Source organism: Ixodes scapularis, unplaced genomic scaffold (genome assembly GCF_016920785.2).
Source record: "Ixodes scapularis isolate PalLabHiFi unplaced genomic scaffold, ASM1692078v2 PGA_scaffold3__209_contigs__length_174095766, whole genome shotgun sequence".
Lineage (NCBI taxonomy): Eukaryota > Metazoa > Arthropoda > Arachnida > Ixodida > Ixodidae > Ixodes > Ixodes scapularis.
The window spans coordinates 120,909,947-120,982,035 of record NW_024609868.1 but is presented as its reverse complement, the minus strand read 5'-3'; the positions used below and the strand labels follow the sequence as shown (position 1 = coordinate 120,982,035).

Below are 72,089 nucleotides of genomic sequence, written 5' to 3'. Positions count from 1 at the left end.
GCGTAAAATGCAGATAGCAAAGGTTTCTGTCATATATAAAGCAGGAGATAGGAACGATCTTAGTAATTACAGGCCAGTGTCCATTTTACCAATATTTTCAAAAGGATTGGAAAAAATCATACATAAAAGACTTTACACTTTTTGAGAAACACTCAATTCTCAGTTCCCCGCAGTACGGGTTTCGGAAAGGGTACTCGACAGAGTTAGCGTTACTTAACCAAAAAGAGATAATTCTAAACAATATTGAAAATAAACTTCTTACATTGGGAATCTTTATCGATTTTTCAAAAGCTTTTGATCGCATTAATCATAAATCTCTTCTTCAAAAACTAGAACTTTCTGGTATTCGGGGAATAGCCCTGAAAATACTCGAGAGCTACTTACAGTTTCGCTTTCAAAGTGTTCTAATAAATTGCCAGCGTTCCGAGTCTAGAAAACTTTATGCAGGTGTTCCACAAGGTAGTATTTTAGGGTCTCTTTTATTTAACCTGTATGTTAATGACATAGCTAACATTGCCGATGAAGCAAACATGATAATCTATGCAGATGATGCTAGTATATTTTTTGCAGGGTCCGATATTTCGGACATCATGAAGACAGGTAATACATTTCTAGAAAAACTTTATACGTGGACAGTCCAGAACTCTTTAGTGATGGTAATAAAACGAAAGCTGTTGTTTTCAGGTCCAAGGGGCTGAAAATTAGCGGAAATCAAATTCTCTCCTTGGATTCACGTGTTATAGAAATTGTGCAGAACGTCAAAGTTCTTGGTGTCATGTTTAATGAATACATGCGATGGGATGAAACAGTTCAGATGATAGCGAAAAAACTATCGAAGGTGGTGGGTATAATTTATAAGCATAAAAAAACCTTACCCCAGTCTGTACTACGACTTCTTTATAACTCTTTATTCTACTCTTGTTTTAATTACTGTTTTTTGGTATGGGGAAATACAACTTCTGCAAATATTCATCGTATTCATATACTTCAGAAAAAAGTAATTCGTATTTTGTGTAGTGAAGCACATGACAGCCACACGGCACCGTTATTCAAGAAATTAGGAATTGTTCCAATCACGAATCATTATGAGTATAAACTTGCCCTGGCATATAAAGCAGCGATAAACCACCCGGGAAACAGTCTTCTTTCGCTTTCTTCCCTTCACTCACAAAATACCTCGTATGCCACCCGCCATGCCGACGCCTGGACGGTCCCGCGCTCGAGAACAAACTATGGAAATCAGATGGTGAGATACCAGCTGCCCAAATTGTTAAACTATTTTTGTAGCGTAATATTACAATTGAAAACTGTTCTAACAAGCGCATACTATCTTTACTAGTTTCGTGAGAAATCTGATTGTGTACTCTTGAAAGCGTTTTTTGTTTTGAGTGCCTCTTCTGCTGTTGCTGTTGGGGGAGGAGAGGGCACTGTCAAGCAGTTTTGTACTGCTTTTTTCCCTCCTCCCTTTTTTCTTGTATGAAGAGGAATAAAGAAACTTGAAACTTGAAACACGCTCGATTTAATCAGTTGGTGTATTGTGGCTCTCTTTGAGCCACTAAATGAGACACGCTTAGAGTATCCACACTTGATTCCGCGACTGTCTCGAGGGCGGCGGGTCAAACTCGTGTTCAACCATTAAAAACACGAGTCTAAGCCCAACGCTGACACAGCACTGGTCTCCAATCTATACTTCGAGTTGGCCTTCAGTTGGTGACGTAGAGGAGGTCGAATACAAAAATAAATAAAACAACGCAAAAAAAAAAACCGGAACAAACTGAAGACGCGCAAAAACACAGCGCGTCTTCCACTTGACCTTCTGTCTTCCTCGTGCTGTTTTATTTCTTCTCATCATGCACTGACTCGGCCTACTACACACTATTGCTGAAGGTAAGTATGCGACGGCCTCGCTGCCTAAAGGAGGTCTTACTACGAAATGATGTGCGGACCTAACGTTTACCGGATGGCGGGCTCGAGTTCTAACACCTGCAATCTGAGAAATATTTTTTTGCGCGTGTTTTGATCAAGCCAACAAGCCGAAAAAATCAAGCTAACTTTGAACCGCCTTTCAGGAGTAGCTAAGTTATCACACGACACCTAACACGTCAGAATAGGCCTCGGTCATATACTATTGCTACAGAACGTAGTAGGGAAGTACTCATCAAGTCGGTTTCTTATTTGCACTTTATTGTTAGGGTAGCACTTCACTCTAATCCAAGCTTCTGCTGCGCACACGCGCGCAATCATGCTTCAATGTGTTCTGCTGCCCCCCCCCCCCCCCCCCCTCAAAAAAAAAAAAAAATTACTCAGAGGAAATACGCAGGGATCCCACGTAATTTGCTCTTCCGTGTGATTGGTTAGCCACTGCTTGATTGGCTCCGTAAAACCGCAGTGTTGACTGCGGTCCAAGTTAGAGTGAAACGGAGTACAGCTACAGTCAATGACAGTCTCAGAAGCCCAGGGCGTGGCAAGCTGCGGCCACATTTTTCAAGCACTCCGCAGCGAATGAGACATGGGCGTTAGCCTAAGAAGGCAGAAGAACGAATCGCGAAGCTATAAGTGCCGTGACATAATAGGACACTTCCCTTTTTATGTCATGTGGCCACGCGATCGGCTCCATCGATACGGGGTAACCTAAAAACACGCGATGCGCGCACGTTCCCGCTGGTGAGCTTGCTCCGTAGTCTGGCAGCGTTCTCGGGGGTTCACTCCGGGCTCGTCCCGATGCCCCCGAGAACTTGGCCGTGCGGCTCGGGGCGTTCCTCGGGGAGAGGGGCGCTGCAGCTGCGTCCAGCTGCCGGAAAATGAGATCGGGACGCAGCGAGCCGCAAAACGAAACCGAAACCAACCCTGCCCGCGGTCCTCTGTCCCCCCCGGGGATTGGCGCTGCTGCCTGTTGTTGTTACCGCCGCTACGGAGTTGGGTGCGGGCGGTGGCGGCCACGGGTGCCACGCTGACTTGAACGGGAACCGCGCCGGGTGCAACAACTTGCAGCCATCTTCGCATGTGTGGCATCGCCAACGGGAGCAGTACCATCCAACGTTTCTGTACTTCGTCCCACTAAAACCGTGCAGCACAGTCAAAGCTACAGGGAATAGAGCGCATGCCAACCTGTTCAAGAGAAGGAAAATGAGGAACGAGAGAAAAGGGCTGGGATTCCCCCGTTCCTCCTTTTCCTCTCCTTGAACAGGTCGGATACACTCTCTCCTCCGTTGCTTTGGCTGTACTGCACGGTTTTAGTGAGAGGGAGTAAAGATTGCCTCAGCTGTTGAACTCCCGGCAATAGAGGGGAACCTCCCCCCCCCCCCCCTCACCTCACTCCCTTCCGTCCGTCTCCCGTCGTTTAAAACGCGTTGTAGATTTCCGTTTCATAACTGCGTGTCCAATGGCCTACGCGATTCTTGACTCGCAAAGCTCTCCATCGACCCTTCCAAACGCTCTCTTGCCCAGCAGATCGAGCGTATTGCGCAGCTGCTGAAGAGCTCCGCAAGACGGTGCTAATACAGAGCAAGTATCAGCATATCAAGCGCTTTTATTAGCTCTACAAAGGCTGAGGCGCGCGAGCGTGTTGAGACGCGATTTAAGTACCGCTCAGCTCGTGCGCTGGCTCAAACGCCATCTAGACGCTGCGCTTCCAAGCATACGTATTCCATAGAATAATACACTGCATGTGGTTACCATATCAGCGGTCTCCCCCGAAAACGATAGTGCGTCGAGCGACGGAAGGCGAAAAGGGGAGGGGGGGTTCGCTCGTGCAAGCAGCGGACAGTTCTGTAACTAAACTTATCTAGTTGCGTCATACCACCTGGAAGACAAGACCGGCCCATTATACGTCGTGGATAGTGAATCCCCGACTCGTCTCAAGCGGCAAACACGCTGCAGTACGGCTTACACCGTGGGCGAGAGTAACGGCAGAGCGGCAGACGCGTGCCCCTTGGCATTCTCCGCGTGCCGGCGTGGTGTTCGTTGGGACTTGTGAGACGCTGCAAAATGTGCTGGCGGCGGCGCGAGCCACCCATTAGTGATGACGTTTGGTGAGAAAGGCTCTGCCTTCTACGAGGGATGAGCTGAAGGCCACTTGACTGGAATTTGTGAGCGTCACGTTGGCTCGTCTCGGGCTTTAATATAGATACCCGCTATAAGCCAAGAGTAATCGAAACCTGCGAACATCCTCCTATTCCACCGTGGAACGTCATCACAATCGGATGGAGTCAACTCAACAGTTAGGCCCACGGAGGTAGGAAGCTTTTAGAGGCTACATGACGTCATCAGACTTGAAGCCACAGGCGTGTCTCTAGCTTCACCAAAGCCACGGCTGTTTTGGTCACCCCGAGGGTAACCAAACAGATGTGGTTTAGCTCATCGTTGGGGTAGTGTTCATGCACCCTCGTGGTTTCACATCTGGTGGTGTCGTGTCGGTTCCAGAAGCTTCCTACGTCCATGGTTAGACCCCATTCCGAGCGTCCTTTGAGGCCTTTATTAGGCACGAGTGCCTGTTAAACGCTGAAGCAGCACTCAATTGATATCTACGCTCGATCTCACAGTGATGGCGTAAAAATTCTGGTGTACATGTTTTTATTATTGTAGGTACTGTCGTTTTAAGCTAGGGTGCCTCAACGTTCCTCTGGTTAGGGTAATCGATGCCACTCTTTGTACAGCACCCGATGCCGACGACGTGCGCTCGCGAGAAAAATGCAGAAATAGCGGGGTACAACTTGCTGCCATATAGCGGAAGAAGTGATAAAAGCCGGCGCCGAAATGCGCTCTTCTAGACGTGAAAAAAAAAAAGAAAAAAAAAAGATCGTCGTAACGCGAAATCGCTTGATGTCACAACACTAGGACAGGTGAGTTCGCACGAAGGCATTCTAGATTTAGCATAGCGAGTTTAACGTCGCGGTATCGCAAAGCGTGTGACGACTAAACCGATTACTACCTAGATAGGAAATTGGCACATTTTCTATTCGACTATTCCGGACGACAAGGCCTGGCGCGAGACACATATCGGACACTACGTCCGCTATTCGACTGCAACCCGATCAGTCAAAACACCCGAGCGGATCGCTGACCCCAGCGCCCGCCTCCGACCCGTGCGTCGCGCTGGTCTTCGGTCGGTGACGTCGCAAACTCCAGCACACGGGCCTTGTCGTCTACGAGGTGTTCGCGCAACGCGGGGAGTCTCTCGGCCGCCAAATCCCCGCCAGGCGCCCCGCGCTTCTGCCGCACTGATTGGGTGTCCGAGGGGGGCGACGAGCGCGCCGCAACGCTTTCCGCTAATGAATTAATCGCCATCTCGGGACAGGTGCTGCGGATCCGGGAAAGGGCGGATTAGCGTGTGTGCCCTTCTCCGTTGGAGCAGGCTCGCCGGAGCGGCTGCTAAGCGGATTGCCTCAATATTGGTCCCGGCTCCCTTCTTTTTCGGGGCCTCCACGCGGTACCGACGAAGACTCCGTTTCACCTCATGACGGACCGAAGCCAACGCTCCTATCAGCTATCCTAGTCAATACAATGCCCCGTGAGCGTCACGTGATTTTCGGGAGAGGCGAAGCGACGCGCCAGGCACGTAGTCACGCGATACATTCGCAGCCCTGGATTGGCCGAGATCATTCGTAGCGTCTGCTGCGGACCATCGCAAGGTGGAAAAGAGTACGAGGGCTTCCGCTTCCAGTGGAGGAAACCTCGGGGGAATCGGAAGAAAGAGAAGAGGGCGGCCAACGCTTCCCCGCAGTGAGGCTTCCACGGCATCGTCGGGATTGCTTCTGCTTCGTCGAATGCGTATTGGGAAAGCCTCGTGGAGTAAACCCACGGGGAAAATTGGGAAGCCCTGATTGGTTCATCTCCAGCACGTCATAGCTGCGCTCTTCCACATGGTGTGGCGTCCTTTCTTTGGTTAAGGGGGCAGAGAGAAGAGCGGGGGATGGGGGCGAGGCTTAGGTTAACGCGCTTCACTAGTTCCCCGCTGCTATGCGCCCGTGATGCTTGAACGGAAAGATACGTGCCGAAGTACTAAAATGATGGAGCTGAATGACCATACACGGCCGAAGGCGCGTGCTCTTTTTGCGAGGGCGAGTGAGACCAGAGGCAGATGCGCGTGAGCCCACGGTTCTTCCGAAATGTATACGGGTTGTTTCTCGAAACGTGAGCCAAATAATTTCTGCGAAAAGTGCGCATCGCACGGAGAAAAAGGTGAATGTCGTATTCGGAACTTTCACGAACTATACGGGGAGCACTGGTGCCCATCAAGATGGCTACCATCTGGACGATCGTCGTAGACCAGGAGTGCGATGCTGGGTTTGTGACGCCTCAGTAATTCTAGTTTTGCAATATACGAACCGTATTAGAACCTTACTTTTTTTTTCACATCAGGAAGGTGTTCGCAAACACCTTTATCATAAAACCGATCGCCCAGGAGCTAGGGAGCGCGATTCTCATGCCGCGGTACTACCATCCCTGAAAGTTCCGAATTGGTCTGTGCCAGAAGGCCCATTCGGGGGAAACTAGTAACGTTCGGTATACTTCTTGTTTTATATATTACTTTTAAATAATTAACATTTTGAATTAGTCAAGTTGTGCGCCGAGAAACTGAGGGAGAGGAGGAGACGAAGGGGCCGTCAGAACGCCGAGCTCTGATTGGAGAGATTAGTGCGTAGACTTAGAGCTATCTGCCTTTGTATCCAATGCACTCATCAAACGTGTTCGAATGCGAAAGCCAAACACCGGACGCCGGCGTTCCGCGTTCGAACGCGTTCCACGAGTTGAGTGGGGCAAAAGCAGATAGCTTTAAGGGCTGTTTACACTCCGACGTTGAGCGCAGTGAACGCAGCGTAGCGCAGAACGCGCGCCTTTCATTGGCCGGCAACCAGGAACTCGACATCTGCGACCAATCAGTATCTGTGCGCGCTCCGCTACGCCGCGCCCGTCGACGTTACGTTGGAGTATAAACGTACCTTAAGATGTACCACAAATCATTCCAACCATGAGTTCGGCGTTTGACAACCCCGTGCGCTCTCGTCACCTCTTCTCCCCCCCCCCCCCCCCCCAAAAAAAAAAGAAAAGGTTAGTTTTAATTTGTTTCTAGATTTCGTTTTCTTTTTCTTTTTTGTTGAATTGGAGCGCATTTTTTTTTACCAGGTATGCTGTCCCCCTTGTGGCCGAGGCGCCCAGCTAGCGCTTCGCCTCCCTCGTAGGAGGGAAGGAAGTGTGGCGCACGTGTGTTATTCTCTGGCCACGGCTAGACATTTTCTTGATGTCACTACTATACTAACTGAATAGATGAGGTGCTAACCCACTTCCACGGTGTAAGATGCACTCTTTAGGTGAGGACACGGCGGGGCTGAATTCGCGGCGCGAGGAACCAGCGTTCGTTCGACGGGCATCCGAAAGGCCGCATCATTCCGCGGTCACCGTGCCCGTAAAGCCCCTTCATGTTTCAAAAGTAGCGCAAGGTGCGCCGATGCACGAGGCACGTGCAACGTGCAGCCCTTGAGAAGATCATGGTGGCACAGCGCAGCACTTAGCTGGATATCAGACGCCATGAATTTCCCAGAAGTGGCGCGCGGCACGTGCCTCGAGCATGTCTACAACAATGAATGGCTCCACTTTTCCCAGGATAGACGGGCTTTACGTGCCCGCGGCTGACAGTGTCGCTGGCGGCCAAACGGCAAAACTGTGTGAGAGCGAAAAAAACTATCTTGTTGCCATGACACCCCGGTACGCCGTGGTCTTTCTGCACGTGCGACAACCTCGCTGGAGCTCTGCGCGTGTGGAGCAGTGCACAAGACGGCACGAGCCGTCTTGTGCACTGCTGCCTGCCTCCTGCGTCTCACACGTGCCCACGGTACAGCAGAGCCGTGTATTGGGAGAGTTTGGCCAATAGGCGGAGCAAAGGCCGCTGCCAGCGCCGAATATTCCCCCCAAGCTTAGAGCGTAAACTAAATTTGTGACAATGCGTCGACCAATCAGGAGACCTCTACTCCATCTCACAAACGTCTGCAGTGAAGAGAGAGGCACAGGCGCGTGAGCCTAGCACAGCGAAACGCTTTTGTTTGTACGAGACCTCGTGCATAGGAAGCACTTTCCAAAGCCACGCGCTTGAGCCCATGCCTTTGTCTGCACTGAGCAGCGTCCTGAGACTGGCTGAAAGAAAACAGTGCAAAGGGTGGGGTGCGCGAGCGACGCGGATTTCCGCTCGGCACGGCTCAAATTATACTTCGTTTCACTTTATCTGCGAGCGAAGCCAAAGCTAGAAGCGCGAGACCAGCGCTTTTTGCATTTCTCCCCAGCTAACCGCCCTATGCTCAGATTGGCCGCAGAGGCTAGGCGCAGCCGAAGCTGCCGGCACGCTAGCAGTGCAGACATTGTCAACGTCTATACGGACGCAACGGCAAGAAACGACAGAGTCAGCATGGCCTGGATCTGCGACACCGACCCTCGCATACAAGGACAGCACTCATGTGCTCTCCCACAGGGCACCGCACTCCATGCGGAACTCCTCGCCATTTGGGGAGCACTGGAGGATGTACAGAACACAGCCTTCACTGACAGAGACGCGACCCTCCGACAGCAATATCGCATCTTAACCGACTCCTTCGCAGCGGTGCAGGAACTATCTTCCTCCACCACGGAAGACGCCACAGCGAATCAAATTAGAAAAAGACTGCAGATGCTTCAAGAATTTGGAATTAAGGTAACCATACTCTGGACCCCAGGACATACAGCGAATGACGGGGGTAATGCTGCGGCACATGCAGCAGCCGTACAGGCACGCGGGACGGACCACACTTACGCCACCCCGCACCCCGACAATCCCACACTCCAGACACCTTATCACCTGGATCCGACCGAAACACCCTTGAACAGGCATATAGCGTACATGCACTTCATTCGCACCTCCATTAAGACCGCTAGCAAACAGCGTATCATGGAGGCTACACCCCAGACGCCTGTCATCAAAGGACTTTCTAGGCAGCAAGAAGTTTTTATAAACAAAGTCATCGCGAACGCGGCCTACACACCACACATAATCAGTAAGTGGCAGCCGCCACCTGTGTCAGCCGCACCACCAAGATGCAGCCACTGTCTCCAACAGTGCCGCGCAGATTTGTGGCATCTTATAAAGTACTGTCCTGCCTTCGCACGGGGCCGAGACCGCATCGACGACCTACAAGTGACCTCTCTTGCAGCCCTTACTGCTATTATACAAACAGACGATGATGCCCAAAAGGCGGTCGCAGATCATGGAAAAATCAGTGGCTTATACCGAGCGGTGTAGCGCGAGTGGACTGCCCTAGTACCCTGCCCGACATGTTGAAATGACCAAACCCCCTCCACTACCCTTCCCCCCCCCCCTTCCCCTTCTTCCCCACTGCGGCCTCGAGCCATCCTTGTCATTAAAGGACTTCAATCAATCAATCTCCCCAGCTCGCGCGCTCGTGCAAAGCCTGAACGCACGGAGCTTCCGTGCTCGCGCTTCCAGTTTTGCCTTCGCTCGCACATAAGGTGAAACGAAGTATAGTCGTGTCACATATTTAGATCACACGACCACCGCTAGGGGCTGTTTCGCGGCCTGTGGTTGGCCCCGAGATGCTCGCCTATTCAAACCAATGTATGGCCAAACTCTCTCAATAAACGGCTCTGCGGTACAGTGGGTCGACGAGTCATCTACCGGTGCTGCTTGAAACCATAGCGAGAGAGAGAACGAGAGAGAGTAAAAAGCGACCTTTATCGGCACGCCGCGAGAAGCGCGCTGTCCTCACCTAAAGACCACGGCCACTCGATCCCTCCTGTTGGTGTGGCCTGCCGATGTCTTTCCGAAAACAAAAGAGCGCGCGTGAGAGGAGAACTTCTCCCATTTTCTGTGGGGGTGCTGCACATCGGTGAGCGGTCTTGCTGAAAGCTATACTCTGTTTCACCTTATATTGTACCGCAGCAAAGGCTGTAAGCGCGAGCTCCTTGCTCTGGGGCAGATCTCGGCGGCACAAGCTCTCGTGCAGTAAGGGCAGCTGTCAACGCTATGAGCTCGCGCTTCCAGCCTTCACTAAGGTACAACATAAGGTGAAACGGAGTATAGAGAAGGCGCCCAATGCGCTCTTGCTCCGCTACCCAGATAAAATATCTGCCTGTCATTGGCTTCGCCGATACCGAGGCGCTGCCGCGGTTGCAGAAGGCAGCAAAACTCGCTTTTCCCCCTCATATATGCACCGCTGTGCTCGGCGAAGATATCGTAGTGTCACTCTGCGCTCGCGTGTGTGGTTTCTGTTGGCATTTTGGAACCTGACGGAAATGTAAATGCGCGTTCTAGTTTTGAGTGCCAGACGGCAATGAAATGTGCCAACTCCACTCGTGAAACAGGAAATCCTGCAGTTGATGAAGTGCAATGAAGTCTCTTCCGAACTTGCGTTCGCACCGCTGACTTACATGGCTGGCTACTTGGCCTTCGTTTGCGAACAAAAGGTCACCATTTTTATTTGTAGAAATTGTCCTAATTTCAAAGTAATTAGCTGAAACTTTCAGCCTAGCAAGAGAGAGAGAACAACTTTACTGAAAATGCCTGCAGAATCGGTTAGGCTCCCTTCAAGCAATAAGAATTTCTCAGTGAAAGCAAGGAACGCGAATGTGTAGAACCCTCTAAACATTGCAGGTGACGTGTCCTGGATGCAAGCGCAACTTAAGGGAAATGCATCACATGACGGAGCATATCAGTTAATGTTTAGCCTTGACCAAGGAGGACTCAGCTATCCACGACCTGAAGCTGTCTATCTGTGCAAGCTCGTCTGCACCGTTGTCGAGAGGGCTCTACAGTCGGCAGAGATACGTGGTTGTGGAAGGATTTGCAAGGTCCTCTCGAGCGCTGTGCTTCCACACCTTATAGACTGCCGCTGATGTGGTGTGTTAACTGCCGAGACCCCTACCACAGCGAAAAGCTCTGCGAGCTTTTTCTCAGGAAACTCCTCAGACCTTTTTTGGCAAACTGGGCTGGTGACCTAAACCCTAGAGAATATATTGAGGCTTTTGCGGAAGCATTCCCGAAAGGTACTCCACTTGTGAACTATACGACTCCCTTGGTCTGTTTTTTGTGAGCAATGAAGTTTATATTGCTGAAGTTATGCACGCGGAATCCGATTTTATATTGTCCTTCACAGATGAATAAATAGCACAGCTCGCGCGTGCTCGAGCGTCGGTTAAAACCGGAAATCATACGGCCTAGCTATATCCAACTATAACTCCTATATTACAGTGGTAATTGAAACGGGGTAACAGTTACGGGAACAAGAAAACGACAATTCGCTCATACTGCCAGCAGAATGGAGCTTTAACGCGCAGCGTGCAGCTGAGTGAGCTTTTCGCAGAAAAAAATCATGTGCTTTTTTTCGAAACAGATTTGTCACGTCATTCATGCAATCTGGCACTCGTTTCAATTGAGACTGGCCGCTTCACGAAAAACAACCTAAATAGCCACACCGGGCCGGGCCGGGCCGGGCGGACTGCTCCTCTCTCACTATACTTCGTCTCACCTTAGCATGAACTAACCACGAATGCCGTGCTAGCGCGAGTGGCTAGCCTTGACTGCCTTGACTGGAGCACTCGCTGCACGAGCGCTCGTGCAGCCGGCGAGGCTTCATTCGAAGCAACTATCTCGCGCTTTTCGCACGCGCGGCTAACAATAGTCCATACTAACGTTGACGAAGTATAGACGCTTTACACACGCGCCAAATTACAGCCGCCATTGCTGACCTTCTCTTGTCTTACCGAGATGCCCAGCAACTGAAATGGTACTTGACGATCCTCTACAAAGGCCGATGCTTTAGAAAAGGATACAGTTGAATCTAATATGGCAATAACCTGGCCTGCTATGGTAATGATGAAGTGAAATGAACGAAATAAGAGGAAATAAAAACTGAAGGTCAGTTATGGCGGCGTCCATGCACAGCTGCTGCAAAGCGTCTATAGATTTAGGAACTTTATCTCTCACCGATAACGAACGTCATGGCTGGCGCTGCGGGGTAAAGTAGAACTATCGCTCTCACCGGCGGAGTGAGGCATACGGCAGGCCGCACCCAAGGGGAGTCCTAATCGAGTGGCCGTGTAAAGAGTATCTTACACCGTGTCCACTTGTATGCGGTATATCTGTACGTAGCTCTTTTCTAGGGAGTACTCACAGCCGCAAAACCTCTCTGCGCAACTGATGAGCGCGTGCTCACAGCGAGCTTCCAGAGTTATTTTTCAGCGTGCATTCCGCACCATCAAGATTGCCGCTCTTAGCAGCCTATCCATGTGAGCTCGTCCTGGACATGCGCTCTAAACATCGCCCTCAAATATGGCTTCCTGTGAATACCCTCTATATACAGGGTGTCACAAATGAAAATTTACACGGTCGTTTTTACCGCAAAAATAAACTAGGCATCGCCGAACGCTCATTCTCCGCCCAAAGGTAGAGGTAGAGGTCACAACCAGATGTCAAAGTTTCAGCCCGATCCGATTACTTAATCAAAAGTTATAAGGGATTTTCTGAAAATTTCAATGGGAAAATGGCGGCCGACGGAGTTTTCAAACACATGGGGCTCTATGGCACCAGAAACCGAAAACGGGCGAAAATGAGCTCCATTTTCCCATTGAAATTTTCAGAAAATCATTTATAACTTTTGATTAAGTTATCGGATCGGGCTGAAACTTTGGCATCTGGTTGTGACCTCTAGCTCTACCTTTGGGCGGAAAATGAGCGTTCGGGGATGCCTAGTTTATTTTTGCGGAAAAAAAGACCGTGTAAATTTTCATTTGTGACACCCTGTATAAGTAATGGCCACTGACCTGGGATCACTGGCGGCGACTCTCAATAACTCTTAAAAATGCCGCTGTACTTCTACAAATTCTGTAATTGTAAAGTTTTTTTATCAATATGTGATGATTTACTCGATGGAAAGATTTTACAAATCAAGAAAATTTAACAACGCTACCAGAGTTTTTGCAACACTTGTGCTCCAAACTTTTATCGGGTAATAAAAATTATTACTCGGGTTATTTGGGCGATATTGGCGGATACGGATACAAACTGACCTAGTAATTGCAAAGTGATCATGACCGTCATTCGGGGGGCCAAAGTAGTTGTGCGATTAGTTCACGCGCAAACTTTAGATATTTGCTTAGTATTGCCAGTCCACACTTAAAATCTCGTCGTGCAATGTTTGCCAGTCAGTCAGCGTGTTGATCTACAGCCTTATTCTCGCTTTAGAAACGAACAACTCGTGTACGCCATGGGTATGCGCCTAGTATTGAAGTGTGCACGATGGAATAGACCACTTTGAAAGTACGCAGCGCCTCCCATCGCCTTTTCGAAGCGCCAAGGCAATCCTATGTACGGCGCGTGAAGGAACATCTGTGGGTGAATAGAAGAAGCGGCTCATGCTTCTTTAACATTTCATGATTTCAGAGCGCAAAAGAAGCAGGACGATAACAAAACAGGGTACGTATCGAATTTGTAATTGGTTCGCTTTTTTTTTGTGTGTGTGCGTGTTCTTAACTCGCAGTGGTAAGGGAAAAGGAATGGCGTCGCTTCAAGGATGGACTGAGAGTACGACCCGTGCGTACATAGGAACGACCCCACAATTCACCGCGCAGTGCTATGTGAGGTCGACGAGACGCCCTGCGGGATTTTCTGGAAAGTTCTATGAGCAGGGCACGCGGCTGACGCACGGAGGTACGGAGTTCAAATCCCGCCTGCCAGCACCGCGTTGCCCATCAAGAGAATGCCGGCTTATTCTCTGCAGTTGTTCTGGGTCAGTCTCTTTCTGGTCATGGCGGGTGTATGAATTAAAGTAGAGCGCCGCTTCGGTTCAGTCGACCTGCCTCTGCTGTCTCTAAGATATTTGGTACGCGTTGTGTTTTAGTTACGGTCGCTTATTTAAACGTTTATTTTTAGTTTTATATTTTCCACTCTTTTTATTTGTGACAATAACACTATAACACTGAAACGTTAGGCTTTGAACAATTTGCTCTGCTACTACTTTATTCTTTCATATACCACTATTATTGCAACAAAATACGAAGATGCTGACGTGTAAACTGCAGGTTCCTCAGTAGAAAAAACGATTTGATGTATAGCCAATATGAAAACTATTAAACTTAATCGAAGTCTGCAGTTTATTCTACAGTATGAAAAGCTCGTTATGACTGAATAAAATAAATAAAACTCCTGCCGATAATATTCAAATTCTGTAGTGTCTAGGATATGCATTCCATCTGTAGAAAAATTTATATCGAAGGCACCTTATGGAGTTTTTCAGAAACAACGCGAAGTTCAAACGCGCACAATTTAAAAATATGTCAAAATACAAGGTTTTCCATTTGACTGCATTGAACTAGAAAAACCGATAATGCGCTGGATGCATTTTGTTCTTTCTCAAATTTATGTTCTTTTATTCCTTAGTAATTTGCCAAATAGGGAGATCCGTCCTCGTTTAGTTCTTTACGATAAATGTTAATATTCTTCTACTGACATAAACAAACTTGAAAACAAAATCAACTCTTTGTATTAAGATGATCTAAAAATATTTTTAAAAAAGATTTCAAATTTTTTTCACAAATTAATATTGTCATGTGAATATTTTACTTGTTTGCCTCAAAGGCGTCTTTTCAGACGCATTACCGGGGGAAAGGGGGGGGGGGGGGGGGGTATTATCAGCATAAAAGAATAACAAAGTGATCTATATTGTAAGGATGGGATGGAAGCACTGTGGTGATTAGACAATTTATGAGACGGTGATTGTTCTTGTACACTTAACATTCACATGCCAAAAGAAAAGTTTATATCAAATTAGCTATTACAATAGACCTGCACCACAAAGAGCAAAAAAAAACGTGAGAAGAATGTAGTGAAATATTCGACTTGATATCAAATTCCTCGCAGAGTTCTCAGGCCCAAGTTTTTGCAGTAGCACCGGCTTGTAGTCGGCGGCCTTAACTTTTCTATTTCGTTCCCAGTGTAGAACTTGATCGATCTCAAAACGTTCCTAGACAAGGTACGGGTGCCCAAACTTTGAAATGATAAGCGAATGATCGAAAAGAGTCGAACCATGTCCAGTTCAAGACAAGCTTTCTCAAAGATGGCTCATCTCAGAAGATTTGACATAGCAGCCCGAAAGTTTGCATTTCGTCACCGGTTAAGAACGCGGCCGATCTCAAAACGTTTCTCCATGACATTCGGGTGCCCAATTTTGAAATGATGAGCGCTCGCCTGAAAACAGTCGAACCCTATCCACGTTCAGACGACGCTATTTGGTATGCGTAGGTTTTTGATTATTTGCCTCGCACCGCTAGCTTTGCGCCTGTTAAAAAAGTCGTAACTTTAGCACCCCACCGCGTTTCCCATGTGCAGGGATTATTTTGAAAATCGACTTATTTAGTGGCTTACGACGACGCTCAGCAAGATCCTAATTTGAACACTACGTTTATTTTTACCTACCAAATTTTTAAAAATAAATTTTAGTTAATTATTTAGCTCATTGTGACGATCAGTCCCCCATGTAATCTCCCCCTGGCTGTAGAACTTACGTAATTATACTTTATTAGTGTAGCCTTGACGGATTTTCAGGTTGTGAAACGCCTAAAACAAACGCCCTGTGTACGTGATGTAACTGTAATAAATTTAATATTGTAGTGTATTTTCATACCCCACAAGCGATGGTTTCTATACTGCGTTTCAACTTAAGTCCAGACGCAGTCGACGGTACGAACTAATCGGACCCACGAAGTGGCGTCAAAAGCGCAACTCGCTGGTCTTTTTCTGTTTCTGATTAGTTCAGCGATGATAGAACACGTGCAGAAACATGACAAACACCATGATGGTGCGCTTTTGAAGCTGTCTGATGGGTCCCATCCGCTCGTAGCGTGGGCTGCATCTGAACTTAAAAATGAAACGAAATATAGGCGATTTTGTTGCGTGCGTAACGGAGTTGGCAACGCATGCGGCTGTCAAGCAGAGGAATGGGGTTCGAATCCTTCTTGGCCGGGATCTATATTTTATTCATTTTGTGCTCTTCTAAGAAATCCCAGCCCGTTCTCAGCTGTTATGGACTGATCTTGGTCAGAGCAGTCCTGAAAGTGCCGCGTGCATGAAAGTCGCAATAACGCGCTACTTCGGATCAGTCACCCATCTGTCGTCGACGGAAGATGCGTGGCAACTTTTTAATGCGAAAGCATTAACTGTCTAATGATGCGAAGCCGGCGTTGTCTGTAGCTGTCTGTAACAGCGAAACGGCAGTTAAATTCCCATTGGCCAGAAGTACAGCAACGCTGATGCATCATCACGGAAGCCGTAGAGCCGGCGGGGTTCGCCCCGCCTTCGCAGTGGCGGAGCGTGATGTTACCGCCGAAGCGCCGTGTTAAAAAGGAAGGCGTGGCGCGCCGCTTGTAAGAATGCTTTCGCATTCCTGCACGTAATCGGTCTTAAGTGTCTCTGTCGAATTTTTTCTGCATCAGCATGTTGTTTCTCAGGAGTTCCAGCATTCCTCTAATACTGAGAAACGCCTTGTGTTGTAACATAAATTTGGCAACTTGTACGCTGGGGTAAACATTACCATGATTAACTTGTTATTATAATCGGTCTAATACAATTTTTTTTTGTGGCTTATGATTTATCGACGCCTAATTATGACACTTATGACTGCCGGCAGCGACTGCCGGCAGCTCTGGTTTCGGTATGCCACCTGACCACGTTCTTTGAGTTCCTCTGAAATTCAAATGAAATTCAAAAATTGGTATTTTATTTTATTTCTTAATATTTATTACAAAATTGTTGCTTGCAATATTTTTTTATATATTTTCGAGTAGTAATAATTTAATCATTCTAACACCTCCGCAGATAACTGCCAGGTGGCGCCGTGGCGCAAACTTTTATGCCGGATATGTGGACATTCTTGAATACATAAAACATTCTGATTGCCGATTAACTATCGCACAAATATCGTCTTTGATTGTCAAGCGTCTATACGAGATTCAAGTGAACCTTTCAAGGTAGTTTTAAATCCTGTATGATGCCCGTTTAGCAAAGTATTGGTACCATTTCCGCCTGCAGTTGAAGCTCAGCTAGTGTTTTTACTTTAAGTTTGTAGGCATATACCCGCCTCATTAAACGTTTATTTTTCTTTAAATAAATTTCTGCTATTTTTACTGGTGACAACATCGCACCAGGAAAAAAAGGGGAAATAAATGAACGCGTGGAAGATTATGTGCCTGAAATACATATGCTGACCATCTATCGTTAGATACGTCATGTACGGAATCAACTGTTAATAATAGCATACGTTTTGAGCTCTATACTCACTCACAACAGTTATCTCTGTAGGAACCTAACTATGTCGCACTCCAAGACAACTCTAAGAACTATAGAAATGCGTGCGATGACTTCTGCGAAATCGTTTATAAGTTCCGATGTTCTTCCTTGGATCGCAGTATTGTCATGAAATGGTAAGAGAGAATGGTAAATATTATTTAAAACGCGCAACGATACACGGGCAAAAAAGATAGACCTAAACACAGAGCTATGTCTGTCAATCTTCATTTTCTGTGTCCCGTTGCGCTTTTTAAATACTATGAATCACCAAGTGGCAAAACTTTCCGCCCGTGTCAGAATGATAAAGTTACGACCATGTTTCAACCGCAAGAAACTCATTATCTCATACCTTTTTTATATATCTTTGAAGTTATTGCTTCGTTATTCAACTGTTACTGTTTGAAGTTACTGGTTTAGCGTACGCAGGAGAGGAGGCGACCTGCTTTCCAGCGTTTGGTCTGCTAAAGTGAAAAGAGGTGGGAGGAGCTTCCACTTTACTCTTGACCTGTCAGACCTGTTATCGACTATAGATGCAGAAGCGATGGTTAAGTTTAAAGGAAGGAGAAGAATGACAGTGGTAATACCGAGAGAGGTTACAAAACGCATTGCGTGGCCATTCACGATGTTTGCTTTGCGGCTCATTTTCAGGGGTTCTTATCGGCTGATCTGCTTCATTGACTGGGGAGTGATAATAAGAGGCTTGGCCCTGAGTTTCTTGAGTTGTCGGTGAATATAGTATTGGTTGCTCATATCGCAGCGTCTGAAGCACGTACTACGAGAGAAGGCATAGCACGGATGTATGAAGTAGAATGCAATGAAGAGAGAACCATGACATAGGCATAACGATCAACCATAGTCAGGAACAGCATAAGGGATGCAGGGCTTATTACGTTTTTTGACACGTGATCGGTCCTTTGTCCTGCTATAGGCGCGTACTACAACCCCATTGGCTGTGAGCAATAATGATACGTTCCAAGACCTCCAGAGGAACAATGCAAAGCTGGCAAGAGTGAGAAACCGGGCAGACGCCGAGGGCAAGCGGCCGGTAGAATAGATTTCTCAGTCTCGCCACACGTCTCAGTTGACTGCATATTTATGACCCCACGGTGTTTCTCTCCAGATACGCAAGGAAACCGCAGACATGAAGGGGGGAGCAAGCTAACACAATAAGACCACGGACGGGGAAATGGAAACTCCCATGACCGTCAATCGTGAGAGCAGACGACGGCGGCCGCGCAACGCAGACGACTGACACCGTGCAACCGGGCCACCGAGCGGTAATTGAGTTAAACGTCGAGCAGTCGTCGCTTTTTCCACACACAGACGTCCGTCGCCCGAGGGCCGACGTTCCAAACACAAAAATGGCGGTACCGCCTGCTCAGACCGTCAGAAACGTCGCTTCAATCATGATTTCTCGCGACGCCCGAAGCCTACTCGTACGGAAGAAAAATGTGAGAGGCTAATTGCAGAAACGTCCGCTTGGTGGCGGACGCCCTTCCATCATGGCGGCGGGAAAAGAGGAGGCAAGGACGCGGATGGCGCCCCAGCCGCCACGTTAGGCTTAGCGAGATCATATTTCACGCTCGCAAATGAAACGAGGAGGGGGGAGCAAAGGGCGCAGACGATGAAATAAGGATAATGTGGGAGTCCTATTATGGCGCGGTGGGTCGTGTCCTTAAGTGCGGTTGGGATACTCGGAAAGGAAGGGGAGGAAGCATAAAAAAGAACACCCGCTCTTTTAATTTGCAAAAGTGAATCCCGCCGACAAGGGGAAACACGAACCCGACAAAGGTCTCCGCATAGTTTTAAGTAAATGTTCTTCGGGTCGGCGCAAGCAGGGTGTTTCGCATGGGCTGTTAATTTTTCTGTTTATTTGTTACGTTGTCAATTTTTTCCTATGTACTTTTTTTTTCTTTATAAGGACGAGCAGCCAGAGAAGGGCCAGATGAGAAAAAACAAACAAAAAACATGTAATCCTAGTTGTGGGCCAACGTGGCGGGTAATTTGATTACCGGCCGTTAGAGCCAGTCCGACTCCCGTCTTCGACCGTGAAGAAGCTCTGCTGTCGTAATCTACATAAATCGGGGAAGGTTCTGCCCAGCCGTGCACCCCTCTATGTCCTTGTCCTATTGACCGTTCTGTTTGCTTTTTTATTCTTTTTGACTTTATTACTTTTTGTATACTGAGCCCTTTCTACGCGTTACTTACCTCAGTTTTCTATGGGGCAGTACTACTTTAAACGAGAAGTATCGTTGGCTGAGACTCAAGCAATGAAGTTGAAGACGTGGTCGCTCCTCCGGGGAACTATTCCGCTCTGCTAAGGTGTAGCCATTACTACGTGACTCACGGTAATAACCCTAAAATAACTACCCAATTGCGCTAACGGAGATGACACTTTATTGGGTTGAGACGGTGCAGTGGGATTGGAGGGGGGGGGGGGGGGGTGTAAACTCGCGCATCATTATGACAGGCTAAATTCGCTGTGCTTATACTATAGTCATCTAACAGCATAAGAAACGAAGGGCGTGGCTTATGCTAATTCACTATCTTTGACCTGTGGTTGGTCCAGCGAGGTTCTTGTCGGCGAATGACGCAATCTGATTGGCTAAGGATCGATATTGAGATGCTCGGGGCTCGCCACGCCAGGCGTTTTTTAAGCTGTCACGTGACCATTTAGTCAATCACAAACTTAACTATAAAGAATTTTAGTAGATCGTTCCGGTACTTTTGATAACGATACCCGATGACAATAGACGCATGCCCAAAGGCGTCGGCGGAGTTTGGGGTATTGTCATCGGAGGTATCGGAACGGTCTACTAAAACTCCCTATTAGAGAGTTTATGGGAATCGTTTTTGCACATCTGAAAGGTTGCCCCACGCGTCCGGACTACAGCGATGGTAAATCGGCAAACAGACTTCTTTGTTCCCCGATGTACCACGGTGTACATTTCTGTGAGAAAGAAAGAGGAGAAAGCCTCCGTCTTTGCCGTGGTGCGAAAAGAGAGTCTGCGAAGAGGGAGTTGGCAGCCCGTGGATTGGCAGCCAATCCCACAAGCGGACGAGCCTCTCAAAAATATACTGCTTATTCTGGGAAATTCATTTCGATGAAACCTTCATTGTTCGCAACTATACGCACGTAAGCAACGGTGAGATCGGAGTATCCAGATCAATTGGGGGGGAAGGGGGGGGAGGGGGGGGGGCTAGTGGATGGAACATCTAGACTGTGAATTAGCTAGCACAAATGATTAAAAAGAAAAGAAGCTGTTTTCTTTCTTTCTTGTTTTTATAAAAAATTCTTACGTGAAATGTACTCTCTTTTTAGATTAACTTTGATCCCCGCGCTGCCTGTGTGTTCAGAGCCTAGTGGTGACAATAATCAAAGTCAAATTAGTGGTTAACTGTTTACACAGCAGGAGGTTAGTCTGCCAGAACATGGCGACATTGTTACCCACTGTAGATGAGCAATTTAGCCAGTGCAGTACAACCGCTAGCCTGGGGTCTTTAACGTGCACCACGCAGTCCTGATACACGACCGCACGCCGGCATGATGCTCATCCAGATCGAAACAGGCAGGAGCGGGGATTGAGCCCAGGATCCCTGGGTTCTGCAGCGCGAGCTTTCGCTCCATGTACTCCAAGCTGCTGTGCGCTAGCCCTCTCGGCCACCGATTCCCCCCTCCTACCGGTAAATCAAGTGCTCATAACGCCTGGCATGGACTGTAGAACGCAGCTTCTTCTCCTCAAAGAGCCACATGGGATATGATTCTCTCATCCTCCATGTCATTACAACTATATTGTCCTAAAATATTGCCTTAAAACTTCTTATTTCTATTCTGAAGCTAAATATGTTGTCTAGTGGCAGCTGAGAGATTTTTTTTTATCTTTCTTTTCGCCTTTTTCACTTCCGACTTGCCTTTCTCTACATGCTCTATTAAATTGACAGTTGTAAGTAAGCACTATGTCCTGTCCCCTTCTTCTCTTGTTAGTCATTTGCGCATGTTATTTCACAGTCTAGAATCGGAGCATACTACTCTTCGTGTAAATAAACAACGTTTCCATTATCATGTTGAATATACCTGAGACTGGGGTAGAAAAACATAAAAGTCGAAGAAACAGAACGGGACAGGACGACGTCGTCCTGTCCCGTTCTGTTTCTTCGACTTTTATGTTTTTCTACCCCAGTCTCAGGTATATTCAACATGGTTAACATCCACCAGCTCGCCTGCACCCTTACTATTGTATCTCCATTATCATCATCATCCCATGGACAGTTCTAGAAGTATTTGAAGTTGTGCGAACCATGATGAATGACAGCAATATCGATGAACACTGTAATAGCGTCAGAGTTATAACTCGTATTCCAATTAAAATTTCAGTGTTTCGATTTAACCTTTTTACTATTCTTCAGCCAAAAAAAAATGAAAGACGTTTACAAAAACCTCCACCGTACCCTTCCCTGCTCCTCCTCCACTCTCTCCCCTCCTCCCAGTTTCCTCGCTAAGTTTAGCTAGAAAATTGACGCCACGTTACCTCAACACCAATTCAGTTTCCCCGCTAAATTTAGCAGAAAAAATGACGTCACATGACTTCGTGTCACGTCACCTATGAACAAATTGAATTTCTCCGCTAGATTAAGCGGTAAAATTGACGTCACGTGACCTCAACAAAAGTTCAATTTTCCTCTAAATTTAGTGGAGCGGTTACGCCGACGGCGACGGCGACGCCACCATACGCGGATACAAGCGCCTAAAAGCTGAGCTCTCAAAAAGAAAAGAAAACATACTTTAGTGTCGTTTTATGAACGCTCTATCAATTTGTTATTCCGGTGTAGTCTTGTTGAAGATGAATAGCAAAATTTAAGAAATGCGGCCCACGTGACATGTCTGTCTTGGCTGTTTTAGCTCTAGCATAAACGAACGCACTTGCACAGAACAACTTCAAGCGCGTGGCCCAGGTTTTCAGCTTCGGGCCTTTTCGCCGAATCTGGTTAGCACGCCTCTTTAATCCAGATATGATTCTCCTGACGCCATATGCTGTTGTTTAGGTCGCGGTATAAAAAATTGAAGAAGTACCAGGTACATAGATCAGTTCGACAAGGCTGTATGTTGATTTGCTGTAGGTACTGCGGTTGCCACTACCCGCTTGAATTAACATACTTAGATATCTTTTACGTAGGGTTCTGCTGAGTCCCGCTTCAGACCCGGCAATTTTCTCAGCGACTTCACGTCGCAACAATTGCAACATGACGACCCGCGTACACAGCACTGATGTACTACAATAGACATCAGTGGTAGACACGCATCCGCCAAATCGCTACAATTTGACATAATCATCATTAAATTTTAATTTCCTTACACTATCTACACACACACGCGTTAAAACATGTTTTTATATCTATAAATGGCGTTCAAAACACTAACTTGTCTCCTGAAACAATTTAGTCACAGAAACAATGCACTTTAAACCAGAAGCAAGTTAAACCCTGTCATTAGCTGTCATCCTTATCAACACAGGGGTCTTACCTGAAAATATCGCGTCCCTGATTGGCATGATGCCGCTTCAAACGCCCCCGAGTGGTCCGAGATGCTCGCCCCGTTTCGAACCGGACCCACTCCCAGCAATTCATGTTACAGCGCGAGGATCTAGGCAAAGCTAAGGAACAACCCGCCAGCATTTCCCAAAATGGCTGGAAAATCTTGGAGGACTCCGACAACGCGATAGCGTTACCGGACCCCGTTCGCATCTCCTTCTGACTCGCCGCGGAAGCGTGTCTTGCGTGGCCTAACCAGTTGCGTGTCTGACTCGCAACCGTAGGGTCGTGGGTTCGAACCCTGCCTAAAATTCTTCAAACTTTTCTGTAAGGCAAGTAAATTGCTTTATAAAGTGAAATCATTTGAGACATACAGCGACCTTTATTCGAATTACATGCCATGTTTCAATCACTTTTATTCCACGCGTGCCTTCACGTGAGTGTTGTGGGTTGTTTGAAATTCTTGCGCGATGTCATGTGGCTGTGATGTCATGACCCTATCGACCAATCAGGATTTTTTGTCACGCCACCGACTCCGGCTTTCTTACGACACTAGCGCCATGCCCCGTCTGAAGCGGACCCGCTTCAGACGAGGCAATTTTTCCCAGCAACTTCATTAGCTAGGGAACAATTCGTCGGAAATAATAAAATTGCTGGGAAAGTTGCCTTGACTAAAGCGGGCCTAGAGCCTGGGTCACACTGTTCGTACATCATGCAAAAGACAGTCTTTAAACACGAGTCACCGCAATATCCGTGGTTCGAATGCCGCGTGCCAAGTTACCTCCTTGGACTCATTGCATTGCGGCAATCGAAGCACGGATGTCGCGGTGACTCGAGTCCAGATCTCCATCTCAGTCTTTCGTATGATGTATAAAGAATGTGGACACCCCGGCTTTTAGCGATGGCAAGGATGGACCAGTAGAGGGAAAATCCAAATTACGCTGACCTCGATTAGTTAGCTTAGCGCCTAGCCGATTGTTGAGCACTGCAGCTTTATACATTATTATGTTTTATCGTCTCGCGCAAGAAACCAGCTACAACTCGAAATCTGAACAGCACCCTGACGAGAAAAAAACAACGACATCGATGGCAGATCCAAAGCGAGACACCCAGGACTCCTCTTTCGGCTTCAATCAGAAGGAACGCCCGAGGGGAGACTTCCATCATGGCGATTGCCAAAAGAAGAAAACGCTGGCCGCACGGCCAGTCGACAGCCCGCTCGACCGGCGAAGCAAAACGACCAAGAGCAAAGAGGGAAGGAAGGGAAGATCTGCCCCCGCAGGATAAATAAGGCGGCAGAGGAAAACAGTTTGTTCCCGGGCGGACAGACTCGCCGATGGAGCCGCAGAAGGGCCCCCGCAAGACGGGCCAAGATGGACGCCAAAGGCGTAGCAGACGCCCCCCGAATTGCCTCATGTGAATTTCAAATAGCAGGCGCCTCCGCGACAAGAGCGAGCGGAAGGCGGCTTCGTCTTCTTCGCCACCGAGATTCGGACGCCGGCCGCCAGGGGAAGACGGTGGCGCTCCCGTCGCCTGTCCTCGCTTGCACCCGCTCCTCTGACCCCACACTGTCTGCGTAGCGAATATCTTTCCTTTTTTCTTTTTTTCTTTTTTTTTCGTGGTGTAGTTTTCTTTTTTTGAGGGCGTGTGTTTGTTGTTTTCGTAGCGTAATGTAATTTGCGGGGGTGATTCAGCGGTTGGGAAAGGGACGGGAGCAGGACTCGGATGACTGCGGATGATGGCGTTTCAGAGAGTCTGCGGGGCGGCGCTGAATAGACGAGGAACCGGAGAATATGGTTATTGAGTGCTTCTCGTTGCCGCGGGAGTACCATGCGAGAAGCTGTCCCGGCCAACGCGGACCCGCGATGTATCCTTGGGATTCCCGTTCGGGATATCCGAGGGGTATATATCGAAATGCACAAAATTGAAGTCCTTTTTTTTTTTGGAAATGGGTAATTGAATATTTACGGAAAAATGCGATTAGGGGTCAATTACAATGATGACGCGCACTTCAATTGTACGGGCTCCCGCAGTATGAAAAATAACTTGCCCAGGCATTTTATGCGGCGGTGCTAAGCACGCTTTGTTCGCAGGCACAGCAAACATGGTTCTTTACTTGTGACCCGCAGTGTTGGGCGGTTCGACGGTCGGTGAGGTCTTCGGCACCGAGTCGGAGAAATGCCCGACTGGGGCTTCGTAATCGCACAGTGTAAACAGCTTATTTACACTAAATGTACGCGAATACGTTTGTTACAATCCATGTACGTATCTGATTTTTGTGTAAAAAATAGGGTATTCCCGGTGAAATCGTTATGGGGTCAAGGTCCCAGTCGAAAATCGCCCTGTCTCGCCCGGCCACGGGCTTTCGAGAGCCCCAACCTCCTTGCCCTCAGGCAGGAGTTGACCAAACACAAACATGCCAACAGTCGTCACCGATATTCGTCAAGTCCGCCATGGATCAGTGCGTTGGTTACCCAGGTGTAAAGGTAACTCCTACGATAACCGTGTGGTCCGTTGCATGGTTATCGAAGCTACCTCGGCGCCTCTGCTTAAACCCGATCGGCTCAGAGAAGGCCCGCAAACCCATTACAACCCCCGCCGCTAAAAAAAAAAAAACGTTAAGCCTTTCCACTCTCGTACTCGATACACTGTGTGCTTCTTCTTCGTCGTCGTCTGTTTTTCGCGCTGTTTCCTACGACGAATTCTCACCAACGCGTCCAACTATCTCTTCGTCTATAACAGCTGGAAAGGTTGCCGCCATCTACGAGTGATGGCGGAAACCATACTGGTTGTCTGCTTGCCGCCGTCGCTTATAGATGGCGGTAGTTGTCCAGGTAGGTTTGTGTCGACATACACGGACACGGTCCTGGAGAACCAAGCCCTTAACAGCTCCACTATAAAAAAAATAAAAAAAACGTACTTGAAAGACGCGCAGCTAGAAGGTTCGCGAGGAAGGACCCCTCGCCAACAAACCGAACAACATAAAAACGTCCAAGACCGTTAAGGCTCGATTATCCTTACAGGCACATTTTTTTATATATATAGATCAGGGAGGCTAGAACAGAGCTTCATTTATTTACCCTTCAAGACAGTCTATCTCTGACGTAAGCGAATTCAGTGCAAATAAGTCTTTCATTAGATTGGAGACCGTATCGTTTGACCACTAACGATAATCGGCCGTTCCCTTGGATTAGAGAATGTGGGTGGGATTCGGCTTGCTGTAAAATTATACCGCCAAGAGAACTTCACCCGTGTTTTAACCATCTCCGACGGCGATAGATGGCAGAGAAACAGTCACGTGATCATGTGGGCAATGTGGGTGTTTGGGAATTCCCAGAGGAGAGCGCGATTCGTCTCTCTTGTCTTTTATAATAAATATTTTTGTCATTAAGCGGTATTTATTTTACTTTAAAAGCGTCGTAATAAGGTCCTTCCGGCGCACTTTAAGAAGTGAGAAAATAAAAAAGCGACTTTTTGCTGCAACTCAAAACGACCCGGCAGACTGGAAAAAAGCCAGTTTTTGTCTCTGTAGCTTTAATAGTAAAGAACTTGAAAACAAAACAAAACGTTGTCGGGCTTGTTCTTTCTTCTTTTAAGAAGTGACCACACTATATGTAACATTAAAGATTTTTTTGTAAAAAAAAACAAAAACAATCAGCTTAGAGTTTGTGTTTGAGTTGAGATGACGATGCCCAACACTAAATTGAGATACTTTCACACGACCTATTGCACTGCCTAATTTCTCGAGTTTCCTACTACTAGGCAAGACTAACGACTGCCCTACCAGGTCGCCAGACTACGGTGACAACCATCCTCGAACTTGGCGGCCTACCTCGCGGGGAGACACCCTCGCCAGTGCCGCTTGCGTCGGCACGCGAGGCAGCGCAAAGCCCCTCCAGCTCCCGATGCGCTTTACCGATGCGGCTGCCGCAGTCGTCTTCGCAGCGGTCCGGACGTTCATCCTTCCGAATCCGTTCCCGGGCGGCAGTGAGAACATCTTCGCGATCCCGCCGCACATCCCTGTCCACAGCCGTGGAAGCATTCGTCTGCCCGCCAAATCCCGTCCCTCGGGCCCTAATCCCATCAAGATCATGCGTGCCGGTTCCTCGGGTTCCAATGCGTTCGGGCGAGACGAGCAAAGCCCCCCGCCTCGCCCTTACCCTCTTCACCGGGAAAGGGCTAATTCCTCGAACGATTTCGAAATCCCCGCTCAAGGATGAAACAAGGCTCCCTGGGATGCCTCACAGAGGTGGAGCCCCTGATTACGAATGGAGTCTTGTTCGGGGGGGGGGGGGGGGGGGGGGGGTAGTTTAAATGCGAATGATGACTCTGGTATCTGATCCACGCAGTTTTGATAAGTTTTCAGTGGACTGGCGCCCCAGCGAGAAACTGCTACGCGGTGCCCTCTGAAGCTGTCTTCGCCGTGGACGCACTCTTGATGTGGGAAAACATTACCACAGATTTGAAGGGTGAGGATGCTGTGGCGCAATGTCGAAGAAAGCGTCGTAATTTCCCGTCCTAACTAATAAAATAAAATAAAAACAAAAAACGTTCAATGAGTAAAGCTACAATCTGAATTCAATTAAATTTTAACCGCGACTATAGTTAAAAAGGAGTAACTAGAACTTGATTAGTAGTCGGAAGAAAACTAAGTTTCCTTAGAAATTTCCAAAAACTGAATTGACATAGCGATGCGTTTAAGCTTAAAATCTTCAGATTAGCGTGTCTTAAAATAAAAACACATAGTAAAAATGCAATATATTCGGGAATACCTTAGGTATGGAATGGTTCCGGGTTGGTCACACTGTATTTAGTACCATTTGCGGCAGCTTGACCACAGCCACGTCTCCACGTCTGCCGCTCGCTGGGTGAACCATAGAAACAATTAACGATGCGGAGCACAAGTTTGTCTGCTTCTATTGCAGGGGTTTTAATTGCGTCAGAAAGACGTAGAGCTCTTATTGGCTTTGATTGAAAGGATAGGGGGTAGACCTGAAGGCATCTAGCACGCAGGTCTTCCTACTATCCTTTCGATCAAAGTCAGTCAGGGCTCGTCGTCTGCAACTCCTGCGCTACAAGCAGACGATTTTCTCTCCGCATAATTGGGGACAACGTTTATCCGCAACGAAAGCTAAAGTTATGGGTACCCGTGCGCTTGTGCACACTGAGCGCCGATAGGTTTGCTCAACGCTCCACGAGGTTTGAACGATGTTATAACACACCAGAAACGCTCATATCTGAAGCGTGACTTTTAAGCGGCGGTCACATTACTACTAACTCGTACAAAATATCGACATCAAACACTGTCTCAAGCGCGTTTTTTTTTTTTTTATGGTTTTGTCACATTTGTCAGGCAAAACTTTTATTTAGACATGTCCGAAAGATAGATGTGTATAAAGCAAACAGGCATTAAAAAGGATTGAGGCCTGTGCGCGCATAATTAGGTCGTACATGTCTGCAGCGGAACTGCGCGTCTTTTTGTATGATGTGCGAGCGGTGTAACTGGGATTTTAGATAACGAAGCCCGAGTGACGTTTTCAATAACCAGTAGTAACTACAAAAAAAAAAGAGAAACGATGAATGCAGAAGTAACGAGCAATTATAAAGGTTTACAAAAGCCGCCGTCTCATGAAACGAAATGCTTCCAGAAGAATAAAAGATATATGAGGGCATTTTGACCAATCGGGAGTGATAAACAATTTTCTAGATGCTCGCTACCGCAGGAGCATCGTTGAGTACCCGGCTGAATTGAAAACATTAATTGCTTACCGTTAAAGCTAATAGCGAGCGGAGGATGTAGGACAGCAGGGTAGGATGTTTCTATACTTTCGCTACCTAATTTTTGCTGCCGTGCGAAAAGGAACGCAACAACACTTGTCATATTCGAACTCCGATGTCTTTGTTTTTGTGCGTGAGTGGCACGTTCACCAGAAAAAAATTAGGAATATAAAACAACTCCAAAATCCAAACAAAACTTCACCTTCACAGAGAAGCATTTTGTCCAACGAAAAAAAAAAAAAAAAAAACGTTTCGTGGAATCTTATTGAAATGGAAAACGCCCAGAAAAAGCTCCAAAAAGTTTATTCGCGTTTCGTGTTTCGGTATAACTCCCGAAACTCTAAATATATGAATGAAACATAAGCCGCAAAAAACCACAAAACGTTAAAAAAAAACACTCACCAAACAGTTTTTAGTTTATTATTTCCAGATTTCTTTTTTTTTCTTGTAACATTATTTTTGCGGGTTTAGAAACCAAGCCGGCCCGTTTTCCTGCTCTGACTGATGGTCTTGCATACGTTGACCGACGCGAAGACGAAAACACTTGAGCAACGGCAACGCAAACAACAAACGCGCAGAGGGCCAAACCGTTCTTGGTCAGATATAAAGTACGCCCACCCCCGACGGGCAAATAAAAATCGCGGACAAAAGCGAACGAGGCCAGAGATGTCAAAAAATAAAACAAAAAATGATTACCTCAACGCAAAAAAAAAAAAAAAAACATTAGAAGAGGCGAGCATCGTTCCGCCCTTTCTAGCAGACAGCGGGTGAAACCGAAAGCGAAAGCAAGAAACTGCAAGCATACGACGATTACGCAGACGACGAGGAGAGCGACTTGGGCGCCTCTGGCGGCCGGAACCCGAAGCAGCTGCGGAATGAATTGGAACTGGCGGTCGGCGCCGGGCGGACACCATTTGACCCTCTTCCGTTATTTGTGTTTACACGCCACCAGAGACTAGCTCGCCCACCGGCGAAAGAAAGAAAGAAAAAGAAAGGGGGTGATAGAGAAAGAGTTCAGAGATGCGCAGCAAACAAGTGAGCGACGGGAAGCAACATGACAGCGACGCTTCGCAGACGAGCGCTCCTCCGAGGAAAGGGCGCGGAAAAGAAGGGACGACACTTGCGCCCCCTGCGTTGGAGGGAATTCGGACGAGAGAGGCGCGGAGTGCTTCGCTGGCGAAATGGAAAAGGGTAAACTTTGTCGAGGCAAGAAGAAAAAAAAATGCAATTCTGCCCTCTTTTTAGCATTATATATTCTCTTTGCGCTGCCGAAGGAGAATAAAAGTGGGCAGCTCGGCTGTGACGCCATTTCAACATAGAAAGGAAAGTACTTTTTTGTTGTTTGCAACGGTTTTCTGCTGTGTGTAGATTATTCGCTTCTGTAGACAGTTTTTAAATCAAATGTGTGCGTGTGTGTGTGTGTCTTGTGGACTCCTTGCAAAGAAAATTCCGCATCGTTGTAAAAAAAATCTATTGGGCGAATTTTAAGTGCCTTTGGAACGCTTCCCACAAATACATTATAACAGATGACACTTTTGTACATATGGATGGATAGTTGCGCTTATTTATAGTTTCATCGTGTTTTTATTTCTCTCTCTCTTTTTATTACTAAAATATTTCAAATAAACGAATGACCTCACATGTAGGCAGTGGGGGTGCATGTATTTCCTTCGTAAGTGTTTGATCCGGTCAATCTCCCATGTTTTCTGCAGCTAGGCAGATTACAATTCCTCAGATGAAATTTCTTTTGCTTAAAGTTATTTCCTATTTTCGCTGTTGCTCAGACTGGGTTTCTTAAACCACTATGTTACAATCCAGTACTTGACACGACCTCCGGAAAAATGATTGGTAGAAAGAAACGAAACCAAATATATATATACGAAATATACGAAACCAAAAATATAATACAAACCCCCTCCCAAGAGATCTCAGATAAAAAGGAAGCTCAACTTTCGTCGTGTCTGACATCCACGCTGTAAACAACCGAACCACGATCGACTTCTCTAGCACCGCTGTAAACGTGGTTTACCACCAAACCGCGTCCCTAGTTCGGTCATATACCTCCAGAACGTTCGCGGCGTTTCGATGCTTCTTCCATCGCAGCGTGTCTCCGGTCTTCTTATCAAGCCTACCCTTTTTGTGGCCGACAACACGCCCATAATGGCGCATCATCAAACTGCCTTGCGTAGAAGTGGACCCCGAGTGAACCGTAACCAGCCGACCGTACGCACGGTTTCCCGTCACCGTCGACGATACCACCGCCGCCACTCGTTAACGACGTCTTCTTAGCCAGCCGACCGAAAGCGATTAGCGATATTGCTCCCCTCAACGACGTCCTTGTCCCTTCGGCAAGCACCGTCTCTTCTCGGCCTGTAAAAAACCAACACGTAGACCCCGAAAGGGGGAAAATAGTGTCTCCCCCTGGGAGAAGCCGCATCAACTAAAACTAAGCGAAGCGCCAGAGTGTCACAATCTGCCGACGTGCTCCACACACACCCTCTCTCTCTCTCTCTCTTGACGGTCATCGAGTCCACAAGAGCAGCGACTTGTCGGCTCCCGTCAAAGGGAGAACAAAAACCGGGAAGTCTGCTATTGTGGGATGGGGCTCGGTGGTTCTTCCAATCATCGCGAAAGGTTCCTTCCCACTCCGTCCTTTGTTGCCTCCTTCCTTTGGCGAAAGACCCCCTTCTATACTGCGAAGTCGGAAGCGGAGACGGCCATGCACATGCACACAAAAAGCTCCGTTGGAAGTAGCGGCACCGGCGGCACCACGAAGACAGGAGCAAAAGAGAGAGGAGCTGCCTTGACAGCTAGATGCACGGGCTGGAAGAAAAAGAAAAAAGCGACCGGAGCGCCATCTCAAGGCCCCGTGGGGCTATCATGCTCCCCCAAGCAACCCCTTTTTTTTTCTTTTTCTTTTTTTTTTTGTAGATGGCGGTGTGCTACGCACTGCCGCCTTCCCTAACATACCTACGCTGTGACGGGCACAGCTTTCAAGAATGATCGATTTTAGACCGCGATTTCGACGTTGTATAGGGCTCTTCGTTCTTCGTAAAATTACTACCCTCCGTCGGCGGAGAACGGTATCTCCTCTCGGGCTGCGAAAATAGGATCTCGTGCGGTCCCCGAAAACTGTCGTTTGCGATCAACACAAATCTTATTTTATCTACTTTCGCAGCTTGGTGCGTGGAAGCTTTTTTTTTTTTCCCCTTTTTTGTTTTGTTTGGCAGTCTTTTTTCTAAACGTCAAAAAATGACCCCATTCTCATTCCCCGAAATTAATTATTGGATTTCTCGATTCGGCGCGATTTTGAAGGCAGATAAGAGGGACGAGAAATGAGGTCTAAAACGCGGAGAGTGCAGGCGGTTCAAATAGCCGAGATAGCACCGACAGGATTTTGTTCCCCTTATCGTGGCTTTAAAATAGAAAACTCGCTTTCGGAATAGTCGATGAGGATGCTAAAAAGCATATATACTTTCTACAGTTTTTTTTTTTTAGAGAGAGAGAGCCGTGAAGAGATAAAAGGCGAGCCGATTATCCTTAACGACGGTTCTCCCTTACGGGCAAAGCTTTCCATTTTTACACGCCACCGTCTTTCCCGCATCATACTCCATAAGAGGGACCCTCTTTTCTGACGACAGCCAATTTTTGTTTTTTTTTTCTGTTTGCTTTTTGTTTGGAGAACCATTGAATTTTTTCCCTTCTTTTGCGGCGCACGAAATGTGACCAGCTGAACCATCTTATATATTTATAGGAGTGTAATCTGCCTTAAATAACCGCAAACTGCACAAATTATTCAACAGATGTGATTTTATGCGACCTGATTTGCTGTCTAAATTTTCGAACTATCCCGGGTGAAAACTCTGAAGTATGTCAACGACGAAACAAAGTCGAGTCTAATTCAAAATTTCGGGAAAAGAGGTATGCTTTCGACTTGAGTATAAAATGCTTTCTCAGCTTAATTTCAAATTACATTCTTCGTCGGGTAACTTGGATAAGATATTCGATTTTATCGATTAAACAATTATATCGGAGACCATTGTGCATATTCGCTGCCAGTCAAAAATCAATAAACAACTAAAGTTAAAAGAATTCCCTAAATGCTTGTTCCGCAGCGGCACGCGGCCTAAGGCGAGTGATGTGAGATGTGACAGAGATCGATGGCCGAAGGGATCCCATAATGCAACGAGCGCAGTGTTGCATGCAGGGATTGGGGTGTCACCTCTGACGATGTTGGTTTAAGAGTGCGATGACTTCATGTTTCCATTGTTATCTTTACACATACTATCGAACTCGTAGCTCGAAACAGATGATATGTAGTCAAAGATAGCAACTGATGACGTCACGGCGAGGAAAATGGTGGTCGTGACATCATGAACGGAAACCATAAGAGGGCTCCACCTGAACATTTTGGCGTTAATAGTTGGTGAGCTAGAAACGGAGTAGGTACTCTGTTTCTAGCGTGAGCTTTCTGTTTCTGGTACGACTTTGGCGCACGCGCAGTAAAATGCCGACAAAATGCAACGGGTGCGTGCTGGAGGCAGAGCTTCTGCATCCTGCCCCTGAGTATACGTATTTCCAACGTTTATCATCCTGCAAAAAAATAATGCCAATCCACTGTACTGTAGACTCATGTGCGACGTTTGATATTCCTTAGAAGAGAGTTAGTGCGCATTCTCATAACGCGTCTTACGGCACAGCAGACAAAGATGGAAGCCTACTAGAAGGCGATTGCTGCAATGGTCTTTTCGCACCTTTCAGGGATGGTGATGCCGCATTGCGCTCCCTAGTTCGTGGACGATCGGCCTCACAATGAAGATGTTTCCGCACACCCTAATTCTTGATATCAAAACAATAACGTAAGGCCCTAATACCGCCCATATTTGGTAAAATTATGATTGCTGAGGTGTCAGTTACCTAACCTCGTGCTGCTGTTCACGTCGATCATCCATATTACAGCCGTTTGGATAGGCGCCACTGCGCCCCTATCAAGGAGGAAATACTACAGTCGCGCCCTTTGTGGCAAAGTTAAAAATGAAAACTAAAGCTGTAGCACGGTCGCGCAATGCGGGTGGAATGGTGCCGTCCCGTATTCGAGGACGGAGGTGCGACGTGGGAAGTTATCATAGCCGTCGTGGTTGGCGTTGTGGATGCCGCTGACGACCGCCACGGGGACTCGGTGGTCCGTAAAGTAAGTGGGTAAGCGCGGTGCAAGTTTCTAAAACTATCCAACAACACGCGGAGCAACTGGATACTGCCAAGGTGGGATTTCGTGGAATGCAAGGAACGCTTGAAAACAAGTGTTTGAAGCAGACGACAGAAAGACTCTCTCTTCGTCGTGTCGTTACTGGCGGGAGGGACGCCGAAGCTCCCCTCTCTGCTGTGTCCGCGCTTCGCGGCCGACTGGAAAACCGGACCTCCCTCTCCTCGCGCCAAGAGGGAAGAAGGGGTTTTCCCATAGCGGTGACGAGGACCCGCAGGCTCAAAATTTCCGCAAAGAGTCTCCCGTAAATCTATCGCTTTAATATCGTCTTAAAACTAAACCCACGGGGACTACAACATGCATCATTTGCTCGTGTTTCTGACACAGCGTTCAGCTGACGTAGCCGAACACTCCGTCAGCGTTCGACTGAGGTTCGGGTTCGGCCAGTGAAGCACCAATTGAACACATGTCTCATTCAAACATGGGCGCAGAACTTTCGACCAATGATTGTCCCCGCTCATTCAGTTGAGTAAGATGACGTAGAGAAATTGGTCCACAGGCGTTGTGCTGGGCAAATACCCAGCTCTGTAAGAAACAACCCGAATAAATTCGCACCCTTGCCAAGGACAACCCGATATCTTTGCCAATACGTCACTACCGTTCCGAATAGATTAGTCATACAGTGCTGAAGAGGTGTCCTTTCGGCCCGTGCCCTGCAGGCGTCGTCGAGGTCCGGCGTCCGAGCCCGGGCTCCCATGGGCGATCGGCGCGTGTGCCTGGTGGCCGGGGAACCGCTCTCGCCGGGGGACAGCCTGGGGCCCGTGCCGGCCCTGGGACTCGGAGGAGTCGACCCTCTGGCCGCGCTCGCCTGGAGGTGCACCGATGACCCGGCGCCCACCTCCCAGTCCACCGTCAAGGTAGGAGACAACGGGACAACGCGTGCGTCTCGGAGCATGCCTTTGTGGTTTCTATTAAAACGGGACATGCTTTCTTACTTCATACTCACTGACAGGGTAAGACGGCCAGGGCGACTCTTTGAGACGCCCAGCCCCCACCCAGCAAGGGTGCGTTGTTTACCGTCCTCGGCGTGCGCACGCTCCAAGTGCACGAGACGTTCAAGCTTTATTAAAGGTCAGAAGCTCAGGCTGAACCACGATGTAAGATATACTATTTAGGCGAGGTTTCTGCCCGACGCGGAGCGACCAGATAGTGTCCTCTCACGAGTGCAGGCCCGTGCCTAACAGCCCTCGGCGAACTAGCTTCGCTCGCTGGCGAAACGACGCAACTATATAAAAAAAAAAAAAGAAAACATAAATAAAATATCTCGTTGCCATGGTATCAGTCGAGCACGAGCCCCTTGCTCAAGGATGTGTGACGGCTGCACGAGAGATTCAATGGCAACTAGATGTTGCATTTACGTTTTTTTTTTTTCGCAGTTGCGTCGTTTCGCCACCGAGCGACGCTAGTTCGCCGCTGGCTGTTCGGGGCGCGCATGCGCTCGTGAGAAGACTTTAACTTTATCTAGTCGGTCGCGTCTGATTGTTTCTCGCGCCAATGTCCACACCGAAAGAGTATATATCTTACACCGTGCGCTGAACTCAAGGGGGGGCATCTGGAGGAGCCTCCTGACGTTCTCCTTTTGTAAGCGACTATGGTGACCTCAGCCTCGGCGTAAAAAACATACACATTTAAAAGCGGTTTTAGAGCGCAGCTCTTAGGCGCCTGTTTCCGGCCTGAGCGGCGTCGGCGTCGCCGTCGACGTAACGCCTTTTCGCGACGCGTCGCCGTCGGCGTAGCCGTAACGCGTCGGCGTGAAGTATCGCCGTCGGCGTAACCGCGTGGTGCATTACGGGAAACGTGCCACAATGCACCGCGGTGACGCGCGCGTAGCATTATGGGACGTTTTGCATAATGCACCGCGCGGGAGGGAGGAGGGGGAGGAAGATGGAGGAGGAGGATAAAGAGAGAGGAGGAAGAGGGAGGACCAGGAGGAGGGAGGAGAAAGAGAAAAGGGGGAAGAGACGAGGAGCGGGGAAGAAGTAGATGAGGAGGAAGGAGGAGAGGAATACCGTCCCCTCCGTACCCTCCCCTCCTTCTCCTCAAGAGCTGCGCTTTAATTCGACATTGAAGGAAGTTGTAAGCGTCGTTCACTTTTTATAACGGCAACTTCTATAGAGTCGGCAAGCGGCAAAGTTGATTTCGCGTCTCCATAATTCGTTTCACCTAAGTCCAGACGCAGCAGATTCAACGAGCTCGTGGGACAAATCAGACAGCGTCAAAAGGGCACCATCATGGTGTTCGTCGCGTTTATGTCCGTGCTCTATCATCGCTGAATTAAGCATAAACAGAAAAGATCAAGTGACTTGCGTTTTTGACGCTGCTTGGTTAATACCATTTAGTATAGTCCAGCTGCGTCGTGACCTTTTGTCAGGGCTACGCTTTGGAGTCCCATGTGAGCACGTCTCTCGCTCGTCGTTAAGGCGTCCGACGTCAATCACGAAAGCATTTCATGTTTACGACCTAACTTGGTTCCCGAAAAGGGCCGTGAGTTTTGGGAAATACATTCCACGAATAAGTAACTTAAACTTAAATATCCAGTGTTCAGTTATCAATGCTAGACTGCCGTTTCTAGAGACTGGAGGCAAGCGGACGTAAAGAGCTCTCGCGCGCTTTGCGTGTTCATGCCTGTGACTATTAAAAGGTTTGTATCATGTTTTGTTTTTCTTTTTTTACGGTGCATTATGTGATACTAATTACGGCTTTATCAGTGAAGATGTATTATACCTGGTTGACATTGACATCACGTCGGCGGACATTGTGGGCCTTGCCACTGAACACGAATAACTGCTGCAGACTCAAATTTAGTTTTGGGCAAGAACGAGTAGGAATGACCATGGTGGACGACGTAACCCGGAAGTCATGTATAGCGTTCAGTCAGGATCACCAGTCGCCACTACCTCCTTGACGTGTTACCTAACAGAGAGCGATCTGCTTCCATCCAATCCCCCACAGAGGAACGCAGCATGCTAGGGTCACGCCTGTCACCAAGAGCAGAGAGCTTTAGTGAGCCTACCAAACGGTTCTAGTCACTCGCGGTTGGAGAATGCCAAGTTTCAGCGAGCGTACGAACAACGCGTGATAACACTAAAAAGCCTTTCAATCGCGAAAGCACGACGCGCATTGACGCGCATTGACGCGCATTGACGTGCATTGACGCGCATTGACGCTAGCACGACATGCAAGCACGACGCGCGTTGACGCACACGCATGCACGACCTTCTTGGTTAGATTATGGCGGCCATGTTTTTTCAGGAGTACCTCGCCTACACTATCGTCTCATACAGCGAGTTAACATTGACATTCAAGCGGGTTTTTGGTTTTGTATAAAAACTGGTGTCTGGTATGCGCTCGTAATCTCCGTGGACATGGTGCTCATTGCTGTATATGTATCCGTTAGTCTATTTATATCCTTTTTACAAGAAATCACCCACAACAGGCACTAAATAAACCAACACTGAACTGTGCATCAATTGAACTTCAACAGACCGCGCGGAAAGAACTACATCAGAGTCGTGTCTGCTCCGTTATCATCCAGACTTTCCTTCGTCAAACTTGGTAAGCTAGCCGTGTCGCGCATTAAGTAAACTTCCCACGATATCCCACCTATGCATGATTGTCCGAGCTCTCATCGAGCAACGATATAGCCAAGAAAACAGACAAAGGCGTTTTCCAACAATGTTTGCCATCAGTGCTCTCAAACAGAAATACATTTCTGTAAAAAAATAAAATGCAGGCAAAGTTTATTAAGTTGCCAAACCAGCAGAAGTGCATCCTTGGTTTCAAGGAAGAGTTACTAGATTACAGTGTTGGGAAGTATTTTAACTACATTTTACTTATAATACTACCCCAAGTAGGTTTCGAAAACATACTTTACTTGATGTATATTCTCTAGGTGTGTGCGGTTTAATTAAAGTATTTCTTTTGTGCTTTCCGAGGAAAGTACAACGCCCAACCTCAGGGTGTATTCCCCGAATTTTGTTTCGATGAAAATGAGCTCTTTCAAGGACCACACGCTGACGTCCTTAGCTTTACTAGTACTAAACAACACTTCTGAGTCCAAAAATAAGTGCTCACTAAACTCTACTGAAAACAATGGCCTATCGTTATGTGAAAACGCGATATCGCCCTTTAAGAAGGCATTTGGTCATGTCTCTGAGTGAAACAATGGCGGCTATAAGACCGATACAAATAAGTGTTTTATGAATTGATTGTTGAATAGTTCGTCAGTGAGAGTCAAACAACTACTCTACGGCCACTTGACTTTATCCAATATTCCTTGTCATTTCCGAAAACAACCGATGCACGCCTGATTACCCCTTGGCAACGCATATAAGCTTTTAAAAAAAAAAACACGGTATTAGGCAGGGGTCGGCAACCGGCAGCCCGCGGGCCGGATCCGGCCCACGAGGTCAGATGGTACGGCCCCTGGCACGCTACCAGAAAGCTCCCCCCCCCCCCCCCCCCACACACACACACACACAGACTTGTACGTAATCCGTTACAAGTAACGAAATTACTTGTAATCCCTTACATTTATCAGTAATTTAGTAACGGAATAATTACATATTTCCTAGAGTAATTTTAAAGTTATTCCTTTACATTTTTGACGTAACGGATTCCTTGTAATCAGTTACATTCTTTTGTCAGGACCCCCCTCCCCCCCTCCCCATTCTAAATAGTTTTTCTTTTTTTTTTAAATTTTTGTAAAGTCGAGCGCAGTGACAATGTCAAGCGAATTGACCAGCGCAAAGGGAGGCTTGGCACTCTTCTGTTTAGCAAAGCCTTTTTTTGCAACACCAAGCCTCTGCAACACCAAGCCTCTGAACCCTAACAACAAATGTAAAAATATCCAAATGAACATTTCTACAAAAAAAAAAGGGGGGGGGGGGGGCATGTTATATCCGCTTTTTTTAGTTCCTTTTTTAGTTCCTTTTTTTTTTTGCTTTGCGGTCGAAGATTGGGAGAGGAGGACACAAAGTGATTGTGCGCCTCTTCGAGAAGCTCGAGGCAGTAAGTGCACTGAAAAGAATTAACAACCATTTTCATAATGTCACAACACGAGACGACGCTCCGTCTACCCTACCCTTTTTGTGAGTCAGCTTTTTGCGAGCACTTAGAAAATGGTAAGTCTTCCTTTCTTCTTCTTAATGCTTTGCCACAGCAGAACGCCTCTTATCTGAAGCAGATATTTTTACAAATAAAACGTAATGGTGGCTGACGTGGACTTGATATTCTGGGCTTGAAGAGAGAGTGAAATTCGTGAGTGGGGTCATAGCACGGCTTACTTAGCACTCTACCGCTTGCTGCCCGTGGCATCAGCGGACGTCTATCTGGAGAACACCGGAGTAAACTACAGTCGGTTCGTGCTCCGTGCGTTTTTGAACGGCACCAAGAAAGGTACACACGGCAAACGCACATTTACATTTCCTTGTTTTAACCGACGTTCTAATTAATTGTTATTATGAGTGTCCGTTTTCTTTTATTACTTATATTTGTATACTGCAAACTTTTTTATACACCAACGTCTCAAGTGAGGCTCGAACTGTTCAGAACGAAAGGAAGAAGAATATCAAGCCAAACCTTATTTATTATTTAATTATCACCTTACTGTTACAACTATGTTTTGCTATTAATGATTTCATCAGCTTCGCGATTTAGACAATGGAAATTTTAGTAGATCGGTCCGATGACTCCGATAACGATATCCGATACTTCGACGCCGTCTTTGCGTACGCATCATATCGTTATCGGGTACCGTTATCGCGGGTACCGGAGATATCAGAAGGATCTACTAAATGTCTCGAATAGCGAGCAACGGCTGCAACGACGAAGCTTTGCTCTACATTCGAGGTAAATAGTACTTCCCTTGCTTCGCTGAAAAAGCTCAATGCAGAGCATGAAGCATTCGCGAGGAACAATATGGCACCCCCATCCAGTGCCTTAGCTCAAATGGTGTTCAGCGTAGCAGTCGACATATTGAGTAAGAAATAACGCAAAATGTCTGACGAGACTTTCGAGAGCCAGCTGTTGCTCAAAATACTCAAGGTCATTAAAGGGAACACGTTGCAACAATAAGAACTTGAGTAACCCTCTTCCCTTTGTTTTTTACTTGAGGACAATAATTTTAAAAGTAACGCCACGAAAGTAACGGATTACTTTTTTGGGTAACGGTCAGTTCCTTTTATTGGAGGGTAATTGTAATTCTAATAAATTACAATTTAGCCTCGTGTAATTGTAAATGTAATTACTTACTATTTTTCAGTAACGTGTACAAGTCTGCACACACACACACGTACTCTCAAGGACTAATGGAGAAAGAAATATAGTTGGGTGCAAACCTCGTACTCGGACGTATTAATTCTGCAACAGCACATCAGGGAGTTAATTTTCTATGCACGGTATATGTATGTATCATCTATCCGCAGTTGTTGTGCGCCAAGGTGAATCATTGAGAATCAATAATTAAGATCATCCTGTCTAGCATAAACTGTTCGAAATTACGGCTTTGTACCGTTGCCAATAGACCGATCTCACCAAGCGTTCCACGCATGCGTGACGCCGCCATAACTGTAGTTCGTAGAGGCAGACACCAGTTCACGCGACAGCTCATGCTGTCTCGTGGTCTGCTCGCGCAGACCTCCAGCAGGGTTGTCGCGCGTGCAGAAAGACTACAGCTCCCACGATGCATGTCGGCAGCGGTGGCGTACTCAAACTAGCTGTGAGATCGGTCTATTCGAACAATTTCTATCACACACAGAGGCTTAGTATGTAAATTCTGGCCAAGCGACTGGTCAGATTTTAGCATAAATCGTGCGCGCCACCATTACAGAAAGCAGTTGGACTGACGGCGTTTAGTGTGTCTGGATTTTTGGATATTGGAATAAGAACTGTGTAACCTTGAAAATTATGGAGGCGGAAGCTGGGCCCCGAGAGACTCGCAAGATGTAGCGTGCCGCACAGGGCAAGGCTGTGCGTCATATCGTTCATGTTCAGAAACTGATCACCGCCCCCCCCCCCCCCCCCCCCCCCGGGCCCCCGTTTCCTATGCCGCCCGCTCCGCCTCCGTGTCGCGGCAGTTTGGCCCACTGCAGCGAAAAGGTGGCCGACCCCTGGTATAAGGGAATGAAAGGGCATTATTAAAGACTGTGTAAAAAAGTAAACTTGTACTTTACTTTTAAAGTGCACTGTATTCATACCGTAGCATTATACTTCAAGCACATTGCTCCAGGTCTACTTACTACTTTAATTGAAGTACATAACCTCTCATCTGCTTTGCACTTTACTTCAAACTCTTTTTAGATGTACTGTACTTTACCCAACACTGCTAGATCAACAGTAATCAATGGCGAGTGAGCAAGCGCCGCTGCGCATAAGACCGTGTCATCTGACGCAAACAGACGAAAAACGGCAGTGGCGCTGTTGAATGCGGATTCGAAATGGTTGTGTGGATAGTTCTTCAGCTAGGCCTTAGATCTTCTAGCGACTTTTTGTGTCCTAAAAGAAGCAATAAAGACGAGTTGCGCAGGAAGTCGGCGCAGTATAATAAAAAAAATATCTATAAAAAATAATATGCGCACCCTCTTTACATGCGTGTTACATGTACATCGCGTCATTTGTTGCTACTGAAATTACATGCTCAGCATGACACCGAGCCCAGTTTCGAATGTCTAGACATTCCCGTATTCACCAAACATGTCTCATGCTTGAAACTAAACACTCCTTGCCCTTTACAGATCATTGTCATACCTTGACGGTGGACACCTGTAACTCGAGGAAATTGGATTGTGCGCGGAACAACCGGGCCTGAGCCATATCGTGCCAATTATTTTTTTTTTTTGTGGGTGGAAGTGACAGGAGTGGCATGAGCGGCACAATCAGCTTCAGCCCTGGTGAACCACGCTGCAATTCGCATGAGAGCGGCTCAGTGACTCGGGTTGCTTGTGGAGTAACAGAGTGCATCCGAATGTGGTCCACGTGCATCCGGACTTCTTTGAAGGTCACTCGCAGTGGACGAAACAAACGCCTTGATTGCTTCTGTCGCTTCCTTTCTACCTTCACTGGATTGCTGAAGAAACATCGCGGCACATACTGACTGTCTTTCAACAAACTAACGCGAAAATTCCGACATTTTTTTTTTACGCATTTAATTTGACTTTCAGTTTATGAATCTGGTGTTGCTCGAATAATTCTAACGTGAGTCTATGAGAGGTTATTAGGGAGGCTGGGTCGATTAAAATTTTTTAACCCAATTAATCGGCACCCCTTAATTGATGAATTAATCGATTAGACAGTCACGTTAATAGCGCCCCAAAAAATCAAAAACGCATTTCTTTTCCCATGAATATTTTTTTTTGCGATAGGGGCTGTAGTGTGCATCTTCAGATTGAGATAATCATGTACAGTAGGGTGCAGTCGAAATATACTCAAAGATTTTTATCCCACTGGCGAAGTCACAGTATAAGGAGTTTGTTGGTATTCTCCGACATGACTATGAGCAATCCAGTTTCTTGTTCACAATAAATGCATCATTTTCTTAACGACCGACGCTACTTCAGAGTCATAAAAGTGTGCGATTGCCAGTACAGTTCGCCATTCCTCGCGTCGGCTGTTGAGCGATAGAGACACGCCGAGGCATTTTCCGCTAGCCAGTCTACACCATGGCCCGTCGCCATTGAGCGGCAAGACGCGCTGCTGGCCCATAAGGAATGTTGGCGGCTTTGAGAGGGTTGACATCGTCATTAAGCCGACTTCAACGACGGGTTATAGAAAATGTGTTTCCAATCGTCGCCTTGAGCGGCTCCGAGTAGCGGCCGTCGACGCCAGAAGAGCGAGAGAAAAAGAACCGAACCCTGACACCACCAGCCCTGTCCTAACCGTGACTAGTTGTTGTTATTTGTAAGTTTCCTGCCGACGAACAGGACAGCGTTTGCTTTCTAAAAATAAAAAAAAACGGTGCTAAGAAAACAATGTAAAATGAAAGTTTTTCGGTTTTATATTTTCCATGGTTTACCCGGTTTCAAATTCAGCCGATTAACCAGTTAAAAAAATATTCGAGGACACTTAAGCACTTTTGATGAGTTGTGAATGTGAAAGCATGAATGTCGTCCTTCCTCGCTTCCTTATTTCGTCTGCAATGTACAAGTGTGGACGGTTGTCAATCACTGTAACCCTATGTAGCGCTCATACAATGATATATTCTGAAAGTAAGTTTAACGCAATACTTCTCCGAAAAACGGTAGCTAGATACATCAGAAGTAAGGTTAACGGTATTTGCATGTCTTTTTCAATGGTAACCCTTTCAATGCTAAGTACAGTTCCAATTACTTTCACTGCTTGCGTTTCAAATAACCCGCACAGTTCGAGCATTCCGTGTTTATTTTATTCCCAGTGTCTCGCGTACGACTGTTTGAGTAAGTGGTGCTAGTTTAAAAATGATCAAACACCCGTTGCAGGCTTCCATCAAGAATGTTTGCATGCTGCAGAAAACTGCTCGCGAGAAAAGAGTACCATAGCATAGGCAGCGCGTTTCACCCACCCAGACCCGAGGTAACGCAGCGCAGAGTAGCGAGCGAGAAAAAGCGGCAGTATATCGACGCGCAGTAAACAAGCGACGCACACCATACGCCCGCATCGAACCTTCGGAGAACAAAGGAAGGGAGCCTCCTCGAAGCTCGAGCACCTCTCCACCCCTCCTAATTAGAGAGCGCGGGTCTGCTTAGCGACATATGTAAACAAACAAGTCCTTGTCAGACCTGCTAATTAAGGACGTCATTGTATCGCGCTCGGGGGCGTTCACGAGCGGACGATTATCGCCAGCTTTCATCGCCTTCTGCGATAAAACAAAAGCAAAAAGCAACACCGGGCCGTGGGTGGTAACGACGACAGCGCAAGGCACTAATTGTCACCGTTCAAAGAAACAAAAACGACTTTGCCACGTCCCCTGGCCCACAAAGAGCAGACGACCGATAAGCGGGCCCGCGAAAGAAGAATGGAACCGGGAGCATCAAGAAGATACCCGGCGGCACACAAAAAGGCGATGGCGTTGAAGTTACACTTTATGAAACAGCAAAGCCAATAAGCAAAAAAAAAAAAAAAGCGAAATATTTTAAAGGGACTGGATGGTAGGAAGAAGAATCTAAAACCGAAACTACAACATGCTCGAAAACCCGCTCAGAACACCCCCGATCGACCGCAGCATCAACTGTTGGGTATGGAAATAAGAAGGAAAGAATAGTCAATATCGTCCGTCGGCGAAACTGTCCAAACGGGGGAAGGGGGAGAGGGGGAAGGCGGATAACAAAAAAGAACAGAAAGGCGACTCGTCGAACGCCACGCACATAGAAACAGGTCTCCCCCCGATCACCATAGAGTAAGAAATAATAGGAGAGGGAAGAACGGCGCCACAAAGGAAGCAAAGGGTTGGGAAAGACGGGGTCTATCGGCGCACGCAACGGAGCTGCCCTTTATGGCTGTGGCCATTATCGGAATCGAAATAATGAGCGTAATCGAAAGCAGCGAGGGAAAGGATGCGCGCAGTGGCCGACAGGGGGCGGAGATACAGTCCAAACGCTGGCGCGAATCAAAGGAGCGACGAGTAATGCAGTCGACACTCCACCGGATGTGCTCCCGTATCGCTACGGGGACTCGCTCCGTCCTTTTGTTTCCTTCCGGCCCTTCTCCGGCCTCCTTTGTGCCCGCCATTTAATTTCGCTCACTTTGGCTTTGATGCGGCTTGGCCCCGGCTCTTCTTGAATAGATTAGCGAGAGGGGAAAGCTGAACCAGCCGTCGCTCCCGTGTCAACGCCCAGTGTTGTCGTTAACGAGCTCGCTCCTCTGCCGCCGGTTAACTTCGGCGGGTTTCTTCGTAGGCGAGGACGTTGTGACTGCTCGTCCTTACTACTACTTCGCTACCAGCATTAATGGTGCTGTTGTTTGTTTTTTTTTTGTTTTTTTTTAACGGGCATGTGTGTACAGAAGAGAGGAAAATATTAGAAAAGAAAAACAGAGTGGCTAATCTAGGCTAAAAGTTAGTGTTGGCCACTTTATGCGGGACATAGGTTCAGGGAAAACGGCAAGCGAAACAACTAAAGCGAGGTTGTTTCTGGGCATCATATGGCTAGAATATATGTCTAGCAAGGATTCTGACGCGAACTGACGCAAGCATCACTGAAGGAACCTGATGCGAGGCAACACACGATTTCTTCCAGACGGATGGCTCGCAAATTATTACGTGTGTGGGTTACCTCTCAGTATTAAAACCATGGTTCTAATCACGATGGCTGCACGATGCTCAGTAGCGGAGCCGATTTTACGAGAACCAACATATTTATTCAGCATCAAAATGTGCAAACGAACAATCCAGCCATATCGAGCAAAGTAGTTGGCGTGGAACCCTATGCGTCCACCAGTCCCGCTACGAAAACAAGCACCCGCACCGCGCTTCCGAAGGTGCGCACTTGCGACGGTTTGCTATAAACTATGCGTCGGTTGACAATATCTTCTTCTAAACACCTCGCTAAGCGCGAAACGACTCGCACTCATAAAAGCAGGCAAGCTCAAAGAGCTACGTGGTGTGTGAAAAAGGTCTCCGCAAACGCTGGCGGCCATGTTTGTTATCGTTTGAAACCAAAGCGGAAAACGCGATCTCGTGAAAATTCTGAAAACAATATTGACTCTATCTACCTATTCGCAACTCCAGCGCGCCGCTCGCCCTCCCGCGGACGAGCGGAGAACTAGAGGAACGGGGACGGCAGCGGCGGCGGCGGCGCGGAAAAGGTGGCAGGGGCTGTCGGCCTTGATGCGTGAAGCCGTTGTAACGAAAAAAAGTGAGCGCGTTAAAATAGGAATTTTTGTGCTCCACCTCCCAACAGCGTTGCACGAAGGACCGGGATGTCCAATTTCATTAGGGACTTTTCGTGTATCGCATGCGCTGCCAATTGCTGGTCTTGTGCATGGTCGCCAACTCTATCTGTGCTGAACGTGACGGCAAACGTTCCCGCTAATAATGTAGAGCTCTAGCGTTCGGTCTATGAAAAGTCTATTCTTTGCCCTAAGTAGGAGAAAACTGGTCGCGCAACGATATGTCGAGCAATACACGTCGGGAATGGGTTTGCGTTTCAAGGCCTTAGGAACATGACCATTTATTCCAAGCACTTTTAAAAGATAGAATACGCGTGCTTGCTTTCAGGTAATTACAAAACAAATAAAGACATTTCCGAAGCATTTTAAGCGCGTCTGTGTTAGCGAGCCTTTCGTGACGAGAGCTTAGAACGGGCAGTTTTGGCGAGAAGGGCCACAACGTTGCAAATAACACTATACAAAAAGAAAAAAAAAAGTACGGTATATGCTCTACCAAAAATATGCATTTTGGTAGAGCAATGAATAAAACCCCTGAACACCTAAACACGCCGATTATGGTAATAGGCAGTTTTAGCATAGTGTTACCGCAGGCTACCGATGGCTATAACGTGACCAAGGCAACACTCCTGGCACGCGATGAAAATTGTGCTTCAGAGGCGCAGCGCGAGCCTCCGGTTGTAATGTTACACCGCACGGTAGTGTGCGGTAACAAACTTCCTACCAATAACGATAGAACAGTTTTATCACGTGTTGCAATACACTAAAACCGAGACGTTGAGCATTGAGCCGCGAGCCTGTGACACGAAGGCATCAATGCTGTGAACGCTGCTCTCCCGAAGCTTGACGGTCACCGTGCTCGGCTCACTTTTTAGAGCACCAATGGCCAGGCAAGGCGCAAATACGATATCTTCATCACCCTCAAAAATATTCTGCCTAACAGTGACATGGCCGGTACGTAAAACGCGCACGCACATTAAAAAGCTTCGCAAGTCGAGGTTTCTGCAACTTTTTAATATAAGCATGCTCATTTTGCTAACGCGCATCAACATCTCCGTCACCTGTAATATGATCCTGCCCTAACCACTTCGCCGTTTGCAGATAAATAAATCATTTTTAGCGCGTTGAACAGCGTCAGCGAGCAGGCGCACGGGAAACCCTGAGGAATCTATCCCCGTCTCTTCCGCCATCTTGGAACTACCGCCCCGCCACCTATAGGGCGTTGGAGTTGCGAATATTACAGTAGACTTTTAAAAAAACGAATAAAAATATATTGCGACACCGAGAAACAATTGCAGTACGAACATTCGACACGTCAGTAATATCCCCATGCCAATAGGAGCCGAAAAATGTAGCGTAGCGCTACGGTCCACGGCAGTGCCTAGAGCGGGCAACCTCCACCTAAATTTTGTCTAGGCATAAATATTGCCGCGCGCAGGGCTGAGAAAGCAACGCTCGATCACGAATCCCTAGAAAGTTCTCGTTTATTCTTGTAACTTCTATCGTTTATCCCTGATTTAGTTGTTCCAAAAAGTGCGTGCTCATTCTCGCCCCGAGCGCGCTACGCTCGAACCTTCTCCGCCGAATCTTCGAGACAGTCACTCACTCTAGATAAGAGGCCGCCTGCGACCTTGTCGAGTCAGTTTCGCCCCAGCGTTCGACTCTGCTGCTACGCCGACTTCGACGCCCGCGACGCTCGGTTATTTTCTTTTGTACCCTTTTATTTTTTGCACAAGTTCGCCACATTAAACGGTTATTTATTCCTGTTTATTTCTTGTTTATTGGTCACCACCAGTGACATTTTTGGTGGAGGTGCGGGGTAACCGCATGCCCGTGCAGCGCTCCCCTCCGAGTTCCCGCAGTGCAAGTCAGAACCCAGCCTCCCGAGGACCGAGCGAAGACCAGGTCGAGACCCGATCCAGTCGCCGCACCCAAGGTCTACCCCCGGAACACGGACTTCTGCCACCCTGGACCAGGCAGCCAACGAGACCGACGATGGACAACCAGTCGTCGCAGAACCCGTCCGCCGCCGCCGTCGTATACCTTCCCGTCGCACCCCAGACTCCGACGCCATTCCACGGGGAGGTCCACGAGGACGTTGAAGATTGGCTGCAACATTACGAACGAGTTGCTCGCCATAATCTTCAACCTGCCAATCACTCGTCGACAGCACCGTCCTGTCCTGGTATCAAGTTCATCGAGAACCTCGTTCACACCACGTCATCAGCAGGGACATCGACAGCGGCAGCTATAAAGGAGCTCCCCTTGCGACAGCGCGCCAGTGGGCATGGAAGCTCTGCAGCCATGAAGTTGCTCATGTTTTTCGTCCTCCCGCAGTTCCTGAGCGTGTCGGCGCGTGGGTCCCCAACTAACTGGAGTCACGATGACGGCGCGGTTTTCTTCCGGCATCCGGACGACAATCTTCAACCTGCCAATCACTCGTCGACAGCACCGTCCTGTCCTGGTATCAAGTTCATCGAGAACCTCGTTCACACCACGTCATCAGCAGGGACATCGACAGCGGCAGCTATAAAGGAGCTCCCCTTGCGACAGCGCGCCAGTGGGCATGGAAGCTCTGCAGCCATGAAGTTGCTCATGTTTTTCGTCCTCCCGCAGGTTAGTAAACAAAAACCTTGCCATTGTTTTAAATCAGACAATGTTTGCCTTGTTATGCTTCCATGCCCCGAAGCTTGTATTGAGTCTTTTAGAGTTCTGCTGCTGTTGTTGTCTGATGATGTTGAGCGGAACCCAGGTCCCATGTCAAAACCCCAAGAAGAACAATTACTTAGCTTACAAGAAACAGTCGATAAACTTAAAAACAGTCATGCTATACTTCATCAAGAAGTAAACCTTCTAAAATAAAAACAAAAACAAAGTGAACAGACAGTTTCAACACTTGAGGAGCGACTTAACAAACTCGCGAGTGAACTCGACGCGCTAAAGCAGAAGGATACTAGTAGCGCCGCGACTACTGAACCCCAGCTTACTGCAGCCTTAAACGAACTATCTCAGCTAAAAACACGTTGCGATGATGCAGAGGGCAGATCCCGTCGCTGTAATCTTTTATTTTTTGGCATCACCGACGCAGACAAGGAAACGTGGGCTCAGTCAGAGTGCTTGGTCACTAGTTTGTGCTCCGAAAAACTAAACGTGCAAGTTGAATCATCCAGGATTGAAAGGGCGCATCGCCTAGGAGCATTCGACCCTCAGAAATGTCGCCCAATAATAGTAAAGTTTTCTTCGTTTAAAGATAAAGATAGCGTTCTTTCATCAGCCCACAAGCTTAAAGGAACTCGCGTAGCCATCAGCGAAGACTTCCCAATTTCTGTCCGGCTCGCACGCCGTCACCTTCTTGATTTTGCAAAGTCAAAAGGCACCCCCTACAGACTGCGTCATGATAAACGTTTTATAAATGATAAGTGCTACGTATTCGATGCCGCTCTTGGCGCCGTTAAAGAAAAAGACACATAGCCACGCCAGCGCTTCTTCTCGTCGCCCTCTAGGAGTCGACCGGCAAAGCACCATGTTATCACTAAGAAATCTTCAAGTCATTCTATCCTATTTACTAACATTAGAAGCCTAATACCAAAGAGAGACGAAATAATTTCAGTAATCGAAGCGTGTAATGCCGCTTTTGTTGTACTTACAGAGACGTGGCTAAGCCCTGATATATCTGACGTTGAGCTATTTCCCTCGCAACTAAACTTTCGAGTGTATAGATCTGATAGAAAAACTAGAAAAGGAGGGGGCGTACTTTTGGCCATAAAAGACCATATACCATCACGGCTAATACCGCTTACCACTGACCTAGAAGTTGTTTGGGTGTATCTTGGCACAACGCCTTCCGTAATAATGGGTGTGTGTTACAGGCCGCCGGATAATAAAAGAGATTTTGTTATTGAGCTGTATAAATGCCTTTCTGAACTCGCATGTAAATATCCTAACGCTTTAGTTACCCTTTTTGGTGATTTTAATTACCCAAATATTGACTGGTCTACTATTTGTTCTAGCTGTGCATTTTCTCAAGAGTTTATTGACCTTTGTTTAGATTTTAACCTATCTAATGTTATCACTCAACCCACTAGAATTACCAATCGCTGCAGCAACGTACTCGACCTATGTTTAAGCAATGACCTTTCACTCTTCAGCAACGTCACATACTTACCCAGCATTAGCGACCATCTCGTCATTGAGCTAACATTCTCCATCACTACTCCAAAGAAATCACGTTATTCCAAATTCATTCACGATTATGCGAGAGCCGACTACGCATCTATCAACACCAACCTCGAAGAATTTTATCACATATTCTCAGTCAACTTCGCAGAAAGGACGGTCAATGAAAACTGGATTCTTTTCAAAGATAGACTAACATCCCTAATCAAACGTTTCGTTCCACTCACTCGAATTATATCCGATAACACTAACCCTTGGTACGATAAAACAGTTCATTGTCACTCCAACAGGAAAAAACGAGCTTATACGAGGGCAAAGGCTCATAACACTAACGCATCTTGGAACGCCTATCACGAATGCGCTAGGGCCTACAAATCCGCGATTCATGATGCCAAATCCAAATTTTATACTCATGACCTCCCCAACATTTTAACCAATAAACCTAAAAAGTTTTGGAAAGTAATTAACCCAGCACTCTCTCTTCCATTACAATTCGTTGACGAGTATGGCCTTCCCCTTTCTGACGAACATAGTGCTCTTGAAACTAACAACTTTTTTAGCTCGATCTTTACCAATGAAGACTTGTCAAGTATGCCCAACCTGTGCCAACCCCTTCATCCTCCCATGAATCCTATCATGATCGACCACTCTGGTGTACTGAAGGCCATTGAACAGCTGAAGGTGTCTTCTAGCTCTGGCGACGGCCAAATAAACTCGAAAATATTAATAAATACTAAACACGTCTCTTCAACTTTCCTCTGCGACATTTTCTCGCAGTCTCTTCAACTTTCTGAAATTCCATGCGATTGGAAAATCGCTAACGTCATCCCCGTTTACAAAGCAGGTGATCGCCAACTAATCAACAACTATCGCCCCATCTCGCTCACCAGTGTGTCGTCTAAACTCTTAGAGCATATACTCTATTCTAACATAATAAACTTTATAGACTCCCACAGCCTTCTTTTCGAGCATCAGCACGGCTTTCGCAAGTCATACTCATGCGAAACGCAACTAACAGCTTTTCTTACTGACGTTTACTCAAACTTTGATTCTAATAAGCAAACTGACGCCATATTTATTGATTTCTCCAAGGCATTTGACAGGGTCCCTCATCAACGTCTCTTACTGAAACTTAGAAATATTAATATCCATCCCTCAGTCGTCAAATGGATCTCCGAATTCCTCACAAATCGCACCCAGTACTCATCTATTAACAACACCAAATCTACCACCTGCGCTGTAACCTCCGGCGTCCCCCAGGGAACCGTTCTTGGCCCCCTTCTATTTTTAATATACATTAATGATCTCTACCTCAACATCTCCTCTTCAATACGTCTCTTCGCCGACGACTGTGTAATTTATAGACCTATTAATTCAAACCACGATAATCAAATTTTGCAGAATGACCTCGCACTTATAACTCAGTGGTGCCACAAATGGCAAATGACTTTAAACTTTAATAAATGTAAATCTCTATCATTCACCCGCAGTTCACATGTTTCATCCTTTTCTTATCACCTTTCCACTATCCCAGTAGCTACCTGTTCCTCATATAAATACCTAGGCGTTCACCTGACCTCTGATCTGTCATGGACTACTCACATAAATGCTGTCACTGCCGATGCTAACCGTACTCTCGGATTTCTTCGCCGTAACCTCAGACTAGCTACACCTTCAGTAAAACTACTAGCTTATACGACCTTGGTCAGATCTAAACTTGAATTTGCTTCATCCATATGGTCACCATGGCAATCATATCTAACTAACAACCTTGAATCCGTTCAAAACAGAGGTCTTCGTTTTATTTACTCTGACTACTCCCCATACACTAGCATATCAGGATTACGCAAATCTGCTAACCTTGACTTACTTTCTTTACGTCGAAGGGTGTCACGTCTCACTCTTCTTCACAAAATCTTTTACCACAACAACCATCTAAAAGATTCTCTACTATCACCTCCCTACCGTATTTTCCCTCGTTTTGACCACTCATGTAAACTGCGCTCAATTACTTCGTCATCTGTCTCCTATAAAATGTCGACTTTACCATCTGCTATTGACGATTGGAACTCATTACCTGACCTCATTGTAAACATGACTGACACTAACAAGTTTGCTGCAGCCGTTAACCTCTTTCTTTCTGAAATACAAGTATAGGTTGCAGCGTGTTTTTTATTAAATATTTTTGTTGATGTTTTTATTGTGCTCACTCCCTTGTATAATGCCCCCTGGGGCCCTCAAGGAAAATAAATGATGATGATGATGATGATGATGATGATAACGCATGGACTCCGGAGCAGTGCGTTCAGAACGTCTACTTCGCCCTGGAAGGCACGGCACGCACCTGGTTCGAGAACCACGATGCGTCGATTTCGTCCTGGTAAGACTTCCAGGCGGAGCTTCGACGCACTTTTGCAAGCCAGCAGCGACATCAGCAGGCCGAAAAACTTCTTCAAGCAAGAAGCCAAGGGCCAAACGAGAGCGTCACAAGTTTCGTCGAAGACGTTCTCCGCCTCATGAACCGCGCCGACCCAAACGCTCCTGAAGAGAAGAAGCTGCGGTTCCTGATGCGAGGAGTGAAAGAGACCATCTTCGGAGGCCTTGTGCGGAACCAGGGTTGGGCAGAAATACTCAAAAATGTATTTGGAAATACAAATACTGGGATACTTTAAAATAGGTCCTAAAATACTGATACTGAAATATATCTGTAAAAGTGTATCGCGATACGTATCGGAAATACATTTTAAATATAGGCAAAAAGTATTTAGAAATACAAATACAGGAATACATTTTAGGGAGGGCAGAAATACAAATACAGAAATACTGATACTGCAATACATTTTTCAAATTTGAGACCAAATTAGATGAAGCTTAGAGTTGGAAGTGGAAGTTTTTGATCCTGAAATTACTTTCCCGTAGGCTTGGCACTTTGCCTTGAAGATAGTAATTTCGGACGACGAGGAGTCTTCAATGGACTCAGAAAAACGTTCCATCAAGGACTGACCGTGGTCCCTTTCCTGACATCCTGTCTGTCGGACGAGGGATGCGAAAAGACTTCGACCTCTAAATAAATTCTTTGTCATCCTAAATCCCATCAAAACGTCACCACGCCCTTGTCAAATAAGGACGCCCCTGTCAACATTTATCACAAGACGTCATGGTGAAATGAACTGGTATTTTTTATCTGTAGGTGTGGCCTTGAACATGAAACTTTAACACGCTGCTGTATGAAAGGACAATATGTACTTTCGTTGTAGGTTACCTCGTTGAAGATCGTGCAGGATTTTCGAGATTGGTGGACCACCTGAAGCATCCTGGAACACGTCTTATCTTCTGTTACGGTTGAAAAAACGATACGGCGGCATCCCTGTTGTGAAGGTGCTTCCTGCTGACCTTCCGCCACCGACTCACGGATCGCAGTCATCAAGTTTCGCCTTGCATACTCCAAATAGAGACTCCGTGGATTGCGAACTGATATTACCGGCAGAGGTGCGAGCTCTCCGAGAAACAGCGCGCTCGAGACGAGTCGCAGGTGTACGAAGTCTGGGTCGGCACAGCGAGGCCACGTCTCACCTCCTTCCTGGGTTTCGGATCACCAGAGCAGCGGGTCACTTTCACGTCGGCTGATGACGTACCCTTGAGCCGTGCAATATTACGGGCGCAGCCGCAGACGCATTCGCGTATGTGTTGAACTTCACTGCGTGAGTCATCCTACTATTTCAAGTCAACCACCGCCAGGCTCGTGCTGCAAGGGACTGTGATTCAGCTTTGCCGGCTGGGTATACTGTGTACGCTAAGGCAAGAGAGACGGCTAACAGCTGGCTTTGGATGCCCGCAAACAATGACCCAAGAAACCCCTACCTAAGGACCTGCGGCACAAGATGCTCTGACTCCACTCCTGGCACGCCACCTAGTTCGAGTCCCCGACTGCTCAACAATTCTCAGAATAGAGAAGAGGACGCTTATAAAAATAGTTTGGAGAATTGGAAGGAACCTTGGTCAGCATGGTTACAATGCTCTAGCATTGCCTTGACCCTGGTGCCGTCAAAAGTAAAAAAAAAAAAGCGTTCGAATTTTCTTTAGGTTTCCCCCTCCCCCCCCCCCCCCCAAAAAAAAAAAGAACGCTTTTTTGTTTTTCAAGTATTTCTCAAGAAATGTAACGAAATACATTTCACCCTGATTGTATCGGGATGCAAAGGAACATTCAAAATGTATTTCGATACAAAAATACAGATACCGGTGAAAAAATTGTATCGCGATACAGAAATACAGATACGAAATGTATTCCTGAAATACTATCGCGATACATTTGTATCGCGATACTGCCCAACCCTGTGCGGAACCCGCCTATCACCGTTCGAGACTTCATCACCGAGGCAACTAACATCGAACGTGCCCTTCAAGCACGCGCCTCCCACTATCAGAGACTTCCTGGCTTCGCTGCCCCCTCGCCGTACAACAGGAACACCCCGGACATACGCGAGATCATCCGGGACGTCGTCCGGGAGTAAATCAAGAAGCTCCTGCCTGCTACCCACCAGCCTGCTTCGGAGTCAATAGCCGAAGTTTCCGCGAGGAGGTCCAGCGGGCATTCCAACCTGAGGCTCCTGCCAGCGTATCGGCACCCGAGGAGCCCTCTTTGACCTACGCGCAGTAGCTCGGAGACCGGCGCCAGCTGCCCAGCAGTATTCGACGCCACCTCGACGTGTACTACAAGAGCCACAAACCTTCCGACGTGTGGAAGGGCGACCCCAGTTCTTCCGCACTGAACAACCGGCGCCAAGGAAGACGGATGTGTGGCGCACGGCCGATCGACGACCGCTGTGTTATCACTGCGGCGAGGCCGATCATGTGAACCGCCGATGCCCATACCGACGACTCGGGCTGCGCGGATTCCACCCAAACGACCCGCGCCCCCGGTATGGTGAACGCCCTCGGGAGATCGACGAGTATTTGCTACGACCTCAGTCCCCCGAGCCTGCGTCCCGCAGAGAGTTCCAATCGCCTTCGCCACGACGTTCAGCTTCGCCGATGCACCGACCCCGACGTGAAAGCCTGTCGCCCCTCGCTCCTCGCCGAGGAAACTAGGCGCGGCAATTCCTGGAGGTGGAGTTGCCGAAGACGACCGACGTAAAGGGCCTCCAAGAACGACGGAGCGCTCCCACTCTCCCGACGCTACGCATCACAACGACGCTCCTGCTTCGGTGTCCAACAACCTAAACGTTGTTATCGACAGCCTCGACTCATCGGCACTCGTGGACACCGGAGCAGACTACTCAGTCTTGAGTGCGAGGCTCTCCCGCCGCCTTCGAAAAGTCATGACGCCGTGGGATGGACCACAAATAAAAACCGCCGGAGGACACCTGATTACACCAGTCGGGAGATGCACCGCTCGCGTCGAGATTCGCGGCGAAACAAACATGCCCTGTGAAGTTCGTCGTTCTGCAAGACTGCTCGAGGGACGTCATTCTCGGAATGGACTTCCTGTGTGAATACGGCGCCATCATCGACCTTACGGAGAACAAGCTGACGCTTCGGAAGCCTGTCCCATCGGTGGAAAGTCCATTCCCATCAGTGGAAAGTGCAATGCCAATCCTCGGACGAGGGATTGGCATTGCAAGAGGCGTACCCGAGCTCCAGGACGGGCGTACCATAGCCCTTGTCACCAACTTCCGGCAAGAGTCGCAGCACCTTACAAAGGGTACAGCTGTGGGCTACGTCGAGGAAATTCAAGACTCAGCCGCGATCGCCGTGATCTCAAAAGACGCCTCTCCGACGCGGAACAAGACAATCACGTCCTCAGAGCTCGACATCGACCTGTCCCTCCCAGTCCCACAACGACGACAACTTCGTGACCTTCTCGCCGAGTTCAGTGAGTGCTTCTCCGCGTCGTCGAAGGTGCGCCAAACGACGGTTGCGAAACATCGAATAATTACTGATGACGACGCACCCCCTGTGCATCGGCCGCCGTACAGGGTGTCCGTGAAAGAAAGGGAAGCCATCCAGCAGCAGGTACAAGAAATGCTCGACGACGGCATTGTCCAGCCCTCAAGCAGTCCGTGGGCTTCACCGGTAGTCCTAGTGAAAAAGAAAGACGGTACTCTTCAGTTCTGCGTGGACTATCGCCGACTGAACGCCGTAACAAAAAAGGACGTCTACCCACTGCCACGCATCGACGACACCCTGGACTGGCTGCGCCACGCCCGATACTTTTCGTCGATGGACTTGAAGAGTGGGTACTGGCAGATTGAGATCGACGAACGAGATCGTGAGAAGACAGCCTTCGTCACGCCGGGTGGACTGTATGAGTTTAAAGTAATGCCGTTCGGGCTGTTCACAGCGCCGGTAACCTTCCAGCGCGTTATGGACGCCGTCCTTGCCGGCTTGAAATGGCAAAGCTGTCTCGTCTACCTCGACGATGTTGTGGTGTTCGCAAGTGAATTTGACGAGTACCTGAGACGACTGCGAGCCGTGCTACAGGCCGTCAAGGCTGCTGGGCTGACCCTCAAGCCTTCCAAGTGTCGGTTCGCCTATGGCGAGCTGAAATTCTTGGGCCACGTCGTGAGTGCTCAGGGTGTAAGCCCTGATCCCGCAAAGACGTCCGCTGTCGCCGAGTTCCCGAAGCCATCAGACAAGAAGACCGTTCGAAGATTCCTTGGGCTGTGCGCCTATTACAGATGTTTCGTTCGTGACTTTGCGCAAATTTCTGCACCTCTGACGCATCTGACGAAAGACGACGTGCAGTTCCAGTGGGGAGAGGAGCAAGAGCAAGCGTTCGGCGAACTCAAGTGAAGGCTCCAGTCGCCCCCTATCCTCGGACATTTTGACCAGTCGGCGGAGACTGAAATCCACACGTACGCCAGCAATACCGGTCTCGGTGCGGTACTCGTTCAGCGACAAGAAGGGGCAGAGAGAGTAATCGCTTACGCAAGCCGGACGCTGTCTAAGGCAGAACAAAATTATTCAACGACCGACAAAGAATGTCTTGCTGTCGTCTGGGCGATAACCAAGTTCCGCCCGTACTTGTATGGGATCCCGTTTCGCGTGGTCACAAACCACCACGCCCTCTGCTGGCTCGCAAACCTCAAGGATCCGTCCGGACGCCTCGCCCGCTGGAGCCTTCGACTGCAGGAATTCGACGTAACCATTGTGCATAAGTCCGGCCGCAAGCATAATGACGCTGATTGTTTGTCTAGGGCTCCAGTCGAACCTCCAATCTCCGGCGCCGACAACGATGACGACTCCTGTTTTCTAAGCGCAGTTAACGCTACCGACATGAAGGCACTGCAACGCGACGACGCGGAACTTAGCTCCGTGATCGACCACCTCGAAGTTCGAGGAGGCTCTGTCCCACGGGTCTTCTCTCGGGACCTACCGAGCTTTGTCCTGCGGGGAGGCGTGCTCTTCAGAAAGAATTTCGGAACCAGCGAAACTCCCTGGCTACTGGTTGTCCCCGCCAGCCTCCCGGAAGAAATTTTTCAAGCGTGCCACGACGACCCAACTGCCGGACATCTCGGCTACAGCAGGACCCTTGCCCGGATTCGTGACAAGTACTACTGGTCAAAGCTTCCGAAGACCGTCCATCTCTACACACGATCGTGCCATGAGTGCCAGCGACGCAAGAAACCGCCGTCAAAGCCAGCAGGTCTCCTCCAGCCGACTACCCCGCCAACCAAGCCCTTCCAGCAAATTGGAATGGATTTGCTGGGTCCTTTTCCACCGTCGACGATGGGGAACCGCTGGATAATCGTCGCCACCGATTATCTTACTCGTTACGCCGAGACGAAAGCCCTTCCTTCGGGGACTGCTGTCGAAGTCGCCAAGTTCTTCATCGAGTCCATCGTCCTCCGGCATGGCGCCCCCGAAGTACTGATCACAGACCGAGGGTCATCGTTCATGGCACAGCTGACCCAAGAGATCCTTCGTCTAAGCCACAGAAAACACCGTCGAACAACGGCATACCATCCGCAGACCAACGGGTTGACGGAGCGGCTCAACAAAACAATCGCCGACATGGTCTCTATGTACGTCGACGTGGAGCACAAGACCTGGGACGAAGTGCTGCCCTACGTCACGTTCGCCTACAACACAGCAGTGCAAGAGACCACAGGAGTGACGCCCTTCCAGCTGGTGTATGGCCGGGCGGTGACGACTATGCTAGACTCTATGTTGCCGCACGAGTAGTCGACGACGGGAGCGATGACGCCCAGGTGGTTGCTCAACGGGCAGAAAAGGTCCGCCAGCTATCCAAACTACGAATTCAAGACCACCAACATGTCGACCAGCAATCTTCGCCGGTGTGACGCCCACTTTCAACCCGGAGACCGGGTATGGGTCTGGACACCAATACGGCGCCGCGGTCTCTGCGAGAAGCTTCTCAAGCGCTACTTTGGACTCTACAAGGTTCTTCGCCGTCTCGGGGACTTAAACTACGAGGTTCTTCCCGACGGAACTAGACCATCAAGACGACGCCAACCACGACCCAAAGTAGTCCACGTTTTGTGCCTCAAGCCGTATTACGAACGATGGAACTTTGAACTCTCGTCAAACCGTGAACTGTGACTCACGATTCTGCTATCCTTTTGTTGTGGCTTTGTGTTTTATGTTGCATCGGGACGATGCACTTTTAAAGGGGGGCGATAATGCCGCGCGCAGGGGCTGAGAAAGCAACGCTCGATCACGAACCTCTAGAAAGTCCTCGTTTATTCTTGTTCCAGACGTAACTTCTATCGTTTATCCCTGCTTTTGTTGTTCCAGAAAGTGCGTGCTCATTCTCGCCCCGAGCGCGCTACGCTCGAACTTTCTCCGCCGAATCTTCGAGATAGTGACTCACTCTAGATAGGAGGCCGCCCGCGACCTTGCCGAGTCAGTTTCGCCCCAGCGTTCGACTCTGCTGCTACGCCGACTTCGACGCCCGCGACGCTCTGTTATTATCTTTTATACCCTTTTATTTTTGGCACAAGCTCACCACATTAAACGTTTATTTATTCCTCTTTATTTCTTGTTTATTGGTCACCACCCTTGACAATATTGCCTACATTTTTTTTGTCACGTGGTTGATTTGTGGTCCTTAATTCTAATACCGTGGCGCTATTCTGCGACAAAATATTAAAGTTTCAAAACTCTCAGAACGTTGACCGGCTGTAGTGTGGAAAACAATTGAGATTTTGACTAGACCGTTTTTCGCTCTCTCACTCCGCTCCATGGAAAGCGGAGTCGCCATTGCGCATGCGCAGTCCGCTCTGGGATTTGAGCGTGGAACGACAGCTCCGCTTTCCTCGCCGTTTTAGGAAGCATTTTCCACTTTCAGTAAAGTTTCAGTAGAGGCTCTTCTTTTGGAAGGGAATTCGAAATGGGAAATGGGAGCTCGCACTGGGATGCATGCCTGGGAGCGCGCTTGGCCAGTATTAACCTCGCTGCACTAAGATGACTGAGCGTGCTTCATTTGAAACGGCGCCCTCCAGGGAACGTTTCACGGTGGTCGAGCACCTCTGCCTGCTTCGGGAAAGCGCTGGCCACAATCCTTTCGCGGCCTCTGAACGGTGGGATCAAGTGCTGCCTTGTCGAAGCCAGCGGGTGAGATTTGCTATGCGAGCAATCCGCGAACGAGCAGATATCTGGTTAGGCTACTTCAAGCATCTAGGCACTGCAAATTAGCGAACGTGAGTGCGTCATTCATAACTCTTCTTTTTTTTATTTTCTCGATGAAATGATGTCTTTTTTTTTCATATACTTCGCCTAGTGTGCATAAACCTTGGTGTTTATGCACACTACGCGACACCGTTAGCGCAAACAATCCCTACCATGTTTCTTTCTTTTTTTTTTCATTGTAAGTCTGAGGGTCTGCCATCAACCTATTGGCGTAGAAGAAAGCGCTCGTGGCACTAATCTCAGCGACAAAATGTGAGCGCGATCAATTGCTGGAAAATAAATGAACTGAACATAAAAGCGCCTTTATCGTGTTCGTGTTAACAGTGACGCGCAGTGTACGTATCTGCCTTGGGGAATGACATGACAACATTTTGCTTCGCTACACTTTTTTGGGGGGTTTTCTTTTTTAAGTGCGTTTTCCGGCTCGGGCTTCTACCTAGTTCTAACCTCACTCGTGCTACGGTGTTTTTCATAGGTGCAATGGAAGGCCACGCGATACAGGCTACTTTTATAATGCTGGTGCCAACAGTAACACTGTAATTTGATTAGATGCGATAGTCACACATATGAGCGTTGTTAGTAAATGTTGTTCTGATTTGATTAGATGAATTGCAGTTTAGTTGGGCAAGTATTTCGCTCAGTGCAAAAACTTGGGTATTATTTACTGCGATCAGCTTGGACACTTAGATATTGAGCCAACAAAACAACAACAAAAAATATGTTAGACCTCCCTGTATTATGCCCATGGTCTCTGATAGGGTCCGTCCAGCTGACAAAATATGCCGTTTGCGCATATCACTGCTTGGTTACTTTACGGCATGCACCCTCTTTTGAGCAGAAAAGTATGGCTTCTGGTTCTTTGATGGATATCATATGGGCGGGCAGTGCGGTCAGCGACACCCCAACAGTTGTAAAAGGGTGCTTCCTTGTCTTTGACGGCCTAATAAAGAATACAAAAAGGCACTCTTACAACATGGCAAGATTTAAACACCACCAATATATGAGAAATTGGACTTGCTACTTATAAAAAATAAAATGAATTTTTATGGTATGCTTGTAAAACAGTGTGTACTGCAAATAAAAATGAAAGCCGTTTACAACTCCCTGTAACGCCGAATCAGAGTCCAACTCTTGAGGAGGAGGAAGGAAGGGTACTGAGGGTCACGTGTTCTCGGGGGGGGGGGGGGGGGGGGTCACGTGACACCCCAGATAAATTGTTCCGCTAGATTTAGCGGGGAAGTGGCCCGAGCCCACCTCGAGTGCCAGACCTGCATGCGCATCTGCGAACATGCAACTCGTTTGTTCCGGAAGCATTCTGCGCCATCTATGAGGAAAAGGGTACAAATAAACAGCGGTTGAATCCGTAATCTGCGCAGGCTCTGACGGCGTGGCGCGGCGCTTCCGAGCCTCGCGAAGGCGAAGAGGAGCGCGGCCGCTGGCTGTGCCAGCTGCCTCCGGCCCGGGACTCCCAGGAGCAGAACGTGGAGGTGGTGGCCCACGGAGGACAGATCCAGCTCAGGGCCACCCGGAGTCTGCAGGCGGGAGAACCGCTCCTCGCCTGGTTCGGCAGGGAACTGGCCGACCTGCTGCGCCTGCCCAGCATCCCACCTTCCTCGAGGACCGGCCACGGTGAGAAGACAACGTCTGGCATGCTGCCGAGTCAATACCATCAAAAAATACGAGGATTGCAGCCTGTCCTTGTCTAACGTCATCATTAAATGAGAACGGCAAGGCGCTTCTTCTTTCGAACGCCCGTCCTCCATCACGCGTTCCATGCCTTCCGCCGTGCTTTGGCTGGGCGTTCGAGGAGCACGACACGCCTAAGCGTTGTCGAAGGTAGCAAGCTCGCGCTGGAGGCGTGACAGCGGGAGCTCTTCCCCGGCGTTCTCACCTCGTCGATGACTATTATATACCCCGTTCACCCTTAAGCTGATACTAGAAGTATCAGCTTAAGGGTGAACGCTGGCTTCCTCAGTGCTTCGGTCGCGCGTGCCTGCGCGTTTACACTTGCGTTAGCGGGGGCAGAAAGCTCGCGCTGAAGGCGGAGCTTCTGGTCTCAGCCAGGATGTCTAGCAAATGATTATGTTGGAATTCCCTGACTTTTTCAGGTTTTCCCTGACAATTTCAGGTAAAATTCTCTGACCACTGTAAAGGCGATTAAATATATAAGACCATTACAACACAGGGCATTGAACATTGAGAGGATCATTTTGCACGGGCTTCATCCAGTTTACATATTCGGAAATATTCGGGTTCGTCTAATCCCAATTAAATTAGCACTTTCTTGCCGCCGACATGGTCAGTGAAAAGGACACTTTCGGAAACACGATAAAAACGCGACGCTCAACCGCGCACTTCAATAACCGAATGGCAGCATGGCCGCCAGATTCACACTTTCAGAAAGTTTCGGCTTAAGGCGTGGATTGGGGTCTGCGGCTTTACCATTTGTTACTAAATCTTGTAGCTCTAACTGGATCTAGCCTAGTGTCGCGACTACAATCCAATCTAAGGCTTGGATTGGATTTGTCGGCTGTTCCCTTTCCATCGGGTAGCACACTCTACATCGAGTGAGCAGAGCCCGCGATACGCTCTAAGCAGAATTTATAGCCTATTTTTCTGCCCCCAAGCTCTCAAGTCTGCTCAATGCACTCAATGGTGTTTCCGGCTCAGTTTCCCTGACTGGGCTCACTTTTTGACAATTTTCCTGACAGTTCCCTGATTTTTCCCGGCTATTCAAATTCCCCAGACAATTTCCGATTTTCCTGGTTTTCCCGGTCGCTAGACACCCTGCGAGTGAGCTGAATGGTATAGCAACGTGCGCGACCAAAAGCGTCGCATGCGGTCAGATTTCCACGATTGGCCAAACCATGGGCATTAGAGCATTTTCAGACTGTCAACTTCGATGGTGCTAGTCTCAAAATGCGATGACCCTTAGCTTCCACAGTGTTTTTCTTTTCTTTAAACGCACCATTAAACTTGTCATTGCAACTGTTGGTAAGTAGCCGGAGTAACAACCCGTGACGTCAGGGCGAGGCAAATCCTGGTCGTGACGTCACGGATAAAAACCGTAAGGGGGCACCACCGAAACATTTCGGCGCTAATAGTGGGTGCACGCAGCGCCGGCAGTGCACTGTTAGCAGACGACGACACCAAGATGCATGCGTCTGCCGCCTTGCTGCATACCCTTGCCGAGCTTCAGTGCGTTCCCCGGTTGGGGCGGGCCTGGAATCCACCAATAGGGACGTAACGCGCGGGCCTCGTTTTCTAGCTGGTACAGGCTGAGCACACGAAAATCGCAAACAAACCCCCTTCCCCCTCCCCCCACCAAGAAACCAAAAAAAAAAACAAAAAAAACGCCAACAACTTTGGAAGAGAAAGCAAAGCCCAGTTGCCATTTCCTTCATTTCCGATAACCGACCTTCCACTAATCTAACAAGTTTAAACAATCTGAAAATGCTAAAAGTGAAAAAAACAGCGCGCTAGAACGAGAACTAGGAGAAGCAAACCAACTGCAAGCGCTGAATTGCGACTGAATTTTAATATAAAATCACGAACACGCAGACCAACGAAAAAAATGTAGTACATTGATGTTATCAGCCATTCGATTCCCTCTGTGAAACGCTATCTCGCATGTATACTCTAACCTACCTAACTGATGGTGAGGTGACGCTCGTGCTTGGAGCGTGCGATTAACTTTCTATGTTGATACTTGAAAGGTGCGCTGTCGTACGTAATGCCTCTTTGATTAATTATTTCTTTTTTTTTTACAATATTATCGAGGCGTTCACCACACAGTATTGCCTAGAGGTATAGCGTACAATCTAGAAGTCTTACGTAGGTTTATACTTATTTTCAATTATGCCGATTCAGATGGACATTTGTCCTAAGTTCATCGAAACAGGATCGTTAATATTCTCAACTTTGCACGCAACAGGAGCCTTTAAATTTGTTAGAGCGTGTTCCAAAACCTGCTATGTTGGGTTTATACTACACGTAATATTGTCATGATTTTGTCACAATTGATGAGACGACCAAAAACTGAAGCAAACTAAACGTTTCATGGCGCGAACTTGGGCCTAAAACGAAATTAAAAAAAGGCTAGCGTCGCAGGCGTCGATGGCGGCGAAACCGACGGATCGAACGCCGGAGCGAGACTGACTGCGGCTCGCGCGCGGATCTTCTTATGTACACGCGTTGGCTTCTAGAACAATCGGAGTAGAAAGTTCGGCGCGTCGAACATTCGTACCTCGAACAAGCCCAACAGGGTTCTTAAATTTACTAGAAAATTAAACTGAAAGAATAAATAAAAGACGCACAATTCCCAGGAATCGAACCCTTGCCTCCGCACAAAATTCAAGCGCGGTAACCACTCGGCCACGCACGCGCTTTTTTCCTTTTCTTTTTTTTTTTATTGCAGAGGCAAAATTTAAACAGTCAAAACGTTAAAAATGGTCTACAACACTTTTTGTAGAGCACATTAGAAACCTCTCATCTTAAGGAGAGGCTCACAAATGCCTAGCCAGTCGGGCTTCGGCTCACGGTTTGAAAGAACATTTTCTACTCGCCTAATGAGGCTGAAAAAGTAATATCTCACTTCTTTAGCATTGGGGTCGGCGTGGCGGACCGCCATGCGCGACCTCCATATGCTACACAACCCAAGCAACATAACCAAATCAAATGGAACACCATTGTCATTCGTTACGTTCAAGAAGCGAATGCCGGATGGGCTAATGCACAACTGTTTCTTCAGTGTGCGTTGGAGGACGTCCCAAAAAAAACTGCATCCCAGCAAAAAATAAAAACGTGTTCGATGGTTTCTGGTTGTTTACATACAAGACAGTCAACCGACCATGGCACATAGATTCCTTTTTCCCTGAGCCATGCCTTAACGGGCAGAGTGTTGGTGTGCAGTTTAAAAAAGAAAGATTTAACGGATGGAGGAACACACATTCCCTTGACCCGCTTTAACAGATCGTGGCCACCGGGACAAATGACAGCTCTATAAAGTGGTGTCAGGAACAGGCTCATCACCAAGTCACATGCTAGCGTTTTCTTGCTCACAACAGACAGGTAGTCTAAAGAAAAACGGGCGGATGAAAAATAAACTGTGTCAACAACCTCTTTCTGGTATCCAACAAGCCTATTTGGCTGACCACCATGTGACGAGACAAGGAATGACGGCAAGTGAGGGGACAAATTGGTTTGGATGAACGTGCGTATGAATAGGTGCTCTCGATCTCCTAGAAAAATAAACCGAGAAACGAGTTGTTTAACGAACAAGTGAGATAGTCTCGGCCACGCACGCGCTCGCTCACCGATGCGCGTAATCAGATCAAAATTAGAGTAGCGATTCGTATAAATATGAACACAGGATTGTCGACCGTTTGGTACCGGCGACGTTACGGGGCGGCAGCCATGTCAACCTCCGCACCTTATCTCGCTTCATAATAAAAAAAAAAAAAGACTGGGAATAGATAACAAAACTGGCAATCACACAAACTCGGCTTCACTCGGCCCGTACGTAATTTCTTGTCTGTTCCCAGTCTCGGATTTTCCGTTATGGAGTTAGTTCACCGGCTTGCCTGCGCTTTTTCAATATTATCGTATCTCGCTCTCTGCCGCTCTTGACTGGCAAAACGCATACGTCATCACGACCATTGATTCATGATGCTCTCAGTATACGAAGAAGTTGAGGATCGTTCATCCACCCTCGCATTAATTGTGGCTGTGACTGTAGGTTGCACCTTAGGACTTCAAAATACCCTATTCAATTCCTCCCAACGGAAGCAAAACGGAATGTTTTGGCTGCTCGCGGCCAGTCACGTGCTCATAACGTTTTCACTTAGGTGGAAATCTCGCTCAAACGCTCGCTTGGTCATATGACTGGAATTCGGTGGAAATTAGTGTATTGCCAAAATAGGGAGGAAGAAGAGAGAGGGGGGTAACATACTTTAAACAGTGAGTCAACTGTTTCCTAGTTATTACAGTCGTATGCCATTTAACTGTTGCCAAATGGTCAATGAAAGCAGCCAATTGTGCCGCCGGTACTACAGATTTGGGAAGGAATCGCAGCAACGTGTTTTGGCGAATGGTAGCAAATGTTGCCTATTTTCGCTTGTGATGTCGGAAGCGACTGCACAGCTGAGACGATTACACAGTGCTGCCTGAGAAAAGCAAAGCAAAAAAGCACATAACTAATTGTGTTTTTTTTTTTTGTTTTTGTTTTGGTTTTTCAGCGGGAGAAAAGACCTACCGCTGTCCGCTGTGCAGCGACCTGTTTTCACATCCGCATCCAGTCATCTCCCACCTCATGTACCGCTGCCCAGCGCGGCACCACGCCGCCGCCTCGCTGCTGCCTCCTAGTCCCGAATTGAGCCCCGACCTGAGCGCCGAGCCCGGGTCCAACAGAAAGCCGGCCCTGACACCGGAGCCCAGGAGGGTGAAGGGCTTCGACATCGCCTCGCTGACGGACACCAGCCTGGACCTCAAAGGCAACCCCGCGCGGGTATCTCTGGACTCCTCCAAGTCTCCCGCTCTCGACTACTCGTCCTCGTCGTCCCTGCCAGATGACCTATCCTTCAAGCGGCCAACCAAGAAGCGCAAGTCGGACGAAGACAACGCGCCGGCTTCGAGCGCCTTCAAGAAAGTGGACAAGACGGACAGGTCTCCTGGATTGTCTCCCATCGCCGGCGGCTTTCCGTTCGCCTTCCCTTATTCACTGCCCTCTTCAAGTCCCATCTGCGGTCAGTTCCCGTTGCTTCCTGTCTTTGGATCGCTCTTGGACTCAAAGCTCGAGGAAGAGCTCATCGACAAGGCGTCTGCGACGAGCGCTGCAGCGGCCGCTGCCGCGGCGGCGGCTGCGGCGGCCAGGAGGTTTCTTCCGACGTCCTGTAGCTATCCCGTGCTGCCTTATCTCCCGCCGTCTCTAGCAGCACTCTCGCTCCCATCGCAGAACTGGTGCGCCAAGTGTCAGACCAGCTTCCGGATGACTAGCGACCTGGTATACCACATGAGGTCGCACCACAAGCGTGAGACTGATCCCGCTAAGAAAAGGCGGGAGGACAAACTGCGCTGTCACATTTGCCACGAGAGTTTCCGCGAGAGGCATCACCTCACCAGGCACATGACTTCGCACCAGTGACTTCTGTCGCTCTCCAAGTCGTCATGACGTGTGGTGTGTTGTGAAGTTGTATTGACAAAAACTGCAGCGTACCTGCTTTCTGGGCCTGTGACAAGACGTTCCCCCTTCCACGAGGGTTCTCGGGTCAGCTAACGTTCTAATGTAACATGTAGTAGCCTTTTCATGCGCTTTCCGTGGTTACTCTCGCATTTCGAGGTATTTGTGCAAAGGACTTCGTCGTCACGAATAAGGGAGAAGTAACAGTCGGCAATGTTTCGTACACACACGTTCTGCATATTGAAAGGGCTTTTAAGGGAAGAACGGTGGTCGTGGCTAATGTCACTGGATCTTGGGACGATTTCTTCAAACTCCCCATGGCCGTTATTTTGGTTCATGAAATGAGAAGTTTCTTTTTGACCTCCTCATTCTTGGTGAGCCGAATCAGATTCGCTGGTGACGGGTAGCTTTATAAAGACGTTTCTGGAATAGCAGGATTTTGTTATCCCGACACCGGCGAAACAAGCGCACATCTTCGCTTCGCCACCACTTGCGGCGCTGGTGCTTGGCGGCATTAAAACAAAAAATCTGTCTTTAACTACGAAAAGAAAATAATATAATTTACACAGATCAATGTAAATCAGCATGATTAATAAATGGATTTCAAGCACAGCGCCTAGGACCCTTATATTGGCGAGGAACGCTTTCAGTACGACGCTGCTCCATAGCAATTTCGGTGCGACTGGTTAAGAACGACCCTTTCGAAGCTTCGAAGATTTGGATGAACCAAAGTGGCGGTTTCCATGGCAACTGAGACCAATCAATTAATCACCTTGCGAGGTTTCGTCGTTTGTATGTTAGTATCCTTTTGTGTCTGGCTAGCAGGCGGGGAAGGCAATGGCGCTACTTTCCCTGGATCCAGTAACATTGGTCGTGGCATCGCCTGACTAGGAAAGCATCGCACGGAAGGTGAAGTGTTATATTCGTGTTATATAAACCACCGTATTGTTAGTTTTACGACATCTTATCTGGTAAAGTTTATTTATTATTCATTTATTATCACTACCTGGCCCAGTCTTGGCCTTGGTAGGAGGGGCACAGCGTAACATCGTTGAAATGATTGCAACAAAAATGACAAGACGATGCGAGACATTGAACAATGTAACACCAATACACCATGCAGTGAAAGTACAGGTATAAAAAATTTAACAAAAGTGAACTCAGTTAAGTTAGAGAAAATCAAGTTTGAAAAAATAGGATAGATTCCAGTGTTCTCACTTGCCGAAAGTCGCTGCGGCAGTCCGAAAGTATCAAAGTTTATTATAGATAAATGTATAATTTCCTGGGTCAAAATAATAGAGTAACAGAAAAAAAATTTTAAATCGTGAGCGATGATTATGCTTCCAGAGTCACTGTCATTGAAATCGAATGTGAGAACAATCGGCATTGAACGAAAGAAAATTTCCAATACCTCAATGACTTCAATAACGTTGAACTTAGATCCATATTCCAACCCACTTAAATTCCTTGGTTTCTTTTTTTCAATTTTTGTGTAATCTATATCTAGTAGTCGTTATAATTGAAGTTGTACTTAGTGCTTATCGGAAAGCAAGCAATTTTGTATTTAATTTTATATGTCACCTGTATGACATATTGAACCTTTTTATTTATTTGTGTATCCGCTTTAACTAGGATGCATACATATGTGACGGTTTTCCGAAGTGGGTGGACGCAACGCACAATAAGCAAAAATAATGATTTTACAAAAAAAAGTGTAATATGACCAACAATATCAATTTTGGAAGTTGTGGGTTTTCTATGTCAGGAAAACAGTGCTCCTATCCTTGCTATCAGCTTGAAGGTATCGGTGTTACTCTGACTGCGACTTGGTAATACATGGCCCCCTTTTACCAAAACCAAATGTCCAGATGCAGTGCACAAACCATTTGCCTAGCAAATTATCCTTATATCTTCAGCATGTTAATTCTATGGATTTACGCCGCCAAAACAACCATAAAATTGTCTGGGCAGTGTTGTGAGCAGAAATTTTGCACCAAGGGGCTCAAGCACTTCAGCGGAACTCACGTAGTGAAATTTTTAAGCATTGCTCTTTCAATGTTAAACTAACTCCTTTGAAATGCTAAATGAATATCCTATGACAAACGAAAAACGTTTGTACTAATATGTTGAGAAGTAAAGTACCTGCAGTATGTACTTCAGTAACGTAAACATCCTTTGTCGCAGTTTCTTGCTTGTAATATTCCACCTTTACCAGCAATAGCCGGCTGGGTTGTTCCCAGGCAAAGCACCGGCCTACATGTCCCCAGGTGACGGATTCGAATCCCGGCCGCGGTGTGCGCAATCAGACGCAGGCTTATTGCGGAGAAGGCACCACGTCACCGAGATTCGGGTAACAGAGGAGGCTGAGGATTCCTTTCGACCACCTCCCCAGGTGGTCGAAAGGAATCCTCAGTTCTCCACTGAGGCGTAGCAGATTCTCTTTAGCCACCAAACTTGACTGACATTCGCAAGCTGGTCTGCGCTCAGTGGCATGAACTTTCAAAAGGTATTTATGAAACAGTTTTGAGAAAATAATTATCAGGGTATCAAAATTTCTAAAAAATTAAACAGTTCACATTGTTTAACTGCCTAAAAGGTGGATATGTCGTGTCTACCTCACTGCATGCAACATGTTCATGTACACCAAGGGTCGGTAACCTTTTGCAGCGGCGGGCCGAGTCGTCACAATGCCGATAAAGGGGGGGGGGGGGGGGGGGGGGTGCAGACGGCAATTTGAAAACTGTGTGTGTGTTGGGGGGGGGGGGGGGAGGGGGGGATCGAAGACGTTCTCTACCGAAGTATGAGGATGCCGGACAATGTCAATGGGAAGTGCTCCTTGTCAATGTCAATGGGAAGTGCTCCTCTAGCCCCATTTGGTGTCAAACTGTGCAGTCCTCGAGTCTGTGTGAGCACTGAGGAAGCGGCAGGGGGGGAGGGGGCTCTGGTGTCGTGACGGGGGCCGTATGAAACTACCTCGCGGGTGCCAGGTTGCCGACCCCCGATATAAACCAAGAACCGAAAATTACTACAAGACGTACCCGTTGTCACTGAGAGCTCAAAGCAAGCACTAGCAGACCCTGATGGTATTATTACTTCACAAAAATCAGCGTTAATTTTTGTATCTTTACGTGAATAGTACTCTGTATGTGTATTATATCTGTAAATTCTGGTGTGGGGGACGCCCCTTGTAGCCAGCCACAAACTCCGCAGTCCGGATTCAATATCCTACCTTTGTTAACGAGTGGCTTTCAACTGTTGGCGTTCATTTGTTCTGTTGGTATCATGAGAGATTCTTTTACCCCTGCCTTTCGACAACGCTGGAAAGCTGGTTCTCTCACTTTTGCCATGGTTTCAACGCTCACTTTGAGAAGAACGAATGTGGGAGTGTGCTTCTATCGTAGCGGCGTCAGAGGCCTGCAATATGTCGCCCTATTCCCGAAGGAAGGGGTACAGAGAGTACCGGGTCAGTCTGGTGACCTTATTTGTCGTAGGGTTGAAAGTCAATAAATATCATTGTTGTTGGTACCAGTTTGTCTGTTGACCAGTTCCATTAGGTAAACGAATTCTCGCAACGGCTGCATTACCAGTGTGAGTGATCCTCAGTGACACCACGGATTTGCAGGTAAGCACTGAATATGTTATTCAAATTTCAACTAAATTGCTATTGACAAATGCTTTTTTTAATAAAATTATCGGTACATAAATGCGGTCTAGAATCCTGTTATTAATGCGCTATAGAATCCTATCATTAGGGAGTTTTAGGGAACCGTTTTGGCACATTCCATACGGTGCGATGGGCCGTCCGGTACAAACTGCGAATATGGGAGTCTTCTGCGCTAGCGCATGCGCAGTTCGTACCGTATCGGTTGTGCAAAAACGGTTCCCTAAAACTCCCTTCTATTAGCTGCGGCACAAAGCGCAACATGTTTGTGAACATATTTGTGAACATACACGGCCAGTTTCGCAGAATGTCCGCGGCGCATTCCATGGCACTAAGAATGTGGTCTCTCTTTTTTCTCCCTTTTTTACGGCTCCGGGTGGTTTACTGTTTTCGCGTCGATTTCGCAGGCTTAGTCAATAAATAGAAGGCTATGATTTGATGAAGTTCTTCGCGTTATTGTTTTAATGTGTAAGGCGCTCTGGGAACATCTAATACCATTATTCCTTTGGGAACGACTTTTTCAAGAAGGGGTAATGACATTTCCTGACTAGTGTGACTGTCCCATCCTCGAGAGAGAGAGGGAGAAAAAACATGCAAAAAACAAAACCGGATTCTTTTTTTTTTTCCTCTCTCTCTCTCTGCTATAACAATTTCATTTACTCTCCCTGGAATAGAACTCTTCGGATGAAGGAACTTCGGAACAAAGTCGTTACGCACCAACGCAATAAAAAGAACACGCCCAGATCAGAATGATATCGCGTCGACAAATATTAAAGAAAATTCAACATTTCAAAACAATCACGACGAAACAATCTCAACAGAGAGAGAGAGAGAGAAACAAGAAAAAGATATAATCTGCAACCGTTCACAGCGGGCGAATAAGAAGAGAGACATTGCTGATGCAGCATAATTTTCATTCTCGTCGTCCATCTACTGTATTTATACCAAAAATAAAAATAGAAAACTTTCCGAATATTGACTGAGCGTGAGAGCAGCCTTATTAGCTTCTCCCCAGTTACTCCCCGAGTGATGGACGCAAGAGCAAATGCTCGCTCCGATTCGTTCTCATCGATCTGCACGGATGGGCTGCGCTAACGACGTCGCAGTTCCCTATCGGGCTTGAAGCGGGGAGCGAAAGGAGTCGTTCTCCTCTTCCACCGCATTGTCTCGAAGCGTAGTACATCGAAGGGGTCGTTTTCCTCCGCCTCGGTAGACGTCTGTGTCATTCTTCGTCCGGCCGTGGCCAAAGCTAGCCAGGAATAGCACACGCATAAAAAAACAACGAGAGCCGTGACAATGAATTTTTTTTTTTTTGGCGGGGATTGATTGGCTATAACCGATCACAAAGTTGACTGCTGTCAGACTTTTCACGTTTTAGTGTATGTTTATTTATTGATGCCCACCAACAGCAACTTCCGATGGTGCACATCACCACACAGACTAAAAGAGAAAAACACACACATATCAAATACTAACATTAGGCACGCAAGGATGCCGAACTTCAAGAGCGTAAAACGAAACCACATACCTACTATAGGCCTGCCAATACTAAGTTTCAAAAATAGCTCAGTGCGCAACGGGGTATAGCTTTTATCGGCATGGTTTTTAGAGGCAAGGCATTATTTTATATCGAAGCGATAGGCTGGCACGTACCTTGCCTGTGGTTCCGTTGGTGTTG

General features: G+C 47.7%; 1 protein-coding gene and 1 pseudogene across 1 annotated transcript; both read left to right on the top strand.

Moving 5' to 3' along the window:
* Positions 1-34,585: 34,585 nt before the first annotated feature.
* Positions 34,586-66,793, top strand: LOC121837281 (PR domain zinc finger protein 8-like). Its single transcript, XM_042292863.1, has 3 exons — positions 34,586-34,747; positions 60,950-61,202; positions 65,810-66,793. The coding sequence occupies exons 1-3, from the start codon at positions 34,586-34,588 to the stop codon at positions 66,712-66,714; spliced, it is 1,320 nt and encodes a 439-aa protein (XP_042148797.1). The 3' UTR covers positions 66,715-66,793.
* On the top strand, positions 48,051-49,217 carry LOC121837127 (annotated as a pseudogene).
* Positions 66,794-72,089: the final 5,296 nt, after the last annotated feature.

Excerpts from the sequence above, each read along its gene's own strand:
- LOC121837281 (XM_042292863.1), top strand. The coding sequence starts at position 34,586 with ATGGGCGATCGGCGCGTGTGCCTGGTGGCCGGGGAACCGCTCTCGCCG. Across the intron at positions 34,748-60,949 it reads CCTCCCAGTCCACCGTCAAG|GCTCTGACGGCGTGGCGCGG; the intron begins GTAGGAGACAAC and ends TAATCTGCGCAG. Across the intron at positions 61,203-65,809 it reads TTCCTCGAGGACCGGCCACG|CGGGAGAAAAGACCTACCGC; the intron begins GTGAGAAGACAA and ends TTGGTTTTTCAG.